Source organism: Microtus oregoni, unplaced genomic scaffold (genome assembly GCF_018167655.1).
Source record: "Microtus oregoni isolate MIOR12 unplaced genomic scaffold, Mior012 000038F_ref0000394, whole genome shotgun sequence".
Lineage (NCBI taxonomy): Eukaryota > Metazoa > Chordata > Mammalia > Rodentia > Cricetidae > Microtus > Microtus oregoni.
In genome coordinates this window covers 10654035-10725514 of record NW_024543097.1, presented here as the reverse complement: position 1 = coordinate 10725514, position 71480 = coordinate 10654035, and the positions used below count along the sequence as shown (strand labels likewise).

The following is a 71480-nucleotide window of genomic DNA, read 5'->3' as shown; positions in this document are numbered from 1 at the left end:
TTTGCATGAAAAAAGAATGGAACTAGAAAAAAAACCTGAGTGAGGTAACTCAGACCCAGAAAGATGAACATGGTATATACTCACTTATAAGTGGATATGAACTATAAAGCAAAGAATATTGAGCCTATAGTTCATGATCCTAGAGAATGTAAGTAACAAAGTGAACCCTAAGAAAAACATATATAGATCCACCTGGAAAGGGAAAACAGACAAGTCCGCCTGACAAAATTGGGAACATGAGGGTGGGGAGAGTAGGGAGGGTGGAAGGGGAAGATGAGAGGAGACGAGGAGGGAGGAGGAGAACTTGAGGGAACAGGATAGTCAGGATGGAGGAAGGACAGAGATGAGAGCAAGGAAAAAGATATATTGATTGAGGGAGCCATTATGGGGATAGCAAAAAACCTGGCACTAGAGAAATTCCCAGGAATCCACAAGGACGACCCCAACTGAAACCCTAAGCCATAGAAGAGAGGGTGCCTGAACTGGCCTTGCCCTGTAGTCAGACTGGATGAACATCTTAAATATCACCATAAAACCTTCATCCAGCAACTGATGGAAACAGAGGCAAAGACCTGCAGCATAGCACTGGACTGAGCTTCCAAAGTCCGGTTGAAGAGGGGGAGAAGTGAGAATATGAACAGAGAGGTCAAGACTATCCACTGAAACAGTCTACCTGAGCTAATGGGAGCTCACCAACTCTAGCTAGACAGGAAAGAAACCGCATAGGTCCAAACTAGTCCCTCTGAGTGTGGTTGACAGTTGCATGGCTGGGGCAGACTGTGGGACCACTGGCAGTGGCACCAGGATTTTTCCTTACTGCTTGTATTGGCTGTTTTGGAACCTATTCTTTTTGGATGGCTATCTTGCTCAGTCTAGATATAGTACGGAGGGCCTTGAACCTGCCCCAAAGCAATGTGCCTCACCCTCTGTCTTCTTGATCCACAGATGTGTTAGTTTTGAGCAGTGATGAGTGAAACACTGCTCTTTGAGCCTCCCTCTTCGTAGGGAACCTGAATGCCTTTGTCCTCTACTCCTCGTTCTTTCTGGGCCCGGCACTCGTCTCCCCATAAAAGCTGCCGTGTTAGCCATCCCTTGGTGCTGTGATGAAATGCTTGAGTAGTGACAGAAAGGAGGGAGTTTTTAGTTTAGCTCCTAGTTGCAGAGAGTGTGTGTTTGAGGAGGCAAGGAAGCCGGAAGGATAGCGGAAAGGAAAGAGGGAGAGACGGAGACACAGGGGTGGGAGCTGGGTCTTGTTTTTCAATTGATCATACTGATCTGCTTTTTTGATTAGAGATTTGAAGCCATTGTTCATGAATAGCTATGATTGATGGGCTTGTGCTATTTCCCAATGATTTTCTAATGCTTGTTACTTTCCTTATCCTCTGTTGATCCACTAGTCTTGTGGTGTAGCTTACAGTTTTCAGTGTCCTCGTTCACGTCTTCATCTCTTTCTTCAGTGTAGATTTCCTCCAGATATCTTGTCGTCCTCCTTCATGACCACGAATTCCTTTAATTTTAGTATTTTCTTTTCCAGTTCAATTCTTTTAATTTTTAAGGATTTATTTGAGTATGTATTTTATGCATGTAGATGTTTTGTCTGCATGTGTGGCCATCAGAAGAGCACATTGGATCCCATGAGACTACAGTCAAATGGGACTACAGTCATTTGGTTGTGAGCTGCCATTCGGATGCTGGGAATCAAACTCACAACCTTGAAAGAGCAGCCAGTGTTCTTAACTGCTGAGCTATCTCTCCAGACCCCTTCTTATTCAATTTTCAAGGATAACTTTTCTGGATATCAGAATCTGGGGTTGTATTCCTTATGTTGAAGAGTTTGGAGTGTCTTATTACACACCTCCTGGCTTCTAAAGTTTCTGTTGAGAAATTTGTTCTTCTTCTAATAGGCTTCTCTCTTCATGTGACTTGGTATTTGTCTGATGCAGTTTTCACTATCTTTTATATTGTTCTTTATACTTAGGGTTTTAGATACTATGACCAGAGGAGGTTCTTCCTGGGCCCTTTGAATTAAGCTTTCTTCTTACATCTCATGTCTGTTTGGACATGTCTTTACCTAGATTAAGGAAAATAACATTGTATTAAATGTCTTTTCTGAGACTTTGGCTTGTGGCTCTCCTTATTTTATGCACATGATTCAGTAATGTGGTCCTTTAAGATGCTCTATTGTCATGCACACTCTGTTCCTACATTCTTGGTATTGTATCTTTATTTATAATTGCTTGGATTCATCTTTTTTGTATTCATACCCTCATAGTCTGTCCTCCATTATGTCTGTGAGATACACACTGCAATAATAATTCAACTTATTGAGATATTGGGCTTACTTTTTCTGTACTCTCATATCTTTGAATCTTTTGTCTCTTGACTCAGTGACTGAGGCACTGGACTGAAATCTCAAGGTCCAAATCGGGAGCAGATGGAGAGAGAGCACAAGCAAGGAACTCAGGACCGCGAGGGGTGCACCCACACACTGAGACAATGGGGATGTTCTATTGAGAACTCACCAAGGCCAGCTGGCCTGGGTCTGAAAAAGCCTGGGATAAAACCAGACTTGCTGAACATAGCGGACAATGAGGACTACTGAGAACCCAAGAACAATGGCAATGGGTTCTTGATCCTACTGCACGTACTGGCTTTGTGGGAGGCTAGGCAGTTTGGATGCTCACCTTACTAGACCTGGATGGAGGTGGGTGGTCCTTGGACTTCCCACAGGTCAGGGAATCCTGATTGCTCTTTGAGCTGACGAGGGAGGGGGACTTGATTGGGGGAGGGGGAGGGAAATGGGAGGTGGTGGCGGGGAAGAGACAGAAATCTTTAATAAATAAATAGAAAAAAATAAAAAAACCTGTAGAAAAGCATGTGAGATTCACATAGACGAGAGGGTGGGATTAGAAAAGGGGAAAGTAAGGTACAGGTGAGAGGTACATTGGTTAGAGGTAAGAATATACAACCATGTCAGTGCTAACACAGGACCATCATAAAGCCTAACTGAGCAAGATAAAACTAAATCAAAACTATTGAATATTTACACAAGAGTGAAGCTTTAAAAATAGAGCAGCATGAAATAAAAATAAAATAAGCCCAGTGTGGTCGCATACACCTTTAATCATGACACTTTGGAGACAGGAAGAGGGATCTATGAATTTGAGGTCAGCCCCATCTACATAGCAAGTTCCAGGCCAAGGCTACGTAGTATAACCCTATTTCAAAAAACAAAACAGACAAACAAAGCAAAACAAAAAATGCCAAACCCCCGCAAAAGCATCCTTTAAAATGTAAGATAAAAAATAATGTAGCACAAGTCAAATCTCTTCCTTGCTTACAGCATCAGATATTGTCTCCCCTGTTCCTGAGTTGTCTTAGGAATTTGTCTCTGCTAGTGAGTGAGACTTTTGTCTGTTTCACAGGGTCAGTCCTTCCTTAGGTAATTCCTTAGGCATGTCACCTCAAAGTACCTGCCAGTGGACCAGCTACTGTTGTGAAACCTAGTGGGTTTCAGTCCCAGGCTCTGATGCAGCCCTCTGTGCCTGCCTGCGCTTGTCTTTACACTGGCTATTTTCATCTCGTAGGGCCCTGGCTGCCAGAAACCAGGTCTTAGCTTGAGTTTACTTGCTCCATCGAGCTCCTGTGGGGGCATGCACATGGTTCTGTGGGTCCCTGGGTCTCCTCTCCACATGTGGAGAAGGTTCTTTGGAATTTGGGATGCAGTTACAAAGACTTTTCTATGGGCAGAGTAGTTTTCTGAAGATTCTCTCTGATCTGTTTGCACCTTGCCCCAGCGTATTAGTGTGGTAGGTCAGAAACACGGGCTGGTCTCCCAGCATCTGCTTCATCCAACTTTAAAGCTAGGGCTTGCTATCTTTGCTTCTAAAGGTTTCATCTTTTTTTTTTTATGTTTTGTTTATAGACCTAGAGCAGGGAGAGAAGAATTCTCCCTCCCATCACCAAGTTTGTTGTGTTTTCTAGGGTGGAGAGAGACTGGGGCATTTATGAGTATTAAGTTACTCTTTCTGTGTTTTATCTTGTGTCCTTCAGGCTGCTGTGCACTGTCAGGCTCTTTGTCTTTCCACACTTCTCATTTAGGAAGCCGTAGGTCCCATGTCTTCTCTAGATTGGCAGGGTACTTGCCACACTGGAGTTAGGGGTACTTGCTATTTATCTTGAATATGTTTTCCAATATCAGTCTCAGGTTTGCCATTGTCATAACAGGAAGCTGAGCAACAGCTCTGAGCTGTCACACCTTCTGGTCCCCTCAACTCTTCCCTGTGAAGCTGGAGAGACCCGGCATTAGTCGCCAAGACCTTGCCTCTGTGGGCAGGTCCCAGTATGACTCACAAACTCCAGTTCAGTGCGGCCATCGCTCTAGGAGCTTTTCTCTGTCCAGATTTGGTGGAACTTTCTGGGTTTTCAGACTCTAAGCTGGGGAGGTCCCTTGACAGCTAATCTCTTCACGACATTTGCCTGCCTCTGAACTATAATGGAAGGCTGTCTTAGGACCCCTCGGCAGGGACCACCTAACATCTCAATTTTCCAGTTGCCCATTTGGCTTTGAAACCACTTAGGGAAGTTTTCAGCAAAGGTTATTTTGCGGTGCCAGGCTCTTGGCAAGAATAATCGAGTTTGGATGAACTCCCAAGATGCCAGTTTGGCTTCCTGGTATATTGGGTGGTAGAGGAAAGGCGTGAAATAGCATTTCTGTGTCTCTGAGGCTTTAGACAGAAAAAGCAGTCTCTGAGTCTGATAATGCGAAGAGCGGCAGGAGGCTGAATTAACTGATACCCAAATTTCCCTTCACATGATGATTTAGGGGTCTAGATACTTAGGTACTATACTTATATCATCAGGTGAAGGTCTAGGAAAATCTTAGGGGCTGCCCTCCAGGCTCCCTGCTATAGGCTAGATTGTGACTCCCTCACCCATATGTCGAAACCCTCACCTACCATGTGATGGCCTTCGGATGTGGCATCTTTGGGAGGAAGCTTAGAAAAGCTCATGAGGGTGGGGGCTTAATTATGTGACTAGTGCCCTTATAAACGGGGACATCATCATGCTGGCCTCACTCCCAGTGGACGAGAGGGAGAAGGCAATTGCTGGTGAGCCAGAAAGAGAGCACCATTCTGGCTTCCTGACTTTGAACTTCCCCGCTTCCAGAAATGCAAGAGCATGCATGACTGTTGTTTAAGCTTGGCAATCCATGTTATTTTGTTACTGTAGCATGAGACAACCAAGATAATTTAAGGGAGACTTAGCTTGCTTATCTGCAGAAGGATGTAATGGACTGTGTCAGGAGTCTCCTAGCTCTAGGTGGAAGGCAGGTGCCGCCAATCCTCCTATTAGTTACTTTTGTGCCTCTGTTGCAGAGACAATTCAGGGGAAGAAACATTGATTTTTGCCTTATTATTTCAAAGGGTTTGGTCTACGATCATTGTTCCCAGGTACCTGGACAGGACATCATGGAAACTGGAGTATGCAGAGAAAGAGGCTGTCTCATCGTGATGAATAGAAGAGAGGAGCACAGGAAGGGCAGGAACAAGATATCCCATCGACTCTCCAATGGCTACTTATTTCCGCAGTGCTGACGTTTCTAGAATTTACTGGAATAGTGCCACCAGATGGGTACCTAAGCTTTAATTTGAAAGTTGAGTGAAATTTCTCTTATAAGCCATAATTTGCATTGAAACTGTCATTAAGTTTCTACTTTGGCACAACAGCTTCTTTCCCCCTCTTTCCTCCACCAGTGATGTCCAAACCCTTGACACTGTGACGTGGCTATCTACAAATGTGCTGGGTTGTATTCATAGCTGTTTTGGGATGCATGCAGTTTTTAGGCTACAAATTGGACATGCTGGTGTAGACTCTTACTAAATTCCTTGTAGAAAAGATCAGAAGAGTTAAACTATTCTCATGAAGCTGTTTCTGTGTGTCGACAAGAAGGTACTCAAAAAAAAAAACAAAAAAAAAAACAACCCAGCAACTGTTTATCACAGCAGTTTCCTATATGCCCAGCCTCCTATAGCTAAAGGCATGTGCTATTTTCTTGCTCAAGAACCATCTGGATAGAACCTGAAATTTGTGGTCTCTAAGCTGGATGTGGAAGGTTTTCCCTGTTTTCGAGTGAACAAGCTAACCTGTTAGTTTCATGGATACTGAAAGAAAACACAAGGCTGGTCAGAGGTAAAGGGCATATTCTCACAGCAATACCAGTACCCAGGAGAGTCAGCGATCTCTTGCGCTTTTTCCTGGTGTAATAGTTGATTGTGATAATCAGGTTCAGCTAGAAGAACAGTGAAGCAGTCCTCTAGATGTGCTATAATGGCATTTCCAGAGGCAGTTATCTGATTGAGAGAATGATCTGCGCTTAAAGTTGGTAGTACCATCTAGTTACTGGGCTGCCAACCCAGATGGAACCAAAGGGAAGAAAAAAAAGAACTGGTTAGCACAGGCAAGCTGCCCTCTGCGTCATGAGCTAAGCAGCTCTGCCCACCCCCATTGCTGCATGGTACACTACCTCCATGGGTCCATAAACGACAGAGCCAGATGACCATGGATGCAAACCTTTAGGCGTAAGTCAGATAAATATCTCCTTCCTTTAAGTTGTTCTCTGAGATACTTGTCACAGTGATGAAAAGTTGACTGATCCAAGTCACTGACTAGAGACCTTCTCTTTATAGTGGGCAGAAAGCACACCTTCCCTTTGTCACCAAAGGAGGGCCTGCAGCACGATTAATAAAAACTCAGAGAGAGAGAGGAATTGGCATTCAACCCAAAGATCCAAAAAGCAAAACAGTCAGCCACTGGCTCTTACCTTGATCTCAGTCTGAAGATCCTGCCTCCAAGAATCTCAGAATGAGACTGTGTCTGAGAGCTGTCCCCTCCCATTTTATAATCTCCACTAGTTCTGGGATTAAAGGCATGCTCCACTGGGATTAAAGGCATGGACCACCCGGTTTCTCCAGCAACTAGTGTGGTTACTGGAATTAAAGTGTGTTGTTACCACTGCTTGGTTTGTAAGACTGACAGGTGGGGCTATTTTATTCTCTTATCTTCAGACAAGCTTTATTTACTAAAATACAAATGGAATACAACTACAAGGGCCTTTCTCTTTTCCAAGACTGTTCACTATATAGATATCCTTGAAAAATCTATCTATAACAGAAGCTGGCTGTGTGTCTCCTCCAAGATAAACAGAAAGGTGAAAGACCAATGCACCATTTTCCAAGTCTTTGTGACCTCTGACCTCTAGCCTTCTCATCGTATGCCATCATGACAAACTTCCTGTACTCCCCCATGCGACTTGCTGCTTTGTACATGATACTCTCACATATGATGCTGTCCTTTCTTCTTTCTGAACCACTTCATATCTACTTCTTAAAGTTGCTTAAATGTCCCTGACCCTTAAGGGGCTTCTCTGTTAGACTAAGAATTTCTTAAAGCTCACCGTCTTGAGAAGAGAGTATGGTACATTTTCCCGCAATGCAGATTTCTCCAGCTGCTGGCATCATTTACAGCTGACAGGTGTCCAACTGAACCTTGGTGAACTTAGGTGTAGAGGTGGCTGATTCTTTCCTGTTTGAGCATCTCCCCTGGGTGCACAGGACTCTGGGTTAGATACACCAGCAGATTGGCAAGCAAGTAGTGAACACATGCCAAGTCCAGGGTGTAGGCAGTACTTCAGAACCATGGCTCAGTGTGTGTGTGTGTGTGTGTGTGTGTGTGTGTGTGTGTGCTGTGGTGAGGATCCTTCTTGGATACTGAGGTTGCCTGATGGGCACAATTTCCTGAAATAGATAGCATTGAGTTGACAATTGTTTTGCAAGTAACCATTACCGTTGCAGAAAGTATCCCCTGGACTCTACCAAATGAGCTGAAGTCTGTGTTGGCCTGGGTTCTGCTAATCAGAGGACGGCATCTTACCTCAAATGGAGGTAGAGAATTATTTATGAGAGAAAGAAACACCTCTGGGTTTTCTGGGTTTCTCATGTATAGAAAAACAGACATTTAACTCAGTGCGGTGGTATGTTCCCATAATCCTACCACTGAGGAGGCTGAGGCAGAAAGTTTGGGAGTATAGGGTTAGTTAGAACTGCATGGTGAGTTCAAAGCCAGCCTGTTATGCTGTACACAGTGTGACAATCTCAGAAAACAAAATCAGAAAGATAGAAAGTCTGGTTCAATGTTCATCAGGCATTTACAGTGTATGAAGGATTAAGGATGCAGCTTCATGAGATACATTTCATGGGGTCAGAATTCTAAATTACAGCAAGTCTTATAACATGTGATAATCAGGTGAGACCTGTCACACACACACACACACACACACACACACACACACATCTTTACCATACATCATAAATATATTATTGATCATACAGTGGCTTGAATAAGCAGGTGCTATCTCCATTTCCATGGATCAGGAATTTGAAAGTGGTTTTCCTGAGTGGCTTAGGGTTCTCACATGGAAATCTAGTGTCAGTCCAGGTATTTATTATCTAAAAGCTTGTCCGTGATGAAACATCTCCTCCTAGGATGGTCCATGCATATCCACGAAAGCAGGAGCCTTGGTTCCTTGTTATTTGTGCCTCTGTCTGTGTACATGTGTGTGTGTGTGTGTGCAAATATGCATGCATGTATATGCAGTGCTGGAGATGGAAGTTAGGGCCTTGTGTATTCTATGAGAGTGTTGCACCACTGAACTACCTCCAGCTCCCCAGAGGCTTTTGGAGTGTCTTCACAACCTGACAGCTGGCTTCTTCCAGAGTCAGAATCTGAGAGTGGGAGGGAGAAGCCACAATATCATTGTGACCTACCCTCCAAGGACAGTACTGTTGCTGAAATATTTTATTGGTGACATAGTCCAGTGTTACTCATCAGAGAAGGTGAGGTGATAAAGACAAGTGGTGGGAACTGTAGAGGACCATTTTGGAAACTGATTACTGTAGGGCTAAGGAAACATTCTCTAGATCACTCTGTTTCTCTCCTTTCTCCTGACCACATCAGAACACTCTGTTAGGTACTACTTTGTCCTCTCCATGTCAGGCCCAGGCAGTGGGGAGACAAGAGTCTTGAGTGGGGAGGTTGCTGCTTCTGAGTGCAGAACATCCTGTCCCAAGGGCCATTCTGGAAAGTGGTGAAGGGATCAGTGTGTGCCTCCCAAGCCTGCTTCTCTGCAGCTTCTTCACTTTGCCTCTCTTGTTCTTCATTGATGTTGTGCTTCGTCTTCCTTGAAAGAGTAAAAACATTCTGTTTGGCTGACTTATAATGGGCACAGCTAAAGCATAAATGCGTTTTTTCCAGAGCCTGAGGCTGTTAGTCCCCAAATGAAGTTTATTTCGTGAAGAAATTAGTTCCAGTTGGATTCTTGAGATGGAATTTCGGGTTCATGCGAAGCAAACTGAGAAGAGCAGCAAGCTCAAAGGTCGAGGAGATACTAACAGGAACTATTTGCTAAGGATCTGCTGCTCTGGTTTTCATCCGAGCATCCCTCCCACTCCTCTCAGCCTCTGTGTCACCTAATAAGTACATCCGTTCTCCCTGGGCCTGGTTATTGGTTCAGGAGGAGCACAAGATCCAGCATGGGTCAGTTGGAACCATGATGACTCAACTCAGGAACTTTCGTTGAACTGGTGGACTTGCTACCAACGTGCTAACTATGTGTCAAGCATGTCCAAGAGATGGAGGAAGAGCTCAGAACCCCCTACTGCATTGCTATAGATGAGATGGGGTAGAATCCAGCTCTATAAATTTTCTTTCAGCTTCAGTCAGTTTGAATCGCCCAGCTCTGCCAACCATGCTCAATCTGATTGTCAACCTCCTTTGGAGTGATCAGGTGATACCATCTCTTCTACAATGCAATCCAGTGATTTGGGTACAGAAGACATAGAATGTTTTTTTTTTCTTTATGTTGTGATGTAGGATTCCCCTCCATATGCCATGAATACCACTGGCTAATAAAGAAACTTCTTTGAGCCTATAGCAAAGCAGGGCAGAACAGAGCTAGGCAGGGAAAACGAAACTGAATGCTGGGAGAAAGAAGGCAGAGTCTAGAGAGAAGCCATGGGGTCACTGCTGGAGACAGATGTGCTGAAACTTTGCTGTAGGCTACGATCTTGTGGTGAAGCACAGATTAGTGGAGATGGGTTAAATTAAGATGTAAGGGTTACCAATAAGAAACTAGAGCTAATGGGCCAAGCAGTGATTTGAATAATATAGTTTCTGTGTGATTATTTCGGGAGTCTGGGTGGTCGGGAAACAAACAAGCAGCCTTCTGACAACAGTGTTGTACTTGCAGCTTTTTGGACATGCTCATTTTCCACTCACTAGACCCTGGCTCTCCTGCAGCTGGGAATGAAACCAGGTTCATTCCTTCAACCTGGTGCTCATGAAACTCAGTGTCAGTAATACAGTCACTGGCACATCGAACCTGAACCTCTCCACGAGACGGTTCAGCTGTAGAGATTAGTATGAGCTGCGATCTAAGAGGCCTTTGTTCTCTGCTGCCCACCTAATGTGGAAAGAAATGAACTGTCCGGTAAGAGCACTAGACAGGGCGTCTGGACCCTTGCTGTTGCCTTCAGGCCAGCTTTCCCAACTGTTAGCTTCGCTTGGAAAGTTACACCATTTCCAGCAACCCCCTACCCACTGCACACATCACAGCTTCAGAATTACATACTCTATTGCTGGGCAATTAAGCAATAATGTAATTAGGGATGTTATGGCAAAGATGACGATCTGTGGGGTCCCCTGAAGATGATTTGCTTAAAATATTGAGCTCAGTGCTGAGAAAAACAAAACACACATGTTTCTGTTTCTTAATGTTGGAAGGCATCGTCCCAGAACAGTTGTGAGTTATCCCTTCTCTGCAGCCTGCTCTTTTCTGCCATGAACTGCATCCAAGAGCCCCCTCTCTCTCTTGTGGTACCTTGCTCGTCGCTATGCAGTGGGCTGTTTCCACAGGCAGACCAAGCCCTCTCCCACTTTTCCACACTCTGATGTCTTCCATGCTTCACGGAGGCCCAGAGGACGGCTGTGTGGTAATAATCACCGTCTTCCCTCTTTTGGGGCCAGGACAACAGGCTTTGGGTCAAGGTAGTGTGTACTTGGGGCCCTATTCGTGGAGCACAGCATTTTATTGGATGCAGCCTCAGGATGGGGCTTTCCTGACAGTTCTTTGAAATGACTGGGAAAATCAGAGCGCCTGTCTACCTGACTCCGCAAAGCTGGCCCAGTGAGCCACACCGGTGAACACTTTGTCAGTTGCAGTGTCCTGCTTTCTGAGATGATGGCTTTTAACCTGGGTGCTTCCTGTGTGTTTCCCGAGGAGATGGCTGCAGTGACGGAGCCACATCGTTAGTGTTCTGATGGAAACGGCTGTTAATGGTGTTTTGTATTAGGCCAAGCATGTGAAATTGCTCGTACTCAACTGCTTTTTGACTTCATAAAGACAGCAAGGTTGCAGTTATTTTTATCATTTTTGATAGGGCAAATGGCTGCATCAGTAGGTTCAACTGAGTCACTTTATTAATTCATGAGGAGTTAAGATCAGGGATCCCTGGGTGGAGTGGAGAGAGCCAATTTACACCAAGGGAGTTGGTGTGTGTAGAGCCTGGCTTGACTACTCTTTCTTCCAGTGACCTCATTGTCTTGTTTTGCCTAGATGAGGCTTGGTCCTTTGCATGGTGTGACATCATGACTACTGTGCTTGGTCTCACATAATAGGAGGTGACTTAATTAAGCAATACAGTACCCTGTGAAGGCTGCATGAGTGGCCTTATGGACAGTGATCCAGGCTTTGGCTTGAACTCTCTGGGAGGAAGTATTCCTTCCTAAACCCTCAGTTTTAAGCCCTTTGGGATGCATATTATTGGGGACAAAATATAGGAGCCAACTAAGATGATCTGGTTGTTGCATATGCTGTGGTGACAAGTGTGTCTGTCACATACACACACAGTAATTGAATGAAGAGTTGAAAAGTCAAAATCAATCTATTAGTGGCACTGTCTCAACAAGGTTATGCAACCAGTTTGACTGTTTCATAAAAATAACTTGACTTAAAAACCAATCAACCAACCAACAGAAACAATAATAGCAAAAACATCCCCCAAACATTGGGATTCAGTTTTCTCTTCTCAGGGTAGTTTAGATATCATGTTTGGAAACTTTGAGAATAATATCAAAGGCAAATAAAGCAGCATTCTCCAGGCTAGCACTTATTTATTTTTTTTTCGAGACAGGATTTCTCTGTGGCTTTGGAACCTGTCCTGGAACTAGCTCAGTAGACCAGGCTGGTCTCGAACTCACAGAGATCCGCCTGCCTCTGCCTCCCGAGTGCTGGGATTAAAGGCGTGTGCCACCATCGCCCGGTGCACTTATACTTTTTATTTCTTTTATAGTTTATGGGTTTTTTATATTGCTGTTGTTGCTGTGTGTGTATAAGAGAGGGGGAAGGGAGATAGAGAGAGAAGGAGGGAGAGAGAAAGAGGGAGAGAGGAGGGAGGGAAAGGAGGAGGAGGAGGAGGAGGAAAAGAAGCAGCAGCTGCTACTAGAGTTCTACCTTGGCTGTTTTTCCTCAGGGGCTGTCCATCTTGTTTTTAAATTTTAACTGTGTTTTAAATTGTTGTGTGTGTGCAGCGCAGGCACGTGAGTATGTGGGCATGTTGGCTTGTGTATACCCATGCGGAAGCCGAAGCAGGATGCCAGGTATCTCCTTTTGTCACTCTCTACCGTATTTCCTGAGACAGGCTCTCTTACTGAACTGGAAACTCCTCATTTTGGCTAAGCTGGCCAGCCAGTGAGCTTTCAGCATGACCCTGTCTCTGCCAATGCTGGGGTTACAAGCATGTGTATTAGTGCCCAGCATGTCTCCACGCCTCTCTCTTTACCTAGCCCTGACTTTACAATTATGTGCCATCATATCTAGATTTTTTTTTTAAAAATATAGATTCTGGGAGATTGCAGGTCCTCATGGTTGCAAACCAAACATGTTATTCATTGAGCATTCACCACAGCCCTGTTTCTAACTAAAACCAAAAAGATTTTCTTTATGTGTATGCAAGTTTTGCTCAAACGTATGTCTGGACACCACAGATGTGCCTGTGGTGCACACAGAGGTCAGAAAAAGACATCATATCCCCAGAAACTAGAGTTACAGATTTGCGTGGGCCGCCTTGTGGGCGCTGAGAACTGAACTTAGGTCCTCTAAAAGAGCAAGTGCTCTTAACTGATGAGACAGGCCCATTCCATTTCGAACTTTTAAATGCTGTAAAGTGAGTTTCCTTAGCCTCATACCTAACCTCTACTAATGGTATTTTCCCAAAAGGGCCTGATACATTGGGTAGATACTCATATTAGTTAGAAACATGGGGCTGCTGGGTGCATGTTATTCTGTGAGCACGTTGCATGCTTGCCTTGCCCAAAATTGTATACATGCTACCACTTGCTATTGTGCAACTGTGACCAAAATACTTAAAGACAACTTAATACAGGAAAGACGTATTTTGTCTCTTGAATATGTGAGCAAGGAAGGTCAAGATCATGATGGAGAAATCTACAGAGGCAGCTGAACCAAGCTCGTAGAAACTCATGAACTGTAGACCAATAGCTGTGGGGCCTCCATGGAACCAAATTAGGCCCTCTGTATGTGGGAAACAGTGGTGAAGCTTGGACTATCTGAGGGGCTCCTGGCAGTGGGACCAGGATCTATCCCTGGTGCAAGAGCTAGCTTGTTGGAACCCATTCCCTATGGTGGGATGCCATGCTCAGCCTTAACGCAGGGGAGAGGGGCTTGGTCCTCTTCCAACTTAATATGCCAGACTTTATTGACTCCCTATGGGAGCCCTTACCCATTGGAAGGAGTGAATGGGGATGGCCTGGACGGGAGGAGAAGGGGGCAGGAGGAGGGGTTTAAGAAATAATTGTGGTTGGAATGTAAAATAAAGTAAAATAATAAAAAAGAAAGAAATAGGGCAGTCTGGAGCTGATGGACAGTTGAGACAGTGCATAGCACAGGGTATAACAGAACAGGTGAGGAGCAGAGGTTCAGGGGAGTGTGCAAGGATATAAGGCATAGGTATGACTGTGGACCAGAACCCATCACAAGATGCAGGCTGGACAGGGAAGAGGCTAGGAGTCCAGGGTGGAAAGCTGATGACCATATGGGAAACAGCCCACTCTGATGCGGCCAACTGAAGTGGTTGAGCCAGAAGTGCTGTGTCAAGATGTAGAAAGGCATCTTTTAATTAACCAGTGATGTTACCATCATGCTCTATGGCAGATGATGGGGCGAGTCTCAGGGCTGGGATCTGATTTGATCACTGCTTGCTGAAAGCAATTACTTGGCTGCAAGTTTAATGGTTTGGTTTTTAGGCTGTGTTAAATGTCCCTGAGTTTAAAAAAGCCCCATCAAAATGCCATTGACAACTCACTCCTTATCACATCTCAACCAGAACAAAGTCTTCCTGTTAATCTTTGCTGTTAAACAAATAGATTCTCTTGTTGGGCAAAGGGAGGGATGGGTGGCTTACTCAGAAAACCTAAAAAGAGGTTAAGCATGTTCTTATTAGACAATCTTGTAATTCCCTGGAACTGAGCATCTGTATGACTGTGTTAAATATGTCCTGGGAGTCAGTTAGAGATTCAGGTTCTCGAACTTGACCCTGGGAAGCACATCTCAGTATAATCCTGAGAGGTGTGTGTATGGAGATGCTTGAGAAGCAAGGATGGGTGCTCAGGCCAAGTGGATACCATTGGATTCCTTTATGAGTATCACTGGGAGGAGCTGGCACCTTTGTTATGGTAAAGTGAGTTAGGGAGGGAGGAACAGAAGAGGAGAAAGAAGGGAAGGAGAGAGGAAGGAAGAAGTGCTGGAGGGAAAGAGGGAGAGAGGTACCAAAGCATGCTTTTCTTAGGCAGCTGGATGTATGAGATCAATACCAGGCCTGCTGAACCCCATGGGAAGCAATGAACAGAGAGAGAGAGGATTTATGGGGGGGGGTTAGAATGATAGGAATGGGCCATCAAGATGGCCCTATGGGTTAAGGTGCCTATCACCAAACCTGATGACCAGTCCCTGGGACTCACTTGGTAGACAGAGAGAGCCCACACCCACAAGTTGTTCTTGGATCTGCACAGACTTGTAGTATGTAGCTCCCAAAAAATGAGATAAAAATTGTTCTGAAATTTTTAAAAGTCTTTTTAAAAAAGAGTCGTTTTAGTTTTTAGTCATGTGTGTATAGCTATGTGGGCATATGCCCATGAGTGCAGCTGCCTAAGGAAGTCAAAGGTGTCAGACCCTTGGAGCTGGAGTTACAGCTGGTTGTGAGCTGCCTAAGCTGGGTACTGGGAACTGAACTTGGGTCCTTTGGGAGATCAGTAAATATTCATAACTTTAGAGTTATCTCTCCAACTCTCCCTAAAGATACCTTTGAAAGTATAGAAATGATGTTTTAGTCCATCTGAAAAGTTACAGCAAGTGATAGACTTGGAGAACATCCACTAAGTCTGTCCAGCTTATAAAAACCATTTGCTCACCTTCTAGAGGCTGGAAGGCACAAGGAAAGGGCAGGGGAAGGTTTCGTGTCTGGTAAACCTCTTACTGGTTCAGTTGTAGCACCATCATATGGAGCAAGAATACAAATCTCTCTGGCATCACTTCTACAGGACTAAAATTCTTAAGAGAGCCCTCATGATATATTCACCCCACAGGCACCCTATCTAAAACCATCATCTGAAGTCCTAAGATTTCACATCTGAATTTTGGAAGAATGCCAAACACCCAGATCCCGGCAGGTAACCAGAATTTCACCCTTGGCTGCCATGAAGGTGTCACTGTCCTGATGAAGACCAAGATAACTGTCATTTGTTAAGATGGGATCCACTGTCCCTGTACAGAGCCTGACTCTCTGCTAAGCTAGGGATAATATCTACTAACAGGAGTCAGAATCTGGAACTCATAGGGGTGGCACCAAGGGAGCCGAGTGAGTCAGATTGAAGAAGCAAGCCATGGACAGGGCCATAGAGAACAGTCTGGTAAATGGGTTATTCTTTACCAGCAAGGCATTCTCTTCATTCTTGCAAACTCCAGCAGTGCCTGGTAACTCAGACTTTTATGGTTACTTGTCCCTAAAATGGGAAAAGGGGTATAGTCACACTGGCTTCCTAATTGTGGATCCATCTCCGACTTAGCTGAAGAAAACAAAATCATGGTAAATACTCAAGGAAACACCAATCTTGTGTTATATTGAAGGAAGAATGGAGGCTAGGACACTAAATCCTGCAAACATCTATGTCCTAGAACAAGGATTTTATTTGGGGGTGATTCTAAAAGAGCAGAGAGCATGATCGGGAAGAAGAAAGCTAATGGCAGATATGTTGTCTAGGCTGCTGTTGTGGGATGCTGAGGTTGGGGCTTAGATGCACACTGAAACCAGGAACACAGGGAAGCTCCGAGGTACTATCCATGCTTCTGTGGCCCTCTCTTTGTCTGATGGGGCATATGGCTTACAGGAAACCCTGAGGAGGAAAGCTGAGAGACAGCAAGTGTATCTGAGTAATCTTTTTCTTTTGTACAGAAGCTTTGCTCAGTGCTCTAGAAGCTTCTATTCTCACAAGACTCCAGTCAAACATGCTGTACACCTACAACCAACTCTGTTGCAGCTGTAGAGTATCTCAAGGGTGAGTCCCTACCTTCCAGATACTGGAGTCTGTAGACTTCCAGGGGTTTAGTGCATGCCCCGAAGGGGTGTCCTTATCTCAAGGTCATTTGCAGATGACCTTCTATCAGAATTCCTCCCTTTGTATCTTTTTTTGTTATTTTTGTTTTTTGAAGTTTTTGAGACCTGATCTTGGTATGTATTTGTAGTCCATGCTATCCTAGAACTCATAGCAATCCTCCTGCCTTAGGCTCCTGAGTGTTATAACTGGAGGCATTCACAACCACATCTAGCCTGCTCTTTTATGCAAGAAAATAATTGAGGTGTCTGGATAGCTTAGACACAAGCTAGGGCAGAGGTTCCTGACTTTCTCTGTCCTATGAGTTTCATTCTCTGATTTCTGTTTTGTAGCAAGTGTCACTGCAGCCTTCAGGAACTATTCATCTGCTCAATAGAGAATAAACAATGGCTGAAAGTACTTCCCATTTGATGGATCATTTCCTTGCCATCGACTAATAAAATTTAGGGGAGGAAATGGCAAATATCTCATTTGTTTGACTGATTCTAGTTTTCCACACAGTCAACGAAGGCATCCTTGAGACTTGGATTGCTCTGGTTCTTTGCAGAATCTCCGTGCAGCAGCCTGCCCTTGTTCTCTTGTCTCCTATGGGTCTCGGTGCACAGAGCAACCTGGCTTTGATAGGCAGAAGACCTGGTGTTTGGTTCAGAGCTTTTCTTGTTATTTCTGATCTGTGGCACACCCTCCATACCCACATATATATGTTTCTGTCCAGCATGACAGGTGCCCTGTGGCTCAGGTGGCACCGTCTCTTCCAGGATGCTGGAACTGCTCAGTGCACAACTCTCTGTGGCTGACTCAACCGAGCATATGCTGCACGTCACACCCTTGTCCGGCAGTTTATTCGTGTTCTTGATCTGCTTCCTAGACTCCTACACAGGCTGCCTTTGGCTCAGACAACCCAAGATTTTTCTGGGCTTTGTCTCCACATTTCAAGACACCTCAGAAAGCAATCCATAAGGCTGCCACTTCTGGTGACAGTCACTTGTGAAAAAGCATTGGGTTTTGCCCAAGTGACAGCAGCTTTGGTTGTAGGCAAAGCTGGCTGCCTGTGTGTCTAACAGAACCCTCAAAATGGGGAGAGGATGGTGGCTGGTGATGGCACATCATCTCAAATGCCACTTTAGCTAAGTCTCTAGGTGAGCACTGTTGTCCTTACTCTCCAGGGACCCCATCACAATGAATTAGTTCTTCAGAATTCAATTCTGAACTCGTTACTATGTTCACTGCACTTCAGCTTGGATTCTAGTTAACTGCACTTCTTCCTCTTCACAGGTCCCCAGCTTCTTTCTTTCACAGCAGAGAGGGGAGATGTCTCACAGTCACCACGTTTCCTGTTCAGGAAGTCATAATTGTGTGACGGATGAATGCAGGTAGCTTTGCCCCATCCCTCCACAGCCTTGGGTGTTTATGTCTTCCATATTGCCACCCCTCTAGTTCCCTGGCCGCCGTCTGGAAGGATGGTGTTGTCGGTGATCACCCATCACAGATCATACCTCAGCCTCCCCACTTAAGAGATCTGCTTGGTGCCACACTGAGCCACCCAGGAAGTGGAACTGAAAGTGTTGTTCCTAAACAGTGTCTTCCATAGAGTAAGCATGCTTCTGACAGCAGGTGGAGAGGGGAAGCTTTACAAATTAGATCCTATATTTGGGGGATATGAAATGTCCTTTTAAAATTAATTTTATTGTTTTTATATTATTACAGAAATAGTCAATGGTTTTTTTTCAGAATAGGTAGACCTCAACCAGGCATAAAATCCACATGACCCCATTTGCCTGAAAATCATAACTTTTTACTTTTCTTTGCAGTGCTGGGGCTAGAAGCCAGGGACTTGAATATACTAGGAAGGTGTTCTACCATTGACCAACAATCCTAGTGCAGGACAAAAAATTTTAACACCTTGGTTATAGACTTGCAAATCTCTCTCTCTCTCTCTCTCTCTCTCTCTCTCTCCTCTCTCTCTCCTCTCTCTGCTTGTGTGTGTGTGTGTGTCAGAAGAACTATGTAGTGAATCCTTTCAGAGGGGGAATAAAACCCAGATTTATTTGTGCTATTGGTTCAAGTAAGATCATTACTGTTTGCAGGAGTGGGGTGGAGATGAGGGTGTCACACAATCTGAAATTTTCTGTAACTCTGTCTCTTTTTCCTTCCATTCACCCGTCTACCCATCTGTTCACTCCCATCCATCCCTACCCACCTACCCTCACTCCCATCCCACCTATCTACCGATCTCTCCACCCATCCACCCCCATCCATTGATTAATGTGTGCATTCATCCATGTCCTCCAGTCATCAATCAACTGGTCTATCAACCTACTCATATGCCTATCAAGCCATGCAGTCATCCATCAGTTATCATTTATTAGCTGGTCATGTATTTCCTAATTGAGTATTGAGGGACTGACATGAAAATCCCATGAGAAAAGGCAGGCTGACTGATTGAGCGCCTCCTCGGGGAGTCTCTCACGTGCAGCGCGCACATTTATGGCATTCACCAAGGACTGGATTACACAGTAAAAGATTAACATCCCCGCTGCACAAATTAAAAATCCTCTATTATTTGCAGCATGGAGCAAGCCAGCGGAAGATCAGGCACCTTCTCTTTGAACAACATAATTGAATACCTCTCAGCCCGAGCCCCTTGCTGTATTGATTTGAATTAATTATTTGTGCATTTGTGCTCTCCTGGCTTCCCCCGTTCTGGAGTGCCCTACAGTGCAATGCTGCACAGCCACCACCCCGAATCTGGAAGTGTTAACACTTCTAACCACAATCAATCAATCCAATGGAATCAGATTTTGCTGATAGAGAGACTTGCTTGTAAAACTGTCATTCTATTTGATGGGAATTAGCATTCTGAAACATGAGTGCCTTAGCTAAAGGCACCATTCATTAGACTAGGGTTTGGAGAAGCTGCAGGAGGTGGCTGTGGGAGGTCCTAAGGACTGAGGAAGCCAGGCTCTGCTAACCACTGCCTAGTCTTTTGCTATTTAGAGAACAGAAATCTGTTGCACTGCACTTGGGAAGTCCACCAGCTCAGTAGATACACTAGCAGATTGTGTTGAAGACACGCTTTCTGCAGTCTTTTCTCCAAAGCCAAACAGAAAAAAAAAAAAATATATTTTGTAGTTTACCCAAAGAATTATGCAGGGAAAAAAATAAGTCAGTATGTTTAAGGAAAAAGGAAATCTAGGTCATCTGCCATCCAGTTTAATTTTGTTGGTATCTTCTTAAAAGGAAAACAGGACACATGTTATTCTGAAAGCATCAATTACCTGGTTTGGCCTGGGAGTTAACTTAAACCTTTGACTCCAGCCCTGTTGAAGGATTCTGATTGGCTTCCCTGTCTCCTGACCCTGGAAAACTACTAGAACGGCCACAGCCAGCAGGGACTGTGGGGATGAGAGATGGATTGGAGACTGGAAAATGCAAGCTCTCATGCCCACAGGTGCTGGGACCATGTGCCTACATGAGGCAATCGGGTGCCACCCTGAGTGACAAGATCTCAGGGAGGCTTGGAGACAGATCTGGGGCAGCTGTTGCTTGGCACTTCCCAGTTGTCACCAAGTAGGAGTGTAGATCCCACGTGCTTGTGTATTATAAGCTAGAGAGCTGGGTTTTTAATGCGAGTGCCTGGTGTGGTAAGATAGTAATAAAACTCACTATTGCAGGCCAGACCAAATGTTCTGTGTGTTAGGTGCGGCATGAGACTACCCAGGTTTCAGGTATAGGTGGGAGATGGAACTGGAAGTGAGTTTGGCTTGGGCTTGTAAAATCGATACTGTGTGTGACACAAGGCCGCCCTAGAAGGTTCTTTTCCTCTTCCTTTTCTTTAAGTTCACCTGTACAGACAAGATCCATCACTCGCTGTCATGTTTATGATCTCCTGCTGTTGTTGCTCTGCCTGTGATCTCATTCATTCACTTGGTAATTTTTGATAATGCAGTAAGTACCCACCTCTCAGACTAAGAATTAAGGTCTTGATTCTCACCTGTGTCTATCCTACTTTCTTGAAAAATATTTTTATTCTATTTCATATATTTATTTATTATTCAGTGTGTGTGTGTGTGTGTGTGTGTGTGTGTCTGTCTGTCTGTCTGTCTGTCTGGCACACATTCAGAGATCAGAGAACAACCTTTGGAAGTTATTTTTCTTCTACTACAGAACTCAGGTCATCTAGCATTATCTATTACATTTGTTTCATTTGTGTATGATACATATCAATCTTACCCTTTCAATACAGTCAGTCTTATCCTTTCTTCCATCCATCACATATCATGCATCTGTTGTCTCTGGCTCAGCTTTGACTTTTATCTACATACATACATGCATACAGTGTTTGGGACTTCCTTGTTTCCCCAGTTAACAGATGCTGAGGCTCTTTGTTTGGCTCTTTGTTGTATGTGACTCATTCACTCTGACCCATGTGATATTCCATCATGAGAATATTCTACAACATCTCTCCACTGCCCTGCTCACAGGTACTTACTTCCAGTTTATATGAAAAAAAAAAACTTCTGTAAGAGTCTGGTATACATATTCAACCAATGTCTCTGTCACTACTGTTGGTGTTTCTATACTTTGCCTCATGTTGTGTCTGCAGTCACAAAATGGGGCAGGTGTCTAATAAAGGTCTTGACAATAATGGAAATGGCATTCTCTCTCTCTCTTTTTTTTTAATCTTATTATGCTTTACTTTGCCATGTTTGGTTGTTATCTTCTAGAAGCATGTTCTTTTCTCTTTTTTCTTTAAATTCTTTTCATTTTACATAGCTGTCCCAGTTCCCCTTCCCTTCCCTTCCCTTCTCCTGCTCCTCACCTTCTTCCATCACACCCACATCCATTCCTCAGAGGGATAGGCCTCCCTTGGGGAGTCAACAATGTCTGGTATACCAAGTTGAGGCAGGACCAAGACCCTCCACCCTGCATCAAGGCTGAACAAGGTGTCCCACCATAGGGGATGGGTTTCAAAAAGCCAATTCATGTACCTAGGATAAATCCATGTCCCACTGCCAGGTCCCCCCCCAAAATCAAGACAAATATTGTCACCCACATTCAGAGGGCTTAGTTCGGTCCCATGCAGGATCTCCAGCTGTCAGTCCAGGGTCCTTGAATTCCCACTAGCTCAGATCAACTGTCTCTGACCCCCTTGCAAATATGACCCCTCCTCCCTCTCTTCAACTAAGCTCCAGGAGCTCAGCCCCGTGCTTGGCTGTAGATCACCACATCTATTTCCATCAGTTAGTGGATGTAGGTTCTATGATGACAATTAGGGTAGTCACTTATCTGATTATAGGGGACGGCCAATCCAGGCACTTTCTCCTCTATTGCTAGGAGTCTTAGCTGGGGTCTTCCTTGTAGATTCCTGGGAATTTCCCTAGTACTTGGCTTTTCCCTAACCCCATAATGGCTCCCTTTATCAAGATACATCTTTCATTGCTCCCCCTCTCTGTTCCTCCCCCAACTCAGCCATCTCAATCCCTCATGTTCCCACCCCTATTCCTTCCCTTTCCCAGTTTTCCCAGGAGATCTCAGCTATTTCCCTTCCATGGGGCCCTCCATATGTGTCCCTCTAGCACCCTCCTTTTTATCTAGCTTCTCTGGGGTTGTGGATTTTAGCATGGTTATCCTTTGCTTTGCATTTAACACCCACTACTTAACAAGTGAGTACATACCTTGTTTGTCATTCTGGATCTGGGTTAGCTCACTCAGGATGTTTTTTTTTTTGTTGTTGTTGTTGTTTGTTTTGTTTTTTTTTTTTTTCTAGTTCCATCCGAAATGGCATTCTCTTATTCTTAGTGGATTGTCTTGGTTCTTGACTGATGACAGCAGGGATGCCTAGGGTGGGGGGCAGCAGTGTGACCGCACAAAGTCTGGGCACCCAGGCTGGCTGGAGTTTCCCTGTGTAAAGTGTGCATGAGCACAGTGCAGATACATGCATGAACTATGTGGATGTGCTGACTCCTTGCCATGTTTTGCCCAGGAAAAGCAGAGGCTGTACTCTCTGAGATGCTGGTCGAATGTAAATCATCGTTGTCAGCAATGGTAATGTGGGAAGGGCTCCTAGCAAAGTCATAGGGGTTGCACCTTATCCAGAAGCATCAGAAGCCCCTTAGCACTGAGTACAGTAGCCCCCACGTGGCTTATTGTACGAAACTAAGGGCCACCTTGTACAGGTCAGGCAGACTCCGTGTCCTCTGGGTCAGAGCTGCATCTAGGAGCATGGATTTAGGATGAGAACAGAATTTTGAATGGTACTGTGTCGGATCATATCACATTCTGTCAACTTCCAAGAATTTCTGTCCTTCTCACCAAGGACAAGCTTTTTAAAATTGATTACTGCCAAAGAACATGAGTAATATGGCCCTTGTGAGGTACTACCAACCAGCCTGCAACCTTTATCAAGATTGCAGAATTCAGGGCTTTCCCAGGCTTGGGGTATGGAGACATCTACGTTCTTCTCCTATTTGCCTCCCCTCCCTGGCTCAACCTGTGGATCTCACTCTTCCTCCAGCCCTAATTATAAAGTAATTGTCATTCCAACCTCTAGAGTTCCATTGGTAACCCTGGAATATACGCAGATTGGGTGCTGCTCATAAGCTGGGACCAAAGCACCCCACTACTCAGTGTGTGCTTGTCACATAGAAATAAATCATCTTGTCCTTGGACCTTACGCATGCCTGTCTTTGTCTGAAACCAAATATGGAAAGGACAGGGAGTTTGGGTAGTGAGTTTTGTATTTTTCCAGTTTGGGTGGATGTTTTTCTTTTCAGGTTTATGTGCTTAATGTCCATATCAGTGAAGGGTGTATTTCTGTCTTCCCAGAGAGCTGCAGGAGGAACACAGCTCATAGGTCTGCGTGATGAATCTGCAGGTGCACACTTCCCTCTTTGTGCCCATGGTGAACCAGCAGCACCCAACACACAGTGTCCAGGTCCAGGGAGCTTCACTCTTGCTTCCTGCTTGGCCAGAGCTTCTCTGTGAGCTCTTCTGTCCTGTTATCAGAGGGCACTTCTTCCACACTCTTGTCATTGACTTCTTAGAGCATCTGACAATTGTTCCTGTTGCTCACTGTAGCCTTGACCAGGTAGGTGTCCAGGTTGTCCTCCACGCTAGAAGATAAAATATTTATCCCTCTATTCCAGATGCCATTGTTTATTGTTGTTGTTCTTTATTGGTGTTGTTTTGTGTGTGTATGTGTGTGTGTGTGTGTGTGTGTGTGTGTGTGTGTGTGTGTGTGTTTGGCTTTTTGAGACAGGGTCTCACCATGTGATTCTGGCTGACCTGGTACTCTCTGTGTAGACCAAGCTGGCCTCGAGCTCACAGAGATCCTCCTTCCTCAGCCTCTTGATTAATGGGATTAAAGGCATGCACCACCACACCCATCTCTAAGGTGCTTTGAGAGCCCAGGAGAGCAGGGTATCCACAGACCACCTTCCTCTTTCTCATGCCCATTACACCAGGGTGGGAACCTCAGCAGCCATCTGGTTTACTTCACCTGTGCAGCAGGATCTGATGGGGACAGATTTTCTTCAACCCAACCTCTGCACTGGTCACCTGGCACATCACCCTGTCTCTAACACATGTCTCCATTCAACCTGGCATCTTGGAAGTGCCTTTTTCTCTTCCCAAGCAGAGGGCTAAGATGCACAGTGATATTAGTCAAGCATAGTGTTGAGTTCACCATAAAAGCATACAATCTTTCTGGACAGAATCACTATCCACCATCAGCTCAATTGATGCAGATCAACAAAAATGGAAGGTGGAAGAGCCTGTAGCATCTACCAGAAACAGTGATCCTGAGGATTTCTTCACATAGCATCTAGTGCACTAGCTTCATGCCAGGGTCTCTGCATATGTGGGACTTTCCAAACATGAGATTGATCTTTTCTCTTACGTAGGCAATAGATCATCTGAATGCTGAAATAGACAGAATAGGCAGGGTTGCAGTACAGTAACAAGCAGACCCCCCCTCCCCCCAAGTGACTGGGTTGAAATAAGTAATGCTCACTCCTCATCAAACCATTTCTGCCATTACTACCCAGCAGTAAGGTTACAGAGGTGTTGCTTGTCAGTGGGTGGGGTGTGTCTCTTGTTATTTAGAATGTTCCTGTTGTCATATTGGAAGAGAGTGCTTCAGAGAGCCTTGCATTAGCAAACAAGTGTCTTGGATGAACCCCTTCTTCCTGTGGGTGCTGTGCCCTCCCCCCACCCCTCCGCCACTGGATGCTAGAAACTGTTGGCAACACATGCTGAGTCAGGAGAAAGGAAACATTTGGTGAGTAACACTGACAACTGCACATATTTGATCCAGGTTAAGCCAGGCTCAGGGCCTCACACCTATATTCCCAACATTTAGGAGGCTGAAGAGGATACAAGTTCAAGGCTACCCTATGCTGCAAAGGAATTTCAGGCTAGCCTAGGTTATAGTGTGAGATCTTCTCATTTAAAGAAAACCATGACGTTCAAATACACAAACCAATCTAAAACTAAAACAAAACAACCCCCCAAATAAACAACAGTTGTAAAAGTCTGGCTATATTTAAATACCCACAGGTCTGGGTATTTAACGGAGTCCTATCATGAAATTAATAGTAGGTAGCTCCCATGGCATATTAGTGTCTCTGAGACATGCAACCTGTCCCTAAACTCACAGATTCAGAGGCCAAAAGCCATCCCCATGGTATAAGCTAAGAGAGTACAGACAACTAGCCACCTCTCTTTTTGAGGCTCACTGAAGCTAGGACCAGCACAGGCTGGCATATGAGCTCACAGCAGGTAAGTGCACCTCAGCTCTACTGAAGGCTGGAAAGGAAGGCTGGCTCTTGGCTTGCACAGTAGCCCGCCCTCTTCATTCTTGTTTCTGGGAAGTCCCCCGTCCCTTGGCAGGCTAGGCAGATACTCTTGTCTGCTTGCTGTGGCCCAGCCAGGTGTCCTGGGCTACCTTCTGCCCTGGGAGACATTCAGCCCTGGGTGTCTGTGAAGAGGAGGTCACAGTGTCTGGCTGCAGCAGGCACTGAAACTGGACAGTCATACATGGCTGTAGAAAGTCTATTTAAAAGGGTTTCTTTTTTATTATTCAACTGTTATTCAGCAATATACAGTGCAGTTTATAAACAACAATACCCTTGTTTCCAATCTTTATTTAAAAATAAATATTATTGACAGTGAGTTTTAATTATGGTGTTTTTTTAATCAAAATGTCTCCAAAGAAATAATTTAATAAAGAAAAGCCCCCAAAGAAAAAGTAAATTCAAAAAAAATTTCTAAACACAATAATCTCCTAAAAATATTTTACTTTGTCAGAAAGGCTTTGACCCGATTTTTTTTTTTTTACATATTATCCTCAAAGTACCTGTTCAACAGTTCGTGCAAAATGAAGACTCAGAGGGCACGTGAAGGAAAGAAACAGAAACTGGACGTTGCCGTGGAGAGCTCAGCGCCCCATGCAGACTGCACGGCCTTCGCTCCATCCTATCTGGAAACTTGATGCGTTACTTTAAGTCTTCTAAATTTGTGTTACTTCCCCAAAAAATAAGATTTATTTATTTCTGCATGGACTTCTTCATGCTTCCCTTGGTCCTTGTGTCCATGTGGCAAGGTCCTCCCTCGCGTGGCTGCAGAAATTTTATGGCTGTCAGTGTCCCAGCAATGGGTGCAGGAACCTATGCAGCGCTAACAAGAGCAGCGACAGCAGAGGGTCTGTGCTGTAGGCAGGGCCGGTACCTGCAGGGGAAGAGAAAACAGACAGTTAACTGGACTCCTGAGAACCTGGGACCCTGAGGCAGACCAGAGTCGAGGGAGGCTTTCCGAGGCTTCTGAAACCACAGGAGCGAGCTGGAGGCTGCCATGGCTGCTTCTGTTTAAAGATGGAGCCAGATGTGGTCAGACACAGGTGCGCTTGTCCTGAGGTGGATGTGCTAGACACTGCTTTGTTTCACTAAAGACAACCTGCTTCTTTGGTCCTTAGCACAATTCTTCCAAGTGTCCTCGAAATGAAGGCTCACCTCCCCCACCTCCTCCACCTCTTCACACAGTGCCAGCTTCCAGGCAACCTCTCCAAGTTCCTGTCTAAATGGCACACCTCAGCATCCTCACAGGTCCTGTCACGGTGGTTTCTGGGTGTTAACCTTCCTTCCATAACCATGCTGTCAAGCTGCTCCTGGAGATGGGGAGCTCAGTAATCACAGGCTGGTGTGGGAGGATACCTAAGATTCCACACATCTGGCCCCACACTGTCTGTATCATACCCACCTTTTCCTCCAGTGTCTGGGTGCCTGGTCTGCCTCTGGGCCCTAATACCTAACCACCAAGTCTTCATCCTGCCTCCTCCGGGCCACTGCTTGTCTCCTCCCCTATTCTCAAAGTGTCCAGATGTTACAAAGACCTCCCTGTGTAGCCAGGAAAAGCCCACCATAGAGCCCTGGGCTCCTGAGCTGCAAAATGCCCTACCTCTCCTGGGATTCCTTATTCTTCTGCCTTGGTACTGGGGGACACCATTACTGAATGTGATACTGGGGGGCACCACTGCTGAGTGGGATGCTGGGAGACACCACTGCTGAATGGGGTGCTGGGGGACACCACCGGTGACTGCTCTCCTATACATTTTGCCTGAACCTCCAGCAGGCTGGGCAACCCTATACCCAGGAGGACTGTGGGAGACTCTTCATTGGTCAACACCAGATTTGCAGAAAGTGTCTGCCCTAGCTGCTGCTAGGGCAACTGGATCCTTCGTCTCTATTAGGTCAGATGAGGGTTTTTCCAACAAGGTTGGGACTGACTGTAGTACTATCAACCTCTTCTCATTTTGCATACCAATCCCAGTCCCCACTCCATCCCCTTCTCCTGTTCCCTCTACCTCCCACCCACCGCATCCCCCCATCCACTCCTCAGAGAGCATAAGGCTTCCCAAGGGGAGTCAACAACATCTAGCAAGTCACTTTGAGGTGAGACCAAGGCCCTGCCCACTATATCTAGGCTGAACAAGGTATCCTTCCAAAGAAAATGAGTTCCAAAAGGCCAGTTCAAGCACTATAGTTAAATCCCGGTCCCACTGCCAGTGGCATCACAGACTGCCCCAGTCACACAACTGTCCCCACATTCGAAGGGTCCAGTTTGGTCCTATGCATGTTCCCCTGCTGTCAGTCCTGAGTGAGTGAGTTCCCACTAGCTCAGGTAAGCTGTTTCAGTGGGTGTCCCCATCGTGGTCTTGACCCCTTTGCTCATATCATCGCTCCCTCCTCTCTTCGAATGGACTCTGGGAACTCGGCCCAGTTCTAGCTATGGATCTCTGCATCTGCTTCCATCAGTTTCTGGATGAAGGTTCTATGATGACTGGCTTTCCCCTGTAATCAGATTAACTACTATCAACCTTCATGGGTAGAAGTACTGTCAATCCTTTTCTTTCCTTGTAAGTTTTGATATTAGTCTTTATTTAGAATTTAATGTATGAGAATTGCATTTAAATCATTTCCACCCTTCTCTTCTCCCCCTCCAACTCCTCTAGTGTAGGCCACTCACTTACTCTTCCCAAATTCATGACTTCTTTCATTATTACTCTGTGTGTGTGTGTGTGTGTGTGTGTGTGAGAGAGAGAGAGAGAGAGAGAGAGAGAGAGAGAGAGAGAGAGAACATTTCATGTTGTTGCTCTGTGTATGTGTTTCGGGCTGATCACTTGGGATTGGATAGCTGTCAGTGGACTCATCCTTGGTAAAGATTATTCCCCCCTCTATAGTTCTTTATCTAGGGGTTAGACCTTGTGAGTCTTTCCCTATCTCTGTTAGCATGTCAGCTGGTGTTGCCATTGTGCAGATCCTGTTTAGGCAGGCATGTTGTTGAGGTTTCATGAGTATAGTTCCTTATCATATATAGAAGACACACTCTCAAGCAGACAGTCTGGTCCTCTGATTCCTACAATCTTCCCTCTTCTCTGAGATGTTCCTCAAGCCTTGTGTTGTAGTTTATTTTTTAAATTCATTCTCTTAATTAGCATTCAAAATAACAGATTTCATCAAGACATCTCCATCCATGTCTTTATCAGACTTTGTTCATGTACAGCCTGGTTATCACATCTCATCCTAATCTCCTCTCCTAATAGTACTCCTTCTATTTTAATCACACATGGACACACACACACGAGAGAGAGAGAGAGAGAGAGAGAGAGAGAGAGAGAGAGAGAGAGAAACAGAGAGAGAGACAGAGACAGACAGAGAGAGAGAGACAGAGACAGACAGAGAGACACAGAGAGAGAGGCAGACAGGGGGTGGGAGAGGCAGGGAGGGAGGGAGAGAGGGGGGAGGGAGGGAGAGAGAGAGGTGGGGGAGTTAGTTTTAAATCTAGAAAGACATAATACTTATCTTTCTGAGTCTGGCTTATTTTGCTTTAACACAATGGCTGCCAATTCCATCCACTTTCCTCATCTGAATAAAATTCTAGTGTGTATATATAACCCCATTTTCTTTATATAGTCTGAGAACTTAAGCTAGTTCTGTATCTTGGTAATTGTGGCTAGTGCATCAGTAAACATGAATGCCTGAGTGTGGTACACTGGTCTCCAGGTGCATACTTAGGCATGATGTAACTGGATCTAGCCATTATTCTCTTAGTCCAAAGCATTTTCCCTACTCCATAATTCAGCTTGCTCTGCCTGCAACTGTGTATGTGATAGAACCCATGCTCCATGCCTACTCCTCTCCTCTATGAAAAAGAAGCTGAACAGATGATCCATTCAGAATCTCCATGACTGCAGCTGCCCACGTGTGGACTGGTGCTGGCTCACACTGTGGAGTGAGAAGAAGGCAGACTCTCCTGTGTCCAGTCTTTCCAGAGATGCTATTTCTCTGCACAGTCCCGACCCCAGTTAAGAAATCCATCCACGACCCCATCCGGACATATTAGTCTTTAGATCTTAATTTCCCAGTCTTTCCTCCTGCCCTCCCACAATCTGGCCACTCTGCTTCTGGCTATCACCAGCAGAGAGAATCGCAGTGCATTGATTGCTACAAAGACCACAATCCTTTTTTTGTGCCTCCTTATTGTCACAGATTGCTAGGAAGATGGATGCAGTGACAGGTGAGTTGATGGATGGCTAGAGGTCCAGGTAGAATTCGCAGGGGCTCTTGGGCACATGGAAAAAAAAACAGTCTGAAAATAGGGACAAGGGATGGTGGTGCTTCTTGAGCTCATATAGCTTGGAGACTAGACATCCAATGCCCAGGCTTTGATGGTTACACTCTTGCAAACCCTAGCACTAAGGCAGGCTCAGGCGACAGAAACAGGAATGAGAGGTATCTAAAAGCAGTTGTGCACAGAATTTCAGACCATCAAGATATGCAGCAGTCAGAGAAGCAGTCAATGGACATGTAAACCAGTCTGAGGATGGCTGGCCAGGTGGCCAGGTGGTACTGCAAGCGCAGGAGAGGCAAAGCAAGATTTAACCTTGCCTTCAAGTACCCTCTGACTTACCCACTTGCTTAATGTTAAAAGGTTTCAGACTGAGGACATAGCTAGTGGTCCTTAGTAAAGTCCTATGTTCTATCCCTACTATGCAAAAAGCAGCTTGATTCTCTGTGCTGGGCCAGAGGTAGAAGCACCAGGGACAGAAGGACCACATGATGCTGTCTAAGGTAATGAGCATGGAAGGTAGAGATCAACACCTGTGGGGCCTTCAATGTTGGATGTCTGCTTGGTGGCCACAGGGGTTCCTAAACCTAGTCCTGTTGCTAACAGCCCCCTTCACCTCTCCGGGTCTTGTAGCATATGCTATAAAATTAGTATATGTCTTGCCGGTGCCACAGAGGCAGGCCATGCAAAGCCTTCCTCCTCTCCACCACGCACATTCTGTGATAGTGCCTCCCTCACATGACCTGTTGTAGACAGTGGACTATCACCAGAGTGAGGCAAAGTTTACAGAGGGCTGTGCACTTTCAGAATGAACTGTCAAAGTCTGAGTCAGCCTTCTGAAGAATGGGGATCATGAGATATCCTAGATAAGGTCCCTCCAGACCAATCAATCCCCAAGTGAATTGGCACCAATCACTTAGCTGAGCCCAGCAGAGACCAAGTGAGAAACTTCCCAGGTGAGCCGAGAGAAATCACTGTGGTGGTCTGAATGGCACTATTAGGAGGTGGCTTTGTTGGAGTAGGTGAAGTTCTGTTGGAGGAAGTGTGTCACTGTGGAGGCCGGCTTTGAAGTCTCATATATGGTCAAGATACCACCCTTTGGATCAAGATGTAGACTTCTCCAGCACCATGTCTGCTTCCACGCTGCCACACCTCTAGTCACCATGCTCCCTGTCATGACGACAATGAACTAAACCTCTGAAAATGGAAGCCGCCACCTCAATTAAATGTTTCCTTTTATAAGAGCTGTCATGGTTATTGTGTCTCTCCCCTGCAATAGAAACCTAAGACAATGACCATAATGTCACACGAAAGTCACTGGGTTTTAAGGTCCTCTATCACACAGCAAAAAGACATTCCATACAACATACAAACAAAAGCATCCCAGATAGTCAATGCCGTGCAAGCAGAAGTTTCAGAAAAGACCAGTGTGAGCCAGGTGTGTTAGACACACTTGCAATCCCAGTACTCAGGAGGTTGAGACAGGAGACTCTATCTGGGCTACACAGTGAGACCTTCTTTCAAAAACAAAACAAAATACACAAACAAACAAAAACAGGATCTAGGAATATATCTCAGAGAGACAGCATTTATCCAAATGTACGTGGCCTTGGATTTGACCCCCAAGTACCACATTGATAAATGTATACACAACATCTTAGGGCTGAATGGATGCTCAACATGCAGAGGCACTTGCTTGAAAGCCTGGCAACCGGTGTTCAATCCCCAGAGCTCCTATAAAAAGCAGCAGGAGAGCACCAACTCACGAGCAAAACTTTAAAAGGACCATCTTGCCTGAGCAGAGCCGAAGAGTTAATTTTGCGGATGCTTTCCCAAGAGGGAACTTTTCCAATGTGCATGAGCTGTCTCCTCATCTACTTTTTTTTTTTTTTTTTTTTTTTGGTTTTCCGAGACAGGGTTTCTCTGTGGTTTTGGAGCCTGTCCTGGAACTAGCTCTTGTAGACCAGGCTGGTCTCGAACTCACAGAGATCCGCCTGCCTCTGCCTCCCGAGTGTTGGGATTAAAGGCGTGCGCCACCACTGCCCGGCTCCTCATCTACTTTTTAAAACACCCCTGGAACTTAATGACCAAGGGGTCACATTCTTTGAGGGAGAGCTCCTATTGTGATGTCTAGTACAGGGCCTCCTCTGCATCTGGGGCCTGAGTCCCTACCTCCCCGTCTCTCAGAGGCAGCAGCCAGGACTGCTCACTGCCGTCCAGACAAGTGCAACTCAGCTTGACCTGAGGGCACAGGTGGACAATGGCTGCGTGGGTGTGTTTGGTGTAGCTGGGATGGGCTCACTCACCTACCTTGGGGCCTCTCTTCTGACATCCCTAGAATATGGGACTGAAGAGACAGTCTGGTGTGCTGAACTGATCACATGCTAACAGCCTCTCCATCTATTTCCTCCCTTCCGGAGGCGAACCAAGAATAGCGCCAGAGTGCACACCAGTGTGTTAGTCATGATGAAGCTGGAGATTCAGGCAGCCCAAGAGGTGAGGGAAGCCCTGGAAAGAGGAATGGCTGATTCATCTTCACCTCAAACCAGCACTGCTGTGTTGCTGATCATTCTTAATGAAACTGAAGCCTGTGAGACTGCTAATAGGGTATCGTGGCACATAATCCTAGCCCTTAGACAGAAGGATTGCAAGTTTCAGGTCAGCCTGGCTGCATACTGAGACCATGTCTCAGGAAGGGGGCAGGAATGAAAGAAAGGAGGGGGATGAGAGGGAATAAAAAGAAGTAGGGAAACAGGACAGTTGGGAGGTGCAAATAAATAAAATATAATAACTAAGAACTAGAAAAGATACAATGGACATGGATGTGTGCATGCCTACATGCACACTCATATACATACACACATGTATACACACATCTCAGTCCAAGTAGCTTTTGCCTGGGAAATTCATCATTTCCATTTATCCAGCAACAAAAGAATTATAGAGCCCTGTCAGAAAAGTGCATGGAATTGTTAAACCCGTTTAATGTTTTGATCGAGAAAAGAATGAGGCTGTGTCCGGGCTTCCTCTTGTGTAGAGTCCAAGCCTGTGAATGAAGCTCCCAAGGTGGTTTACAGTTGAGATCTGCGTTCTCCCCATCAAGGGCTCACAGAATGAAAGCATTGGTCCCAGGTAGAAGTGTCACTTGGGGAGGTCTTGGAAACTTTAGGTGGGCCTGGTTGGTGGCAGCAGGTCACGTGTGATGTGTCTTGTGCTCTCTCTTCCCTGTCCACCATGCGTTTGAATAGTCTCACGCCATCTCATGCTCACGCCATGACGCTGCGCCTCACTGTAGGCCCCAAGCAACAAAGTCATAGACAGAAGCCTCATGAAAGGGAGCCAAAACACAAATGCCTCCTTTTACGTCACTTGAGTTGGCTACTGTGACACAAATTTGATTGACACAGAGATCCCTGTGAGGGTGGTATTGCTGCCCACACATGGGCCTGGGTATCTGGTCTCTGTGGAGAGCTGAGGAACCTCTGACCCAACCCCTATATCCTGACTCTGAAGGCTGAGAGCTGCGGCAGGGCTGGGGAAGGCTGGCTCAGTAGCTTACACATCACACACACACACACACACACACACACACACACACACACACACCACACACACACACACACACACACACCACACACACACACACACACACACACACACACACACACACACACACCCCACTCAGCCAGAGACTGTTTAGGGTTGCTCACAGACTTCAGTTTTTTTTTTTCAGGCATGAGAAGTGTAACCACGGTTATGATATTTTGGGGTCAGTAAGCTGGTTCTGGCCCCTGGTAGCCTGAGTGGGTTGGAGCTCATTTGCAGGTTGGCACTGCAGGCTTTGCCTACTGGTGCCTTCCTCTGCAGAACTGTGCAGAATGGGGACTCAGAGTGCAGGTAGGTTGTTGTTGTCCATCTCTCATGGACAAAGCCATTCCTCCCTTGAGCTTGGCTGTGATATCGGAGGATTCCTGAAGGGTGTGCCCGCAGCCGGCCCCCTTTCTACTGAGCCCACTATGGTCACTAAAAGCTGCTGTGTACTTTGTGAAGTTCTAACCCTGTCTTTTCAACAAAGACTTCGTGGCTAAATAAAGTTAAGGACCCAAGCCATGCACACAGGATAGTGGGCCTTTGAGTACCCATGCCCAGTTGTATTGCTTTCTTCTTCTGCAGCCTCTGTGAATGAGACAAAAAGGGCTGCCCCAGGAGCGAGCATGAACTAGAACCTCTACTCAAGGCTGGATAGAGCCCTCCTCTTTTAAGACAGCATTTACCCCGTTTTCCCTCACATGCTCTGAGGACCCTGCCATTCCAGCAGCACCTCTGCTCTCTCAGGAAGCAGCAGACCCCCTCCCCCACCTCCAGAGGAGAGCAAAAAGGACACAGGCAGCATCTTGGCCAAGGTCAATGTCACACATCATCCCTTCTCTACACATCATCCAGAAGCCTCAGCAGCGCCACAGCAGAGTCTGTCACCTCAGGAAACTGTCCTTCACCCTTCATCGCAATTTCACGCCTCCCCTACTTCCTGCCTCTCTCGTTATAAACCCCTTTTTCTGCAGAACCTATCAGCAAGTGAGACACAATGTGGCCACCTGAGTTGCAGAAGGGTGCAAAAAAAAAAAAGTAAATTCTAATCTGAACCATTTAAAATTAGGAGACTCCACGCATAGATTGTGAAAGACCCAGGCATTAGCACCCTGCCTCTCCTTTGCGGCTGATGCTGTGTCCTTCTCAGCAGGAGTCTCCAGGTCCTTGCCCTCCTGACCCCCTACCCAGACCCAAGCGAGCTACCAGCCACCACCCCGGCCTCTGTGCAGTGGATTCCGGTACAGCCTTTCTCGGTCACATGCATCCCCACACCCTGCCATTTGCCGATGTCCAAGTGCACAGCGTCTGAGCCAGCTCTGGCCTCAGAACTAAGGAGGAGTCTGGCTTAGGTCCCACTAGGTCTGCGCTCGGCTGTGCAGTGGGCAGGGGCAGGTCCCTTCCCTGACACGGGGCTGGCCCTCCTGGCAAGCTCAGTTCTCATTTTTCCCGTTGGACTCTACCCGGGTCCAACTTACTGCTGAGTGGGAAGATGGCAGCATGCAAGGCTGCCTCCCCTGTTGACATTTTAATTAAAGCCTCTTCATGGATATTTATCTAAAGGGAGCCAGCGAGGAATAATTGTGCACTAAGGGAGTTTGTTTGGGTGGAATTCATTTCTGCCATAAAATCAGCGTGTGCTGGTAAGTGGGGCAAAAACTAGAAGCAGCTAACCGATGCATATCTCTTACAGAAAAGGCTGGCATAGGACCTGCAGACATGGACTGCAGTTGAGATGGGGACCTGCGCCTTGCTGATGGCTTCCTACTCATGCATCCTGGCGAGGGCCATGAGGCTTCCTGCTTCAGCCAGTTCCCCTTGCTCCCCACCATACTCAGTGGGAGGAGCCTAACTGCTCCAGGAGAATCTGAGTCACTTTGTTTTTATTACTGTGACAAAATGCTTGAATGAATCCACTCACAGGAGGGATTCCCTTTGGCTCATGTTTTCAGACGTGTCAGGCCACGGTCCTGGCTCACTGTTCTGAGGCTGCGGGGAGTTAGAACATCATGGCAGAAGGGTGTGATGGGCAATGCTGCCTACCTCCTGGCGGCCAGGAACGGAAAGTGGGGGAAGAGGAGGGCTAGGTGAGATCACCCTTCAAAGCCACACCGTCAATGGCCGACTTCCTCCAGCCTTGCTCCTCCTCTCCCTAACAAACCATCCAGCTAAGAATTCAGCAATGGAGCTGTTGACCTCTCAACATTGCCACTATCTGGAAATTAACTTATGAGCCCTTTTATGTCACATCCAAGTCTATCATAGGTGAATGAAGCACACCCAGTTCAGTCATGGGGATGAGACAGTCCTCTACCGTGGCTTAATGCTGGCCTCCGTATTTTGAAACATTTTCCTTCCTCCATTGCCACCAATGCCCAAACTGTTTCTTGCATATACTTGGAGATAAAGGTGCAGAGCCTTGGACAGATCCCCATTGCAGAGGAAAGAGCCACAACCTCGATGCTTCCATGAGAACCTTTCTTAATTGTTTCAATAGTACCACATTTCCAGCCTTGTATGATGGTCGACTCTCCTTGCCAGCACCTGGGGTAGGCGGCAGAACCATTAACCAATGGCTCTGTTTCCCTTGGCCTGATTCATCCCTTATTGTCTTAACTGCACATTGACTCCTCCAGGCAGACTGCCTCAATCAATCACCAAGGCAAGTAAAACCAGGCCACAGTATCTCTGCTACCTACATGGCCTGGGGCTTATTGGGTAGCCCAGATTAGTCTAGTAATCCTCCTGCCTCAGGCTACTGAGTGCTGGAATAACAGATGTGCATAGCACTACACCCTCCTTAAAAACAAAGCAAAACAAAATCCACAATTCATTTAGAATGCAGAAACTGATATCCAATGAGAAGTAACTCGCCTGAGGCCCAAGGTTTACAGATAAATTACAGGCCATGAGTTAGTTTTGAGCTTCAGATTAACAGTGGCCAACCTACCCCAAATAGCTCATGGGCAATACTTACATCAAGGTACCACTAACCATCTATCTGAATCCCAAGTTTAATTTTTATTTGATACAGATAAAGGTCAGACTGAGGTCAACTGTGCTGACTTGAACACAGGCAGCCTGGCTTCTGTCCACACAGTGGGCTACAGTCATCACTTATGCCTCTCCTAGGACCGAAGAACATGAAGTCATTTCCCCCCCACAGGTTAGGTTGCTTCCAAAGTGGGAGTGGAGAGGATTTTCCTCCTGAATTTAATAGTCACAATAACTTATGTTCATTGTTTCTGTTTGTTTGTGCCAATTGTACAGAATAGGTTTCATTGGACATTTGCTGCATTTCTGGGGTTGGAACCCAGGAGCTTGTACAAGTAGATGCTCTACCATTGAGCACATTCCCAGCCCCTCGCTGGGGATCCTGGGAAGGTGCTCTACCACTGAACCACACTCCAGCCTCTCTCTCACTGGTGGAGTCTATCACTGAGCCATGTTCTCCATGTTCACAGTGGCATTTCCACATGTGCATATAACACACTTTCTTGGGTGGCCAACTTAGTTGATGGGGCCTTGCCAGTCTATTTAGTTCCAAATGGGATCTTTCCCCAAAGGCTCCTTTCATGGAATCTCTCAATTATAGCGGTGAGTGACAAGGCCCTTTCTCCACGGTAGGCAGCGGGCCACCAGAGGCCTTAACTACAGTGAGCACGAGGGTTCTGAGCAGCTGAGTGTGCTGGGGCTGCGGCTCTGTGTCAGGCCGGTCCTCATCCAGGAGATCCCACACTTGGCTTGCTTAATTATCTTCGGGGCCATGGAGTGTTAGTAGGCATCTGAAATAGTCTCTGTACCTAGAAACGTACTCTGTCTTTTGTGAGTATTTTCTCCTGTGACCTTAGGAAGTGGAACTTGTTTTTCCCTTTCATGGATACGTCCTAGAGTCAGTAACATGCACAGCCGTGGGGTGCTGGTCGAGGATTACGGCCAGCATCTTCCTGGTATCTGAATTTTTCAGGCTTCCTAGCTGCTGGAACCTCTCCGGAACCCTCTCCAGGATGGGGTTTTCACTTGCCTCCTCCTTCCTTTGAGTGGATCAAGTTCCAGATGTAGACTCCCATATGAAGACTAGTTGTATACACTCATTTCCCCATGCCTTCAGGAAGGACATTTCCATTGTCAGGTCTCTGGAGTATATCAACCTTCCCCTGCTGAGCCCAGAGGTCCACGTAGATGACTCCAAGATAGCGTGGCCTCTGTTGGATATTGCCCGTTTTGCCCCTGTGGTAGCGCTGCCTCTGCTGGATATTGCCCCTGTTTTGTCCCCTTGATAGCGCTGCCTCTGCTGGATATTGCCCCTGTTTTGTCCCCTTGCACAGCTTCTCATCCTACCAACTCTCATCTGGGCACAGCCTCCTTTAGTCTCATCCTCCGGGGCCCCTCACCCACCTGCCTTCCTGCTCCCAGGAGTTCCCTTCAAGCCTCAGGTTAGAAACCTCCCTTATCCCAAGGACTCTAGAGCACAGTCAGTTTCCTCCGGGTTGTGTGTGGGCAGCGGCGGGTGTGTTTGCTGTCTGACACCCTTGTCTTATGCCAGAGGGTGAGCTAATGAGAAGGAAAACCGTGACTCATCCGTGTGCCTCCCTGTTTCTGTGTGCTGCCTTTGCTGTGAGATTCTCTGTTGGCGGGTTGAATGGTTGGACATAAGCCCCAGCTGCCCACTGTGCAGCAGTGGTCAGACGTTCCATACATGGCCTCCACCTGGGGCTAAGAACCTGTCCTAGATTCCTAGGGAGCCGGGCTTAGTAACCTGACCTTCCAACCCACTATGACTCAGATGCATCTCTCATGCATATTTCCTCAGACTCGTTTAAACTTTTTCTTTCATTTCTCCCTGAATGTGCTCTATCACGCAACATGCATTTTTTCCACGCTGTTCCAAATCCCTTTCATAGAAGGCAGAGTATTGATTTATGTGCAAAATATTTGTGGATTTTGTATATTTCCAAATATAAATGTATATATGTACATTATATATATAGTACATATATTTTCCATGTAATTTGGACCATATCAACTATGTTTGGATATGTTTAAATTGTAGAATTAGTTTTCTCAAACTAATAACTACATGAAACCAAAATACAACCACCAGAAGTCTAGCAAGAGACCAATGTATCTCAGTGGTAGAACACCCATCTAGAATCCACCAGTAAGGGGTTAAGGTGTAATTCAGTGGTACAATGCTTGCCCAGAAAGTGCAAGGCTACAATAAATAAGCCCCAGCACTACAGCAAATAAACATGCAAGCATAAATGCAAATATTAGAAATAGGACCAAATGAGGCTAGCAGTGCTTAGCAGTTTACAAGGAACACGGTTTGGGAACATTTGCTCTAGGTTACCCCCAGTCTACTTCCCCGAACTTGAGGATTGTGCAGTGCTCATGTAACCATTACACTGACTGGGAAGTGGAGGTAGAGTGGTGGATAAGGGAATCCAGCCCTCCCTGAAGTCTCCCACTCAGCCCATTTTCATTCAAGTAGACTGGGCTCATTTCTCCTGTTCTGTATTCATGATCCTTGAGCCAGAGTTTCCAAGATTTCCCTGGATCAGGCACATAATGAGTGGGCTCTCAATGGTTGCCCTCCAGTCTGCTAAATAGGGCCCCAGCCTCCCTGTACTTCTCCTCAGAGGCAGGCCTGACAAGCACCTATGTGTATAGTATGTGGTGTTGATCCCAGGGCAGGGAACAGGGTTAGCCCTGTGACCAGAACTATCGGCTTTTCCAGGTCTATCTTTCCATTTATAAACCTCTGCCCCCTCTTTTGTTGCTGTGGGATCATGCTTTTTGCACACTGTAAAGATTTATCACTCTTATTGGTTTAATAAAATAATGACTGGCCAGTAGCCAGGCAAGAAGTATATATGGGACAATCAGACTAAGAGAAGTCTGGAAAGAGGAAAGGCAAACAGTCAGTCATCAGCCAGATGCAGAGGAAGCAAGATGAGAATGCCTCACTGAGAAAAGGTACCAACACATGTGGCTAAACATAGACAAGAACTGTAGGTAAATTTAAGTTGTAAGAGCTAATTAATAATAAGCCTGAACTAACAGGCTTATTATATTGTATTAGAATTAATAAAAACCTCTGTGTGTTTCTTTGAAACTGAATAGCTGTGGGACCAGACAGGCCAGAAACTTCTGTATACATTCTGTTTTTGGGGGATACCTGCACATTGTTTCACACTGAGAACTTTCCTGTAGAAATATAATTTAGCCCAATAGTTAATGCATTTTAATTGCCCAAGGATGGTGCTTGGAAAATTCTATAACACATGCTCATGAAATAAGATTAGTGTCAAGGAACTTCCCAGGATGTGTCATGCATAAAAATATGACTCTAGAATAGAATACATCATGAAATACAGCCTTGCATATTTTATTGTTATATTAATCTCTAAAGCAAGTACAGTTAGTTACACATTCACGTACCTGGAGACTGTGTATCTTTTAATATCTGAGGAGACAAACCTACAATATCTTTCGATGATCATCAACAAATCTGGGGCCAGGCAATCACCATAGGGCACAGCATACCTGTCTCAGAAGCTAATCTAGGGACTAGCTGTGCCCCAGCTTTGCCTAACATATTGTCCTGTCCTGTGGTTCAGAGGTAGACACAGAACATGGACTAGCATGGCATTCTGATTATACCACTGTCTAGGACCTTTCTTTCTATGGCATCTTTCCTGATGCAGATTCTAGAAATTCCTCACCTAGGCATGTTGGCAGCTACAACCCACCTATCCTGCAAGGTTCACCTGGTATGCAACTCACCCATCTTCCCACCCATGTTTTATCTACAGATCCAATTGTCCTTCTCTCCCCTTTCATCCAGTTACACCCCTATTGCCACAACCCTCTTCTCACCTACCGAGCAGCTACTTTTTCCATCCATTTTCAACCCACTCATCTGTCCATGTTTAACCACCCATGTCCCCTTTACCTTTCTTCAAGACCATTACCAATTGTTACAGCTTAGATTTGAACTTCTTTTGCCCCAAAGGCTCACACGTTGAAGGTTTGGCCTCAACTGGCAGATCTATTCATTGAGACATGATGCTATCATGAGGGCTCATTCATGGATTCGATTCATAATTTGATGGAATTATTGGGATGGGATGGACATCTTTGCAGGTGGGGTCTGGTTGGAGATGGGCCACCGAAGGTCTTTTTGGGGGACTGTATACTGTGCAAGCCTTGTTCTTTGTTTCCTTAGTGACATGAAGTGAGCAGCTCTGCTCCAATATATGCTCCTGAAACACTGCTCTACCCTACTTTAGATCTACAAATATCTTTTGAAAACATGAGACCCAAACAAAGTTTTCATTACTTAAATTGTTTTGTGTTGGGTATTTTGTTAAAGCGAGGAAAATTACAAATTCTCCTTCTACTGACTTACAAATCTCTCTTCCACGTCTTACTACCTACTAATTTTTCTTTCTAGTCCTGATACATTTACCCATTCATCCATTCACTCACCTCATCATCCCTTCTCCCCTACTGCATCCTCCTATCCATCATTCCATCCACTCATACTTCCTCATGAGCATCCTATCTCAAGTCCACCCATTTACAAACCCTTTTCTAAGCTCACCTACAGGCTACTTGCTTTTCTACCCACCCACCCCACTTCTCATGTGTGCATCCATATACCTGTTTATCTAACTAGCCCCCCGCCACTGGTGTCTCTTGGCACTGTTCTCCCCCAGCTACACTGCCTATCTCTGACTCCACACTGTGGCTGGAGCCGTCATCTCCAAAGGATCCTGCCTTGTTCCATCCTGTTTGCTCTGATCCCACAGCCTTCAGAGGAAACGCAAACGCTCTTGATGTCTTACATGTTTGTTTTATTTAACCAGTAAACTCTGAGTTCTTGTTTTCTTTGCAGAGTCAGACTAACCCTTTGTCAGGCCCTCGAATTTCCCGACTATATGCTATACCACAGGGCATTTGCACATGTTATCCCCCCTTCCTAGAGGTCACTACCCTCTTTCTTTACATGGTCAACTTAAAAACAGTTTTTCTTGATGGGAGGTAATCTCAGAGATTCATCCCATGGATTTTGTGTCTCCTTTGTCTCTCCCGTTATGTTTTTGACTTATTTGCCATAATTATCAGGGCATATCCTGGGATGGGATTCAGTTAGACCATACAACACTCTGAGTATGCACCCTACACAACTAATCCACAAGACTAAGCTGTAAAATAGCTCTCTCTTCACCAGCAATGGCTACATGCTAGGTTGGACCTTCAGTCCTCCACCCACACGACCTCACTGCAACCCACAGTGGTGTGCAGATCTCCTATCCCCATTTCAAATTCTCCTTCTTCACCCAACTGACCCCAAGCAAGTACTGAGACAGTTGCCAGAGGCTCGGTGCTGCTGGAGGTAGAGAATGGGAGTAACATATCTCTAAAATCTCCGTTTGTAACTGATGTAATAAATGACACAAATCCAGAGTGCTGACAAGTTTGGTAATTTTTAAATATTTAAGTTCCAAAATAGAAAGCAGAGAAAAGCAGAGTTGTTTTGATTGGAGAATAAGGTACTGCAATATATACTGGGTTGTGCCTTCCTGTTCCTTCTCAATTCTCATATAAGGTACCAGAGACATCTATCTATACAAGGATTCCTTAATCTCCTAGAATCGATTTCTCCCACTCTTTCCCTCTTTCCCTTTCCTTCATCTCATTGTGTAGCATTCTATATCTTTGGATACCAAATCCTTCTGCCTCAGTGACCCCAGTGATGGGATTATATGCACGTACACCACTATGCCTTGTAAGGGTTCCTCAATTTAAATATTACCAATCACAGACAGACATGGTGGCTCACATCAGCACCAAGGAGGATGAAGCCTGCCCTATACTCACAATGGCTTAAGCAGTATTACACCCCCCCCCCCCAACAAGAAATAGAATCCTACTGCTCTGCACGCCTCTCATCTTACATGTGTGAAGGCAGAGGTCAAAGGGGAAAGTGACTGACTAGGCTACACAATAATGGTAACAAGGTCCCAGCAATCTCCCTATCTAATTTACTAGATTAGGCCAGTGCTGTGCCCACAGAGAGGCCTCATTGTCTTGGAGCTCTGAGTTCCATGATGTCAATGCATCAAGATGTTGGGCAAAGGGAAGAAGTACTTGCCCTTCCTATTTATGTCCTGGCTGCACTTTCCACACTCACTCTAGTCTCTCAATGGTTTGGTCTTCTTGGATAAGCCTAGAGTGAGTTTAGGTGGCTAAAGAAACACCCAGGCTGAAAGGAGGGGGACCACGAAGGCTCTGGAGTAGAACAGGATGGAGTGAGGATGAGGAATTAGGGGTCTGATGCTATCCTCCCCACTTCCTCTTTCCCCTTTTCTCTTCCTTTGAGCTCTAGCGTCCCTCTAATGAGTTACTCGGATGCAGGGGACCACAAAAGGCTGACCTCTAACTCCAGTGCTCTGCCTCCCCTTTCTACTTTCTACTTTCCAGGGCTTGGTCAGGTACCCCCTTCAGACAATCGCTGACTTTCCCAAGAAAGTCAAGTATTAGCTTCAAACACAACAGACACTGCCGTGTGTTTGAAAGGATGATGCCTACGGAGAAGAGGAGCTGAACTTCCTTCTTGCTCACAAAGCCCTTCCAGGCACTATTCTCAGTTACTGCTCCTTGGGTGTCTGCTGAGGTCATCAGGGCAGGAGCCACCATCCCCACTCTGCAGATGACAGACTAGGTAGCTTACAGTAGTCAGTTCACTGCACTGCCATGGCCCCCTTTGGGACAGAGACCCCTTATCTCTGCATCTATGAGGGCCTCTAACTTTAACTGTCCCTCTGAAGATCAAGCCCTCCTCCAACATTCCTAGCTGCCAAAGGTAGCTTCCTCTGGGTCTTCCTCTAACATGGCACCCATAACAGGGGATTTTAACTTTGGCAGCATGGGTTAGTTTTCCTGTAAGACTCTCAGGCCTCAGAGCCTATATTTAAACTATGTTCACAGGGTACACAGCTGTCTCTGCCTATGAAAGATGTCTGGTGGACACTGGAAGATGAATGAATGAGTGAACTGGCTCCAGGCCTAATGAATACAGGGCCATGGACACACAGAAGCAATGCCCTCCATGGCTCTGGGTAGAGGGGATACTTAAGTTAGGCTTGCACTCCAGAACAGAGACAGGAAGTGTTATGCTATTGAGCCCAGAGACTGCATCGCGGGACTTCGAGAACTTCAAGTTTCAGGTGAGGCCCTTGGTTACCAGGTCTTGGACACCATTCTCCCAACTACCACCTTTACAATTATCTGAACGTTAGACCATAACTTTCCCCTTAGGTGGGGTGTCTCTCCCTTGACTCTGCGCAGTGCATGTCTGGAGGCATTGGGCAGATCAGGAACCACACCTTCAGCCCTGCTATTGCATTAGTTCCCCTCCCTGGGCTTACTGAAGTGCTTTCCTCTGGGATAAGGGGTCATTTGTACAGAATCAATTATAGTAAGTTTCTATAAAGAACTGACATTATAGTCAGGTTGCGGTGGCACACACCGTTATGCCCAGCACTCAGGAGGCAGAGGTAGGGTGAATCTCTGTGAGTACAAGGCCAGCCTGGTCTACAGAGCGAGTGCCAGGATAGCCAGGGCTGTTTTACGCAGTGAAACCTTGTCTGGGGTGGGTGGGTGGGGAGGAATTGACATTATAGCTATGGGTGATAGACAGGAGTCAGCTGAAGGAGGTGCTCTCTATCGAGCGCTGTCCAGCACCAGGAAGTAGACTGTGCTGTGTGTGTCTGCGGTGGCTTTCTGTGCCACTCAGAGGCAGGTTGGTGTGGGCCTAAAGAATGGGACAGGGGTCAGGGGCCTGCCCTGTGGTTCCTTGTGTAGACCATTCATGCTCCCAGTACCTCCTGACAGTAGCATCTTTTTCTCTGCTTTCTCACATGTTGCTGGGGGCCATGTGGCTCCTTATTGGCAATCTCTGGGCACAGATGCCACATTGAGAAAGATGGGCAGATTCCTATACTAAAAACAAGATACAGGAATACAAAGCAGGCCTGTGCCTGCGAAGGTGACTGGGAGCCTGCACATCACCACCAACTGCAAGGCATGGTGCTTCCCAACACAAAAGTGGTTTTGTGCTTCTCTCCTAGGGGATGCCAAGCCTCTCCCATCCCAATAATCCAGGTCTTCCTCAAGACTCTGTGGCTACCTGACACCATGAAGGGCCTTCTTCCTTTTGTTTCCATCTGCCATGGAGAGACAGCCATCTCCTGCTGCATAACCCAGCTGTTCCTCCAAGCCTGGCATCCTTGCTCCTTCATCCTGCCTCTTACCATCACAACGGTACCCCACAAATGGCAGCCTGGATACCAAAGCACAACCAGGCACAAACAGCTACAGCTCGGGTAAGGCTTTCCCAAGGAACGACTTTGGCACAGCCAGCCCTACAATGAACCTGCTAGAATTAGGGATTCAGTTTTCTAGAGGAGCATGGAAAACTGTGGCAAAGCTGTTCTTGCTCACTAGAGAGCTCAATTCATGGAAAATAGCCCTAGACAGGCAGAGATGATTGCATGGTGCCCACCCTTCACAAACGGCAGAGAGAATGCATACAACTCCCTGAGCCATTTGCAAATGCTCCATACTTTCTGTATGGAAGCTCCAACAACTTCCCCCACCTTCCTTTCACCACCATTAGTGAATAGGAGGTGGATAGGAGGGAAGACAGCACTCATAGGATAAGTCGCACATTGACCTTCCTAGCTTGTTGGATGATCTAGACACTTAATGCCATTCCCACATAAACTTTAGATGACATCCCCTCGTGTTTCCTAGATACTGGGCTCTATGCTCTGTAAACATCCCGTGATGACTGATCTTCACTGTTGACTTCAATGCATTTGGAAGTTCCTGGGAGAATGGTGAGTCTAACTTGCGGGTGTGTCGGTGAGGGTGCTCCAAAAGTGAGTAATTAGGGGAAGAAGACCCACCATGACTGTGGGTGACACTATGCATGGGTGCCATGGGACAATGGTTTGTACCCTGTCAATTGTATTTTAATAAAACACTGATTGGACCAGTAGCCAGGCAGGAAATATAAGAGGGACAATCAGGCAGGAAGTAGAGGCAGGGCGATGAGAAGAGGAAAATTCTGGGAAGAGGGAAAGCCCATTCCTCTGCAGTCGTGATCCACCTACAGAAGAAGCAAGATGTGACTGCCTCGCAGAATAAGGCACCGGACCATGTGGCTAACATAGACAAGAATAATAAGCTAATATAAGTTATAAGAGCTAATAAGATGTCTGAGTTACTAGGCCTATCAGTTTATAACTAATGTAGACCTCTGTGTGATTTATTTGGGACTTAATGAGTGCAGAAACCAGGCAGGACAGAAACCTCAGACAACACATGGGCTAAAGGACTCAATGGGACAAACAGAGAAGAAGGGTAGCTGAGTACAAGAATGTTCTTTTTTTTTTCTGTTTCTCCACCCACCATGAAGAACTATATTAGTAACTTTTCTAGTGCTGTAATGAAACACCATAATCAAGGTAATATATAGAAGAGTTTATGTGGGCTTATGGTTCTAGAGGATGAGAGTCCATGATGATGGGGTGGAGGCAACAAAGCAGCAGGAACTAGATGCTGAGAGCAGAAGCCTAGAGTCCACATCCGCATCTCAATCCATAGGTAGGAAACAGACAGCGGACTGAGAATAGAGCATGGCTTTGAAACCTCAAAGTCCACTCCCAGTAACACACTTCCTCCAGCATGGCCACACCTCCTTAAACCTACCCTAAACAGCGCTACCAACTGGAGACCAAGTATTTAAATATTTGTGTCTCTGGGAGTTATTCTCATTCAGACCACCACATGAACCAACGCCTCTGAAATTGAGACAAAAATAAATCCTCCCTTGTTCTGTCAGGTGTTTCATTCATCTGATTTTGAAAATTAGCAGACGGCCTCCTGTGATGCAGCCAGCTGTCCTCCAGCCTGGGACCTGGTTCCACACAGAGGAGAGTACTCGCTTATGGCTAACGACGAAGCCAAGATTCCAGGGCACAAAGGTGGACAGTATCGGGAGAAAATGCGGTGCTTAGGAAAGGAAGGTTGTACACTGTGATTCTGGGTGGTTGGAGCTCCAGGACCCAGACGTAGAATTTGTTGGCATTCAAACCCGGGTTTGCCTGCAGTTGAGCTAGCTGAACCACGGGTATGATTAAAATGTCAGGGGGACCAAGGAAGTGGTCATGCGTGATGGCGGCTGCTTCTCCCTCCCGAGCTGTTCTAGCATTTACTGGGTTTGTGCTTTAAGTCTACAGGGATGGGCAGCACGGGAGGCATGCCAGAGAACTGACTGACCCAGGTCCTTCCCCTGCCCTTACTCACTAACAGCACGGGGTGGATAGTTTGGTGTTGGTAGGATGTGTCCTGCTGACAATCAGCCTTCAAAGACTCCTGAGTGGTCGGAACATTGAGGCTGTCCTCTAACAGATGACCACTTCTGAGATGGATGGAGAAGGACCCTTGAGTTTGGAGTGGGAAAGAGCTTCTGACATGTCCACTTTGGCTTCTGTTGTGGCTTTATGCAAATAGTCGTCAACTTGGTTGTCAACTGGTAACACTGTCCTGAAGTTAAGGAATGGAACCTTTGGGATGGAAGGCATGGCTGGAGGAGGTGGGTCAAAGGAAGCAAGCCTTGGGGGCTTACAGCCCTTCTTCCAAGCTGAGCTCTCTCCTTCCTGTGTGAGAAGCCACTGGATCACAAAACACAGTGTTCAGCTGCCACAGATTCCCTGCCCATGATTGGCTGTACCCTCTGAAACCCTGGACATAAATACAAATGATGCTTCTATCAGGTAGCTTGTCACAGTGCTGAGAAAAGTCACTGACACAGCTTCTTGTTTTGAACAGATACCTGGCACCAAGGCAAGTCTACTAACGGAATAGCAACAGCAGCCCCTTTTAGCTAGAGTAAAGTACCATTCATGTTTCATCCTAGACGGTGGTAAAGAGGGAACAGGAAATCCAATCATTTCAGACTACTCCCATCTGAACATGTTTTGGGGGTAGCCTGTGTCTCAAGGGTTATTGCATGAAGGACATACGCAAGCTCCAGTCTTCTATTTCAACAAGTTACTGAGGATTTGCCCATTGTCAACTGCTTCCCTCAGTCTGTTCCATCAGTCAGTGCTCCACATCAGCCTAACCCTAGCCTTGGAGGAACCCAAGGGCAGTAATCCTCTTTGGTATTTACATGAGCCTCTTCCTTTAAACTACCAAAACCACCAGAATCATTTCCCAGGAAGCACCACTCTGAGGAAGATCCTCCCTAAGGAATGGGTAGAGATAGGGAGGAAGCACAAGACTGGCTCACTCTCAACTTCCTTGCAGCTTTTGTGTAAGACTTTTTGCATTTCTAGATGAGTTTGCAAGAGATACCTGGGAAGCATCATCAAGCACAGGGGAATAATACAGATAATACGCTTTCCCCCTGTGCTGCAAAAATATCTTAAGACCTTGCTAGCATCTCCATAAAGCTCTGAGGTTTAGACCACAGGCAAGCCCTCACCACTGTCCACATGGAGCAGGACTAATCAATATCATATTACAGAAGCACTTGACCCCGTTTATCCCTGAGGATGCTTGGGGAATCCTTAACATTCAGAGCTTTAAAAATGTGCTCCTGGTGTATTTAATGAGAAGCTCCTTAGTAGTTTGGCTCCTGGTGACATTTAGAAAGTCTGGCACTTGGCTCTTCTCTTGGGGGCTGCCATTACTGTGGATGAAAGAATCTGGGTTTCAGGAACAAACTGGAGAAGGGACTGTGTTCTTGGGAATAAAGGGGAGAACTGCTGTGGACGATAGAGGTGACAGTGGCAGGCATATGTGCTCCGTAAAAGCAGGTGTAACTATGAATGATCATTACACTGCAGGAGCAGCTAGTATTTATTGAGAAATCTCTAAGCAAGAAGAAGGACTAGGCTGTGAGCTGCTGGGCCACTCGTGGGTAGATATAAGAGCAAACCCATTCCATTTCATGCAGCCTTCGTAGCACATCATAGAGAGGGAGCTATAGGAGAATCGAGAACCTCTCTGGGTATCAGCTACGCTAAGAGGCCATCACCCCTAACTGACCCTTTCCAGCCTGGAAACAGTCTGCCTGTAGGAAGCTTCTCGTGATTACATCAATAGCTCATAGCTGCCATTTCTGGTCCTCACTCATGGGAGTCATGAGGCTGGTCTGGACAGAATCCCAGTGGTTGGCTGGGAGGGAGAGCCTCCTATCACTGATAAGACTCGATTTTGCCACTATTCAGGAAGACGCAGCTGTCTCTTTACCAGCTGTGAGCCTCCAATATTCCTTTCACAAAGTCCTTTCATTTTTTTTTTCTCCCTCGGGATGCTCACTGAGTCCTTCCTCTTCTGAGGACATCCTTTACTAGACATTTTTCCTCCTTCCTAAAATGAGGTCCTTAATGTCACATCAGAACTTGAGGGAAGAACAGATTTACAGTGGTCTACAAGTCCTTCTGGGCCCAGGGTTCCTAGCCTTGCTGTTGTGACGGGATTCTGCAGCATTTTGACTCTCCAGCACCACCCTGGTGCCACTGTGCCAGTTTTGTCATCTACCCAGGGCACAGGTTAAGGCAGAGTGAGTGGTTTTACTTCAGTCACCGTCCCCTTTGGTCATGGTTTATGGTTGCCATGGCAACACCCAAGGATGTACCCTCCCATGGCTCCCAGCAGAAACAGCCTCTCCACCACAGAACACCACAGTCACACCCATGGCCTTAACTGTCTTCTCACCATTAATTGAAATATTGGGGAAAAAAAAAAGAGATAGATATTGGAAGCATCTAGTTCTCTGCATCCAGACACAGCCATCCCGGGGTTGTGGTGCTTCTCCTTGGTACTGGAGCCCTGAGGCTAGTTAGAGGTTCGCTCACCGCAGTCAGATCCCAAGTTCCCCACAGAAGGAAACATCTTGCCAACATGGAAGTCTTTCTGCTGTCGGCTATATTGTTTTTTGAGGCTGGACTGGATTCCTTGGTGCCCTTCCTCCATTAGAAGTGTTTGGAAGATACTCTGTCTCCCCCAATGGCAACCAGCAGCTAAGAATTCATGAGAGTGGATCAGCATTCACATGAGTAGCCAGGCTGGCTCACACTGTGAGGAACAGACACAGCCCTCTCTGCCTGATCTGCTTTGCTAACTCAATCATGACTACTTTTAAGTGTATGTACTAAAACGTCTCTTGACGAACGAGACATGAAACGAATGAGTTTTTTAAACAAACTTTTAGTGTAAATACATACACGGCCATGCTGCGCATGGGTGAGTAGAGAAGAGGTTTCCTTTCTTGGCTGACGACTAGGAAAGGGGCAATGTGGTAATGCTTTGAGCAAGCTGTCCTGTATCTTCTTCCTGGCAGTGCTGAAATAGCTCACTTCACAAATACAGGCATGGAAGGTCTTTTAGGATCAACTGTGTATGACACCATGTGGAGAAGGGGCCGGGGCCACTCTCTTGAAGTTGTTGATCTGAAAGGGTTAGGATGTACTACACCAAGGCTGGGGTGACACTTCCAGTCCCCTGGATCCTCCATTTGACCTTCTTCACTGAGCTCTAAGATCTGGGGCTTACCTCTCTAGACTGCTTCCTCCAGATGCCCTTGTCCTTGGCTTTCAAAAGGGTTTGGCTAATAGGAGGCCAGAAACATGCAACAGGGGAATGAGGTCCTTGTGGGGTCATGGAAAGCCAACTGAGTCCCTCCATTGAGACCTTGAGACTACAGAATTGATCATGGAACATTGTCCACCAGCTGCTCTGACTGCTGCCAATCTCATCCCAGCTCCCCTTCCACTAGTCACCCCCAATCTGTATTCCATGGACACTAACAGCTCCTGTTGCTGCCAGTTCTGGGGACTTACAACCTTCCTATGCTGGCTGGCCTAACCCTGCTTCTGTCTTCCTAACTACCCTGTGCCAATGCCCCTCAGTGACTCTGCATGACTGTGCCATCTGCTCTGCCAGCATCCTGACTGAGAAGCACTATAAACATGTCTGCCTGTTAGCCAAGAGCAATGGGCCTCTCTGGCTTAGATCTGCACACTGGAAAGGAGCTGGGGAGACAGGCTCAGAACATGCTGTGGTCTCCTGCTGTTGGAAGTTCTGAGATATCCCTGAACCTGCTGCCTCCCTGGGGACCCAGAGCTGGCCATGAGCCTAGGAAAGTCTTGCAGAAAGGTTAATACCCACCATGCAAACATGCTAAATGTTTCAACTTCACCCACTGGGAGTGGTTCCCTCCTTGGAATCAAAGCTGTTAGGTGCATTTGCATATTAGAGGTCACATGTACCACTTCTCCAGACTCAGAGTGGGTACCTACAACTAAGTGACTCCCCTAAGAGAGGGCACAGGGATGGGGGAAGTGCACAGGTTTACTGACTTCATCTGACCATGTTTCATCTTCAATAGGGAGCTGGAGAGAAACCAGGGCTTGGTCTGAGATATGCTACTTCTTGGCCTGTGTAGAAGCTGGCAAAGGTTACTGGGTGATAGAAATAACAAGAGCCAGACAGTGCAATGGTACCGCACTATCTGGCCTACAGGGAGCCCAGCTGCCTGTGCTTTCTGAATGGTACTGAAAACGGCTGTCCCCACAAGAAAGACAAACATAAATCCCAACCTGGTTGCTACATCCAACTCCAGTGGATGAACTCATCCAACACAGACTGGCCGTGCTTGGTTCTCAAGGCCAGTGTAGTAGCTCTCAAGGGCCAGGTACGAACAAAAGAAAAGGGGTTTCCAACAGGAATGAGCTCACAACCTTGGTCTCATTACAATTTTATGGGTGTGGCCAAGATCACTCTCATGACTCTCTAGTACATGGTACTTCCTGGGTCAAAGTCTCCAATCAACCCTGTTGGTGACACTCATCTCTTAAGGTCCCTCTACAGCTTGGTCTCCAGCTGTCAGCTTGCTCATTTTCTCCTATCCATCCAGAGCAGTTAAGGCCACAGTAATGATGATGAACACGTACACACTGAAGTTCCCAGCGTCAGACCTAACACTGTCCATTTTACAGAGATGCTAAACCACTTACCAAATGACACAACACATGAAGCTTAGATGGCACAAACCTAACTCTTATCTGGACTTTCATGTTATCTCTTTTGTCACTGCTCTGGGGAACATTCCAGAGGTTTTCTCCAGTCTACCACATATATTTATTTCCTACTTTCCGAGGGGAAAGGGCAGAGGGTCTTTTAATCAGCAGCAATTAAGCCAATCATAGCATAAGTCAATGAACACTTTCTTAAGACACCCAGTGAATGCTACATAGAGACTTTCAGTTCTTTCAAAAATTGTGCCCTCTTACACTGCACAGAGATGAAGCTGGAAAGTAGTTGTCAAGACAACCAGTACATTTCCCCCAAAGACTTGCATCTATGTGGTCAGTGAATTGGGGGCGGGGAGATGTGATGTCTACCACCTCTAGGCCTGGTCCTTAGAAACCCAACTTGCCATTCCTGAATGATTTTTCTCAGAAAAAAAAAATGGAGCACTACAGAATGGTTTGAGAGACACCTTCTTCAGCTTCTCACAAATACTACACACATAGAGTCATTCTAAATATACAGGAAATAAGTGAATTCACTATGCACCATGCATACATTATAGCCTTAGGGTTCCATTCTCTCCTAGAACTGGGTCGAAGGGCCATTTCTATCTCTATTCCCCACACGCTTACATGCTGCTATATGGTGCTTCCCAGAGAGATTTTTGGAGCTACTTGCTGGAGCTAATACAGTCTGCCAGCCAGGGTTTCTGAATGACTGAACAGAATATGCTGTTCCCACCCCAGAACAAGATAGGATACAACAAAGACCATGAATTTGGATTGTGTTTGAGCTACTGACATTTTGGTATTTTTGTCATAGCACTTTAAATTTATACAGACGGTACAGCATCCCACGTTAAACAGGAGAGCTGAGACTTCTTTGAAGATGACCCATCTTTCCCAGGGCCTGGAAGAGTTCTTATAGGTCCCTGGAGCTAAAAGTGACAAAATCCCTCACAAATAATGGGGGCACGGTTATGTCTCCCAGAGGAGAGACACGGTAGATTCACACAGGGAAGATGAGACACAGAACAGAATAAGATACTGTTGGAGTGTGCGTGTGTGTGTGTGTGTGTGTGTGTGTGTGTGGTGTATGTTTGTGTCACAGAACAGAATCCCTTGGGGGAGATACAGAACAGTCATAGCAAGGCTCTCAGGAGGGACACACACACACACACACACACACACAAAGCAGTTTCCCAAGGAAGGGGGAAACACAGAACAGTCTCCCACAGGAAAAATAAGTAAGGGAAAACAAGGCTGAACTGATGCTCAGAACGGACCAGCCGCTTCCAAATGTTCAAGGGCTTAAGGATCAGCAAGAGGGTAGGATAAAAAGTGATGTGAGTCCTGTTGCCTCAGATTCAGTGACGACAGTCCAGGAGCCCCAGAATAGCCAACCTGGGGCACGACAGTGTGTCCCAACCCATCAGAGCTCTACGACTCCCCTAGACTTTCATGCTGTAATACCAGTAGAGATTCCCTTCATGGGAAATATGCACTGCAAAGACTGAGACGAGGGGTTCAGACCAGGGGTGAATTATTTAAAATTAGACACTAGGAGCGAGCACTGGAGCACCGGCTGAGTTTGGTTGGAGAGGGAGGCATCTTGGGAGAAGAGGTACCTGGCACAGTAGTTATAGCTTTTCTGGGCATGCTAAACCCTCACTACCGCTATCCAACATCCTCCAGGGGCCCAATACCAGGGCAGCAGTTCCTTTTTCTGATTTCTAGTTTGACAACGCCTAACTTCAGCTCCTTACCTCCCCAGACTTTAGCTCCCTAGGAAAGTGGGTATCAGCCTCTGTATGCTTTTATAACGGGTACAGTGCTCCATCTTCAACTCTCTTCCCTCTGGAACCAAGGAGAACTGGAAGTCTTGGGTACATACAGAATTTACAGCCGGGTATAAGGCCACACCTAGAAACCACTGAGCAAAGGCTACACAGCCGAACTTCCTGGACCTTAAAGGACAGTTCAATGCCACCAATCAGCAAAGACAAAATGCCTGCTTCTACTATTTTCTTCCTCGATCAAAAGGAGCCAGTACCCCACCTGGGAAACACCTTTCAAAACCTGAGGGTCTGAGTATACAGCTCCCAACGCTGCCCAAGACAGAATGCCTTTACAATCCAGCCTCAGAGCCAGACAGGGCAGCCTACACAGTCATGAATATACTTGGTAGGATGCTCCAACGGGCTAGGAATCAGGACTGAGAAAATGCCCAGAGAACACAAGAAAGGCGCCCACTGCGCCCCCTCCGCCCACCGCCCCGCACATACAACTGCCGCTGCGATAAGACTATCCGACAATGTCCTAGCCGGTCCCCTCCCTTCTTCCCGCTCTCCCGAGTGTACACGACCCCTCTGGGGCCCGCTCTTACCGGAACCGTGCCTCTGGCGCAGAAGGAAAGCCTGGTCTGATGGTGATGAAGCTGATGAAGCAGCAGCAGCTGCTGCAGCAGTGGTGGTGACTGTGTGGGTCGCAGAGGCAGCGGCAGCAGCCGCGGCTGCCTCCGGAACTTCTGGTCTTGAGGGAGGGCTCCCAGGAGGTGGGTTTTTGTCGCTGTACCCGGGTTCAGAGGTGGTGCGGACAGCGGTGCCTGCATTGCTGGAGCTGACAGCGCTGGGGGCTCCGTGTCGCCGCGGGCCACTGCTCTGGATGTGGGACACTGCCTCAGCAGCCTGCATGTTGGGCGGTGCGAACCGAGACAGCACGCGCAGCAAAGCCTGGGCCTTGTGTTCCTGAGTGTCGTCGTCGCTGTAGTCCGACACACGGCACTCATAAACTCCTTCGTCCTGCAGTCGTACAGCAGACAACCGAAGGCGGTGCGAGATGTCATTGCCCTGGACACGCACGGTCTGTAAGACAGCCTGGTTAGAGGCCTGACCAGTGAGCTCCACATTTGCTTTGGTGACTGGGGATCTTGGTTCCCCTATCACTGTGCCAATAGGATCCCAATTGCCACAACATCCCAATATTTCCTAATACCTCAATACATCTCAACTGGTGGCAACGGGCTCTTAGTTCTGCCTAGACACTGTGTTGCGTGTGCACTGTGTTGGTCTCCAATTCCTAGCGGTCTCACCTCACATTTACTCTTTCTTAGGGTTTCCCACATTTCCCCTTCAGAACGTATAACTCTCCATAATTTGCAAAAAATTTCAGACTGGGGCTCTCTTTGGCGAACCATCCACATCCTTCCTGCACCTTAATGCCCAGCCTAACTGCTCTGGGACATCCTACATATACCCGAAATCACGCTCACTTTTACTTAGAATCCAGAGAGCCTGGGGTATGTCCATCTTGCCTGTAGCATGCACAACTACACATCCCCTGCCCTGTAATTTACAGTTAGCCCTTGCCTTGCTTAAGACTGAGCACTTGTTAAGAGCCCTGAAAAAGTCCTCCTGGCTTGGTGGAAATCTTAAGATTCATCAAATACAGGCACAACCCCTCACCTCTCAACTGGGTCTGCAAAGAGGCTTGTTTTCAGGCCCTGCTACTTCCAATCTCCAGTGCCACAGACCCTACACATCCTCGCTGCATAAGAAACAGCCCCCAGAAGCCCACAACTATGCTGTCCGTAGAAGAGGAGATGGTCGAGCAGAGGGTGCTTCTAGAGGGCCTGGTGCATGTGCAGGGTGAGGCAGAAGGGGATGGGAAGTGGGAGCCACAAGCAGTCTGAGCAAGGAGCCACACTCGAGGTCTTGGAAGAAATGACAGCCAAGAAGTCAAGAGCAGGTGCATGCCAGGAGCCTATGCAAAGGGTGAGTTTACTGTTGCGGGGTTTGGGGACTCGGATTTGGACCCTTGATTTACACAAAAGACAACCTAATTCCTCTACTAGCGACAGATGGCGCCCAGAAACGCCAAGTAGCCCACAGTGCTTCCCTGTGGTAGCAAAGCTCACATTGCTTGGCCTCAAAGGTTTTCTAAAGGGGAGGGAGCTGAGGAGTGCAAAGCGGCCAGAAGGGGTCTCCCGCGGCCCATGCTGGGCTCCACACTTACGCTGATTTTAGTTGCATCCTTATTTGTTACCTAAAATGCAGGAGGGGGGGGGGAAGAGAAGAGGAGGGGGAGAGAGAGGAAAGAGAGGGAGGGGGAGAGAGAGGGAGGGAGAGAGAGATTGATTAAGCAGGTGGCATTTGTGCACGGGGAAACTCTGATCTGTCTTTGACAATGAGACTTTCTGCAGGTGGGCTGGGAGTTTAACTGCGTGGGGTGTGGCATGGTGGAGGGCACCAGATACATTAGGATTCCCGCAGTGTACCAGAGAGGAGCAGGTTTGGGGCTAACACCTTGTTTGCCTAAGCAGTGGCTGCCCTGACACACGCCTGTCTGCTGTCCAGAGTGGGTACTGGATGGCCAGGAGCGTGCAAAGGATGGAGTCTTTTCTCCTACTCATTTCCTCTAAACCCTCCACTTAATTTGAAACTGTGACAAACTGGATGGAGGGTCCAGCATCACCGAGGCCTTGGCAGCCTGGTATGTGTGAATACGTGCCAGAGGAAAATGAGAACAGGAACTCTGAGTGTGATCCCGGGACACTGTGGGTGTGGGTGAGTACCGGAGTGCGAGTATGAGTTATGGGGCAGACTGCAAGATTTTCCAGCCACTGAGGGTGGGTCAGCTCCTCAGATACCCGTTCTCAGATACCGTGTTCTCTCTACCATGTAAATGCAATCTGGAGAGCTGAACCCCCTGGCCTTGAGCCCTAACGCCTTGGGTGGCGGAGGAAAGACCAATAGAACCAAGTGATCTTTCTTCAGTCAGCACCCATCAGAGTACAGTCCCAGAGCTAGCGAGCCTGAGCCGCCAAATTGGATCAGGTGTGGGTTTTCAATGGCTGGGCATGAAGGGAGTTCCCTGAGGTTACAGAGAAGGAAGCAATGTTAAGAACAGACAGCCTCTGGGGACAGCCGCCGACTTTGACGATGCTGTGGAGATGCAGAGGATGGGTGGTGGCTGCGCGACAGGGCGGCGCCCTGTAAGAGTAACCCTCACTTCTCCTGGAGGGAGCAGGGTAAGCACGGGTGCCTCTTGGGCAACGGGTTACCTTGCTCCGGGCTCCTGGCACGCTGAGTGCCAGCTCGTGTAACAGCTCCCGGGGAGGCTCCTTAAGGTACCACCACTGAATCTCCAGCGAGTATGAGGTGGTTCCGCTGGCCCGGAACGCGCAGGGCATTTCGATATCGTCTCCCTCCCGCACGGTTACATCTTTGGGGACTTCGGTGAATGTTGCTGGGGGCGGGAGAGAGAGGCGTGACCAGCTGAAAGGCGGGGGCTTGGGACAACCCGAGGCTGAGACGGTTGATCTCCTGCTCTCCGGCCTTGGGGCTGCCCCCACTCCTGTCCCCAGCTACTATGCGGCCCAGCGCGCGAGACGCCAGCAAAGTTCAGGGAGCAGCTGCTAGGCGGAAGCAGAGACCCGCCACTTGCTGCAGGCTGCTTCGCTCCGGGTCGCGCAAGGTGCAGGGCAGATAGGGCCGCAGCACTGGAGCCCGGGCTGCGGCGCACCAACTTTCGCTCTCTGCAGGCCTCCTCTGCTTAGTGGGGGGCCCACCGAAAGACTCCCTAAGCGGACGCCACAGCCGCGGCGACCCTCATCTGCTCTCGTGCCCCTACCCACTCCCAGCCTGGGGTGCACACCGGGGATCGCTGGAGACCGTGAAGCTTGCCGCTTCCTTTTCTCCTCCACTGTGGCCAAGCCGGCAGGCAGACTTTCGTGGCCCCAGCAAAGATTCCCCTGAACCCATCGCGGTCGCGAAGTTCCCGCGCTCACCGTCGGCGACGAAGAGCAGCAGGCCGTGAAGCAGCAGAGGCGGCAGGTATCCGAGGGCGCCGAGCCGGTTCCGCTGTTCCATCTCCCGCAGGGTTGCGGCGGCGGCGGGGGCCCGGCGCGGAGAGGCGGCGGCAGCAGCAGCTTGGGCTCGGCTCCGGCTCGAGCTCCGGCTAGGACTCCTCGGAGCCTGCCATGGCCCCGCACGGCGCCCCCTCCCCTGGCCGCCGCCTGCCGCCAATCAATCCGGCTTTCTAGCCGGCTGGCAAGGCGCGGGTCTGGCGGGGGGCGCTGCGCGGGGGAGCGCAGGAGACGAAGTCGTGCCAGGAGGGTCCTTTAGTCGGTACCTCCTTCGGTCCGGTGGTTCACGGAAAATGGGGGTCCGCAGTTCAGTCTCTGCCAGGCGGGCCGGGCAGTGGCCGGGCTGCGCCAGGACCCATCCTTGGAGAACGGGATGAGTGCCTGAAAGCCACCAGCTTCTGCCTCCCGGTTTCCTGGCTGGCCTCCCGACTGCCACCTCCTCCGGCTCCGCCGAGCTCCCCCGTCGCCGCCCCCGCCGGTTTCTCAGCGGCTCTCCGCAAGGCGAGTGTGCGCTCAACCGCGGCGCGCAGACCTGGCGTCCGACCCAGTGCAGCGCGGAGAGAGCCGGTCCGGTGTGACCGACCCGCAGCCGGAGAGAGGCGGGGAGAGGGGGAGGGGAGAAAAGGGAGGGGGCGGTCAGTAGCTGGGCGGCGAGCAGCCTCCTTGGCGGCATCACCCCCGCCCTCCCCTCCGAGTCCGCCCCGCCCCCACTCATTGGCCCCCATCCCTACGCGGGGTCACTAGGAGCGACCACCGTCTTTCTGGCTGCGGCGCAGCTCCACCCGCCTCTGTTTTGCTTAGGGGGGTCTTCCCACCCAAACTCCTGGCTTCTTCCCAGTGTGTCCATCCTTGGAGAGAGCTGCTCCACCCTGCTTTCCGTGCCCGCCCCCCCAGCCTCTCCGCAGCCCCTAGGGCCTCAACTCCTTACCCAGGTTTGGGCCATGAGCCACACCACTCTTTGGCCCAGACCCGGGCCATGGTGGGTGGATGGGCGCCAGAGGACTGCGAGAAGGGAGGAGCACTGCGTCCGGCCAGAAGCAAGGCCAGGTGACAGTGAAGACCAGGAGTCCGCAGTGTGAGAAACAGAACTGAGCGCCCAGCGCCCAGAGCCCGGCTAGCAGGTGCCTGTGGCGCGGAGCGCACCAGAGAGCTAGCAAGCAGCGGCCGTGAGTGACGGCAGAGGCGGTGCGGGTGGGGTGGAATGGGGAGCGCCGGGCACGACTCAAGGTTTCTGGGTGGGGATTGTCTTTTTGCCCGGAGAGAGCCAGGCCCTGTGTCCTCGCAAGCTCTTCCCAGCCATTGCCCCATCTGTAGATATTGCAAACCCCCCACTCCACGCAGAAGGAGGCAGAGGTGGTATACACAGTTGGGTTCACAGCCCATCCCCCCACGTTTGCAGCCTGTGTGTCCCAGAACATTCCCTGGCCATCTCCGCAGCCGCCTAGAGAGTGCAGTCTCCCTTCCTAAAGGGGTGTGTGGGTGGATGAGTGGTTCAGTCCAGGCACAATGGCTTAGCGGGGAGCTCTGGAGCTCTCCTTGGGCTTCTTCTCTTTCTTTTCCTCAGAATTTGGGATTCCCCAGCCAATGGTCTGGTCTGGTCTCCTTAGCTTTACCTGAAGTTATGCTAGCTCATCCCAGGGAACTTCCCCTGCAGGCTGGCGTAAGTCTCCTCCTGTCTCTGCCCGTGGTGAACCCAGAAGGGAAATAATTTCTCAATGGCCATCTTCGTCTAAGACAAAATGGTCAGGAACCCAGAGAAGAGGTTGTTAGCCCTTTCTAAAGTTTGTCCTCACTAATGAAGACCATGGGTACTGCATCCCTCTGCCCCTCCTCTTCCTCGTATGACCAAAGAGTCATTTCCACCCTCTGGTCACTCACTGATAATCTTGCAAACAGAAGAGCATCTAGACCTTTCCTCCAAGGTCCCCATAGTCTACTCCCTCTACAGCATCGGCCGGCGTCCCCTCTTACCCCCTCCCCCCTTCATTCCTCCAGTTCTCAGAAACCAGGATAAGTCTGTGAATACAAGACCTTGCAGGCCCGCCCCTTGCTGTCCTCAGCTTTTGAAGGGAGGGGGCAGACTTGTATCATGCTACACAGATGCAGGAGCATAGCAGGGTTCTACAGGGGCAGTTGGGGAATTTATTCCAAGCAGGGATCTGATGGCATGAGCTAGCTCTCTATGCGTTGGCTTGTTTGGTGAGGTAGTAAGCTTCTTTCCTAGTACCAGGGCCAGTCCAGGATTGGGACCTGTTACCAGGCTTCCTGGAGGGAATTCCTGCAGCGAGGAGTGACCTTGGTCATTCTGAAGTTTTGTGGATTCTTTCCACCTATTCCCCCAGTGGATTTTTTTTTGCCTATGACATAAATTGGTGTTGTTATAATAGTAGAATAATAGTAATAGCTGCTTGCCATTCTGTGCTTTTGTTGCACAACAGACACGGGCTGCATTTTCTACTCATCAGGTCTCAGGATGACAACTGAGAGGTCCTTCTCAAACATAAATCACATCATTCTTCACCTCCTCAGAAGTCTGCAGTGGCTCCCACTCCACCCAGCACAAATACCAATGGCCTCCCAAGATTAAACGATTGCCTTCTCAACCTTTACCTTCCCCTCCCTCTGCCTTCTCCTCCTTTCTGTCCTTCCCCTGGCTCACTCTTCCCTAAACAAGGTCCTTTCTCCTGCAAAGCAACATACTCGGCCCACTCCCACGGCGTTTGCATCAACTGTCCCAGGTTCAGCTGGGATGCGAAGGAAATGAAAATGAAATTTATGTCCTGGCAATGCTGAAGCATGCGTGGGCAGCCCATATATGGCGGTTCTGATGAACTTGTCCATACTGGGTTTCATGGTCTAAATTGATAAGAACCATTGACCAGGTCTCTTCCTCAAGAGGGCACCAGATCTCATTACAGGTGGTTGTGAGCCACCATGTGGCTGCTGGGAATTTGAGCGCAGGACCTCTGGAAGAGCAGGCAGTGCTCTTAACCGCTGAGCCATCTCTCCAGCCTCTCCCAAATACTCATGCTCTCGTTTTTGTCCAGAAGTCACTTTCTTCGCTAGGCTCATCCACCTCTAACTCATGTTTGCCTCGGCAGTCCGGGGCTGCCTCCCCCAGCACTCCTTTGTCCTTTCATTCTTTTCTTTTAAAAAACCACTTTTTACCATAGGATTCAATGTCTTTACTTATTGTCTTTCCAGCTTAAAGTCTGTAAAGCGTTTGCCTGCTTTGGTCACTGGGGCATCTCTGGCTTTTAGCACAGGGGTCTAGCACAGAGTCTGAGTTAGACAACGTGGTTTCAGTCCATATTATAGACGAGGTGGTTGAGGCTCAGAGAACTTGTAGAACTTCCATAAGGTCGCACAGCTAGAAGGTGGCCAAGTGAGGCTTTAGCACAGGTCAGTCTTACTTTAGGTTCTTTATTTAAACAACAACAAAACAAAAACTTACACAACTCTCTTCTAATACAAGAAAACCTGGAGCTTCTGAGAAGGGCAGAGCGAGGTATTTAGCTCTATGTTGATAGAGCCCATGTATATTGGAGGGGAGAGCAGGACCTTCCTGGTTGCCTTTAGCACCCAGCTGTGCTAGGGCAAAGTAATGAACTAGGAACACATTTGGAAGCATTGGGGAGGCTCTTGGCCGCCTGTGCTAGGATTTCCTGGTGGTCGGCAGGGACTCTGGGACTCTTATTTTGTTCTGGCCTGGGTACTAACTCTGAAAAGGGAGTTAGATACCTCCTGGTGGACCAGAGGCCTAAAGCGAGAACCTGCGGTAGTGTGTGTGTGTATCTTCTTTAAGGTGTTGATTCTCTCTAGGGGAACAGCCACTCAGCCCTACCCACTGCAAACATCTCTCCAGCACCTGCAGAGATGCCTTGCTGGCAGGCATCCTGTTTGTGTGAAGGAAGCAGTTTCCTGTGATGGATGTGTGAGAATGTTTGGTTCCCCTCCATGATTGCTCATGGTGAAGAAATGCAGGGTTTCCGTCCCTCCCTCTCTCTGTAGTCACAGATCTGAAGTGCCCGGGACAGTGTGCAGGGACCTCACATAACGCGCCTGGTGGCCTTTGAACTGGCTGTGTCCCTGGCTTGTTCCTGCTAGACCTGGCCACAGTGCCTTGAGTCCCTTTCACACATGCATAAATTATCTCTGTTGTAGCTAGACTGTGAGCTGGGCAAAAGCCCTCGCCAGTGCTGATCTGGCGATGGTGATCTCTGAAAACATCTTCAACACAGCCTTAGCTGTGCCTCCTGGAGTCACTTGCGAGGTTTATTTATTTTAATGTTCCATCTTGGAGTTGAGTTTTCGAAATTCTTATCTTGGCTGACCTTTCTTGTCCTTTCCCCGCCACGTGCAGCAACATTGATTTTGGGTAATGTGTTTTGATTTTAAGATGCAGCCCATCCATAAACTTTTCTATCAATAACCCCAGCACTCTGAGTACCATACAGCTTAAAGCGAAATATCAGATTTATAGGGACTTTTATTTTTGGGAAATGTAGTCATTCATTTACCCTCAGTGTCAGGGGATAAAGGCTTGGAGTCTGGCCCAGGGGGGACCCCACTGCAAGGACACACATCAGGTCAGGAACCACCAAGATTGCCCGTGAGGGAAAGGGTGGGGAGGTTGCTTCTGAGCCAAGAGAAGGGCAAGTGAAAAAGCTTTCATTTTGTGTTCCTTTTGCCCTCTTCTGTCCAGTCTCATGACTAGCCTGGAGTGTCAGATTCCAGGAGGAGGACAACCCCCGCCTTGCGTGGGGTCAAGAGAGGCTATTGGATGCTCATCAGCCCTTAGGCTGTCACAGGGACTGCCTGGCCTTGTCCTTGTATCTACTGCAAAGCAGGCATAGCTTTCAGCCTGGGCTCAGCTGATTTGTAGAAGGGACACACAGCTGTCAGGCCCCAGGGTCTGGCCTGCCATTGCCACTGCAGTAGCAGTGGTCTCTCTCTGGGTCTGCTGAGCTGGGGCTGTGTGTGAGTCTATCAGAAACATAGTTTAGTGGGCTTAGCAACTATCTAGAAAAAGGGGTATGAAGGGGGAAAAGCCCCAGGCAGGATCTCCTTCTTTACTTTGCAGCACTGGGAACACTTCAGAGAACAAAATATAGGGATGTCCTGCACAAGGCCCCTGCACTTAAGTGAAGAGTTGAGGGGGGAAGGTGGTCCAAATTTTAAATCGAGAATCTCATAGCTAGGGTTGGCCTGGAACTTGCCATCCTTCTGCCTCATTTTCCTGAGTTCTGGGTTCCAAGGCTTTGCACCTTCCTCCCTGGAGAGGACTTTTGGGCCTAGAATAGAGAGGCAGAGAGTTGCACATGGTATCGGGGCTGAATCTTACAGGAAGCAGGTCAGCATGGGATGGAATGACTCCCCTCCATGGGGATGGTCATGAGGGGAAAGTTAGAGACCCCTTGGCCAGGCTTCCTGACAGAACTGAGCCTGTGAGCAGAGATGAGTGAGATGGTCTCCCATGGGGCCTGGTTAGGGTGTGTTACCGACTAGAATGCTGCCCTAAAGAGCAGGCTGGGCCAGCAGACAGACCCTTGTGACGGAAACAGAAAGGAGTGCAGCGTAGTAACATCATGGGTGAAGCTGAGAGACAGGGCAGCCTTTGGACTCACGACAAAGAGGTCGCAGGGACTCTGGTGACTTGTCTGTTGGGTGAGGTATGAGCAGGGATATTGGCAATCTGCTCATATTTGGAGGCAGAGGCAAGGTCATTGCTGTAGACAGCTCTCTTCGACTAATCTCTCAGGAGAGTCCTCAGCTCGCCACCTTCCTCTCCTCCCCACTCCTCTTACCTTTGAGAATGGGTCCTGGCAAGCAGAAGTACCTCCACAGCATACTCACGCGTGGAAAGCCCCACTGTGCCCAAATCGGGACTGGGGGTGGGGCAACCATGAGAGCTGATGACTCAGCTGCTGAGGAAGAAGTGACAGTAACAGTCTACATTGTCAAGGCATACCTGCTGGCTTTTAGTGCTGCGGGGAAGTAGGGCGGGGCGTTGCAGTCATTGCCTGGTGGGTCTTGAACCTGGGTGCTGGGAGAAGCAGAATCAGAACAAGAAGTGACCAGAGAGTTAAGCACCCCCTAATGGATTTTAGCTCCCCGCCTCTCTCTCTGTGTTGTTTAATCATTTGCCAAAATAAATCTTTAGACCTACAGAGAGTTTATTTTTTTATTTTTAATATTCTCAGTGCACTCGGGGTTTTATTTCCCACTAGATCTATTAGTTTAATTTAGTAGGGGACAGACTGTGTACTTAACCGAAAATTGCTTTGACATTATGGAGAATTAAGAGGCTTGGGCCAGATAGATGGAGCTGATCGATTTGTTTGAGATAAACTTTATTATTTCCCCTCACGTTTTCTTCACCTTGGTGAAGACAGTGATTGGAAAACACGGCACTGTCTGATTATAACTAGGCCAGAGAGTCGGGGCTCTCACTCCTGTGTCTTTTACAGATACCCGAAGATCACCTCCTTGGCAAGATGTTGGAACATGGCGGTGGAGGTGCTTCGAGGGGCTATAGTCACCTGTAGCATGCCCAAGTGTCCAGTTCTGCCAGCTGTGGTCTCCATGTGAGTGACCAGCCTTCTGAAGAGTTAGTTTCATATCAGGGACCCAGTGTGAGTATAGGACTCAAGGCACAGAGCTGCGAATCCAGGGATGGGCAAATTCAGGCCTGTAAGCAGATCCTCAGGATGAGTGGCTGAGTCTCTCCTCTTGTTAGAAGATGCTGGGATCCTGCCTCAGCTGCTGTGGAATGGATGAACTGACATCTGGGCAGTAGCATTGTACATTGCTAGGATGGATGCATACTACAAGATTATGGTCTTGTTTCTCCATCACGTTGACCTCAGGAGAAGATCTGGTGTGTCAGTTCCATTAAAGGACAGCCTCCGATCTAGGACCTCAAGCTTGTAGCATCCTCCTACAGCTGTCTGGACCTCCACTACAAGTCTCTGACCAGAGCATCTCCATAGGGTGCTGGGCCAATAGGAGACACTCTGGTGGTCTTAGACAGCTCTTTGCAATTCTCCCTTGAAGAGCCCATGTCTACACTTCTGTCTGCGTACATCTAATTCTCCTGTCCCAGTGGTAGCTCTGATTAGTGCAATAAAGCAGAAGGTCCCTCTGTCCCATCAACACTGTCTCCCACTCCATCTCTCAAGGGTCTGGTGATTGCTGGGGCTCTTCCTTGAGTACTCAGAGGCCTCATCTGGGCTGAGCATGGAGGTATGGTGATTCATGCTGTTGGCATGGATTTTTCCACATCTGGGGTGGATTCCGTTTTGACTAATGCACAGAGTTTCTGTCTTTTCACACTTACCAGCATAGGGACAGCTTCACTTGTCTGCATGGGTCTGTGGCTGGAGCTGGCAGACCTGAGGAAGCTTACCGCCTACCTATCTAGTAGAGACCGCTGTTATTGAAAGACCTGTGACTGGTCTGAACCATCGCATGGTGGAAACTATACCCAGTCCATCCTTACACCTGCCCAGACACATCGCTCAGCATGTGATGTGTACTCAATGGGTGACAGGTGGCAGGAAGCCAAAACCATTGTGTGACCCCCTTTTGAGTTCCCAGGCTGCTCAAAGGAGCTTGGGCTTTTGTGGTCTCATTCTGGGAGCTGGCCCGTCTCTACTGTGAGACTAGAGCATGGGGCGGGGGGGGGGGGATAGTCTCAAGCTCTGACTGACATCATCGTCTCTAGCTTCAGGGCTTTGCTGGATACAGCTGTGCCCGTTTTACCTCTATACTTGACTAGTCACAGACAAAGGCACAGAAGGAGCACAGGATGGACAGAAGTGTTGCGGAAGGGTACTTGCCCTGGTGTGAGTGGCCAGACTCTGGTCATCTTGACTGCTATACTGGTGCTTATGCCGAGGTCTTGGAGGAGCTCCCAGGCACTGCTGTGACCTTCACGCCTGAATCACCCCCTCAGATTTTGTCCTGCTGGTAGACTGGCAGCTGCCAATGCTGCGTGGTTTGTGAAATGTCAGTGGTTTAATATCAATTCTGGAGGTTTTATTGCCTACCCTCCCCCCCCCCCATTTTCTGATGGGATTTGAGCCAATCAAGGCTGATCCAGATGATGGTAGATTTGTGTTCCCATCAGAAGTTGACAAAAGGTCACCCTGCGGGGGAGAGGAGCTGCCTTGACCCAGCACTCCTGTCTTTGCTCTTCCTGTAGGCTTTCCCTACAGCACGGTTAGATGAACACAGTGCTTGGCCACCGGGAGCCATTGCCAAGGCCAAGGTACATAGAGGGTTTAAGATAGGCAGCTGTCAACAACAAAGGAGCCTGACTTCATCCGCAGAATGTCTTGAAGCTTCAGATCCGACTTGATTTTTCTCAACAGTGTTTTAAAATACAATTTCCCTCTTTCCGGGAAACAAAACAAAGGTACCAAATAAGATTCACTTTGTGGTGAAAGCCTAGCCCCAGGCCATACTGACTTGTGCCTCAATTATCTTTCTGGCTCAACATTGGGGCAGCAGGAACTACGTACAGATCTAGACCTCTAGAAGAGATGGGTCAGTGGGTTCAGACTTTGCTTTTCCTTGCTACGGAGAGGCCAGCCCACATGATTGCGACATCTTCTCCTGGTCTGCTCAGTGGTAGATGGTCATGTATGAGGTACACCTTTCAGAGTATACCTGGGCCAGGTATGATCAGAAAGAGGAAAGAATGGGGACTGAGGTAAGTTAGGAAGTCAAGGAACATTATGGGGACACGGGATGAAGAGGAGCCCCTCCCGCAAGAATCTGGATGTTCTCACTAACAGTGTAGCAAGAATTCCAGCTCAGTTAACAACTAACTGCTTCAGGCCTTTCTCCCTTTCCCAATCTAAATTTACAGTTTAGTGGGAATCTCACCAAATACTCCGTGTTCGGAGAAGAAATATGTACTAAATGCTCTGTGCAACCTTAGTGGCTGCTGGTCTCAGTAGATTATAATTCCGCCCAAGGCATCTTCAGACACACCCTATAATTTCACTTAACCGAAACTTTCTTATCAACCTTTGAGGTATAACTTGAGAGCCACCAAAGTGGTATATATGGCAATTACTAAGACAATTACTTTCCACTCTCCCTCACGGACGTCGTATCTACATTTAGGTAGTGCAGTCTCTGGGTCTGCTTCCCTCTTGGCCTTCATTATTCAGATTCATGCTGGGTTGACTGTGGGGGGGATAGTGGATGGTAACCCTGGGCTCAGGGCCCTTCCCTAGCCAGAGAAGAAGGCTCAAACTCCCCATTACTTTTGGGGGGCTATGTCCCCTCCAGATGCCCGGAAGGCTGTCTGAGATATTCCAGAAGTTAGTGCATAGTGTGGATTCCAAGATCTTTGAAGACCTGATAGCGAAGAGGTGGGGCTCATTGCAGAGATAATGGGAGTGCCAGGAAATCAGAGATGTTTGTCTGCAGATACCCCCTGAACTCTGACAGAAAGAGCCAGAAGGATATACCCTTAAGAATGAGGAATTGTCTTCCAACCACTATTTTGGCAGGGGGAGGTAGGGGAATTTCATTATTTACTTCTTGCTCTATAGTCCAGGCTGCACCCCATCTCATGAATCCTAAATGTTGGGGCTGTAAGCATGTGCTGCCATACCTGGCAACTCTGGCCCCCTTCCAAGCCTGGTGCACTGCCAACACGACCATTTTCTATGTCTCACTAAGTTGCTTGACACCTATGAGGCGAGCAGGAGGAAATGCTGTCCCTCCCCTGGGCCCACTGCCACAAGCTGTGATTAACCTTTGGGTTGTCCCCAGCTCTGTACTTTTCTCTTTCCTGCTCAGTCACCATCCTAACGCCAGTCTCCATCGTCTGCCGGTTGGTGCACAGGGATTCCACTGTCCCAGCACTGGTACTGAACTTCCTGTTTAAAAGGCACTCCAGGGGTCGGTTGGAGTGATGAGATCCATGCTGAGGGCAGGAGTCCTTGTAGCGTTTTCCCCCTGGGATTTGGCTATGACTACGGACGGACATCTCTAATTTCTCTGCCTCTGCTGCCGCTAGTCTCATATAGTGCCTAGATACTTTGTCACTTGGGACCAGAGTACCTCACTGGCCTGATGCTTGGAAGTCCTGTTGCGTTTTCTCCTTATTGTTCCTCAGAATAATCAGTCGTGGAGCATCTACAGTGTGCCTGACAGAGTTGGACCACAACAAGCATTTCTTGAATTAATAAAAAGTGTGGACATACGGGTATTCGCTTGTTCACTTTTCTAATCACTGGGATAGAACAGCGGACAGAAGCACCTTGGGGGCGTTATTTGGGGCTCACAGTTTGACAGCAGCAAGGCCTGGCGGCTGAAGCCACACAGCCCACAGTGGCAGGAACGTTTGGTATGGTTTGTTCACATCTTGGCAGAGAAGACACAGAAGGGGCATCCTCTCGTAGGCCCTGCCCTCAGTGACCCAAGGGTTTCACATTCTCCCCAAACAGCCCTGCAGGCTGGGGAGCATGTGTTCAAGCACTTGAACCCACTGGAGCACATTTTTAAACTTTAATCCTTGCTTGTGAGAGAGTCACAGTCTTTCCTTTCTCACGGGTAGAGTACCTGAGCCCCAGATCCATGTCGTCTCTGGAGGACACAGGAGTGGTACGGAGCGAAGGCTGAGTCTGCCTGCTGAGCTGCAGAAGCTGCCCTCCAGACCTGCCTTAGTATACTTGTCTCTTCTTTCCTTTCTTCCAAAGGAAGCGCTTTCTCTTTCAGCATCTCGAGTTGGGTACTATGTAGACACAGCCACTGGGTTAGTCAGTGCCGTCTCTGGTGAGCAACTGGGTAATTGTTTCCAAAAATATTGACTTGTAATGTGAGGAAGGCTCCTCTCCAGGCCACCCGTCAGCAGAAAATTGCCTCTGGTATTAACATTTCATCAACCACATAATGTGAATTGATGTAAATGCATAATTAGAAATAATAGCCTGGGAAAATTCACTCTTATTTATAAAATTGGGCTTGTTAAATTAAAATGGGAGCTAACGACTTCCATTTCCCTAGTAAAACACGGCCTGGGTTTTGCCGGCTTTGCAGAGGTCCTGACTCATGTCTCCGGGAGCTTCTGTGCACCCACAACTGGAAGAAGATGAGAGAGAGAGGGAGAGAGGGAGAGAGGGAGAGGGAGAGAGAGAGAGAGAGAGAGAGAGAGAAGGAGGGAAGGAGAGAGGGAGGGAGGGAGGGAGGGAGGGAGGGAGAGAGAGAGAGAGAGAGAGAGAGAGAGGAAGTTCTAAGCAGGCACAGATATCACCTGTCCTAAAGGTGGCTCTGCAGCCACATGAATGGGCCTCTCAGAAACATCTCAATCATGATGTAACAAATAGCAATCTTGAAGGAAGAGGGCTGGAGGTAAAATCCTTGGCTTTCATTCTCTTAGAGACAGGGGATAGCTCAGCCACTCGCCTGAGTCCCAGGAATGACAAGGTACTATATGGATAAGATAAACACTACCTCCACCTTGTTCCTGCTGGGCAAGTAAGCCTGTTCTTCATGCCCCAGCCTGTGACACAGGAGAGGTGGCCTGGTCCTCTCCTGCCTGGCTACAGGAGGAGCATTGTGTTGAAGAGTCTGTCCTGAGTCACCAGCAAAACAGGGCTTGAGAGCAGGAGAACAAAGCAGTTGTACAGATGACTGGAGCCGTCTTTTTTTCTATGACCCCCCCCACCCATCCTTACTCCTTCCACACCATTCCCAGTTGGGCCTTGATTTCTCATCAGTTACAGTCTGACCAGGTTTTAAGCCTTGATTTTAAAAATGCCCATTAAATAGGAACCATCACTATTGTTGTTTATTGTTTTTGTTGCTATTTGGTACTAGGAATTGAACCTGGAGCCTCATCCTTGCTCATACATCTATCTATCTATCTATCTATCTATCTATCTATCTATCTATCTATCTTTTTTCATTTTGAGACAAGGTCTCAGTGAAGTAATCCAGGCTGGGCTTGAATTTGTTGGGTATCTCAGGCAAGTGTTGAAATTATGTTCCTCCTGCCTTAGCCTCCAGAGTAACTTGATTCCAGGTCTGTGATGCTGAAGGAAATGGGGCCTTGTATGTGCTAGGTAAGCACTCTCCCACTGAGCAACACACCAACCCAAGCTGGATTCAATGCTTTAACTACTCCCTTCTAGAACCCCTGGATCCCTTCAGACAGCTTTACCCTGGCTTGTGGTCTGTCCCTCTTCTGCAGCCATGAACTCGGACATCTTAGGAATCAGGTCCTTCTTGCTCTGAAGCTGGGGTCCCAAGGGCCTGTGATTCAGGAGGCTCTCCTTGTTTTATTCAGTTGGAGAGCCTGAAGTGAAGTCAGCAGACAGGGAAATGTACTATGGCATCTCCCTCCCTTCCTCCCTCCCTCCCTCCCTCCCTCCCTCCCCCCCTCCTTCCTTCCCTTCTTCCCTCCCTCCCTCCCCCCTCCTTCCCTCCCTCCCTCCCTCCCTCCCTCCCTCCCCCCTCCTTCCCTCCCTTCCTCCCTCCCTCTCTCTCTGTAGCATGATTAATTAAAAACCCAGAGACAGAAATTGGGGTTCAGCCTGAAGGTTAGAAAAGCAAAAACAGCCAGCCACTGGCTCTTCTTTCCTCTACCTCAGTCCAAAAATGATGTTCCTGCCTCCAGGAGTCTCAGAATGGACTGTGTGTGAGAGCCGTCTCCTCCTGTCTTATATTCCTTTCTAGGGCTGGAATTAAATATGTGTATCACTACCGCCTGGTTTCTATGGCAAACTAGTGTGGCTGTTAGGATTAAAAGTGTGTGTCACCACTGCCTGGTTTGTAAGGTTGATCAATGCAGCTGTTTTACACTCTGAATTTCAGGCATGCTTTATCTATTAAAATACAAATGAAATATCACTACCTTTCTCTCTCTCTCTCTCTCTCTCTCTCTCTCTCTCTCACACACACACACACACACACACACACACATGAATAACCAGATGTCTTCTTTATAAAGACAGGTATATAGCTCTGATGAAGAGGAGATATGAATGAGGAAGGTCCTTTAGGCTAGTTTGGGGTCCTGGCAGCCATCAGGAGATCACAAAGCCTCCTCTCTGGTGATAATGCACTGGAGATCCATAGGGTGGAGGTCTCCCTGAGCTAGAGAGGGCATACAGAATGATACCTACAAGGGCCAATGGCCGAACCTACTATGTCTTTTTCCTTGTGTTAGTAGGGGTCCCACCTTCCCAGAAAATGGCCCGTCTCTTTCCTTCAACCTGACCTTCTGTAGGGATGAGAGTAAAATTCTCTATCTGTCACTTTTGCAGTGGGCAAGTCTATAGCCACACAAGGAGTGGGCTAGCCAAAGGTCACACAGAGGTCAGGGACCAAAGACCTGGTTTCAAACTTCCTAGGGGCCTGAGTCCTTGGTGTGGCTGGTGTCCAGCTGAGCCTGAGTGGTTTGCTTGGTAACCAGAGCTGCCTGCTGGCTCCCAGCCCCACCTGGCTACCCAGGGCATTGTGTTGGGGGGGGGGGGCAGGGTGACAAGGAAGGATGCTTACAGCTCTACATGCAGCTCCCCTGGCTTTTCCCTCTTCCTCCCACTCTTCTCGGCCACACAGGTTCCCTTTTCATGTGGAAAGAAAGCTGAGCACTTGTCTCCAGGAACAGCCGGGCCTTGTCCGCTCAGCTGTGGCTCCGTGGTCCAGACAATCCCGGCTATGTCCAAAGAGCCCAGAGGCTGACGGAAGCACCTTGGCAGCAATCCAGGAACTGCAGGGGGTGGTGGGCTTTGAAGCTTGAGGCTGCAGGATGCCTATCCTCCAGGGCCTCTGAATTTCACAGCCTACCAGAGGTTGTGAGAGTGGAGGGCTGTCAGGGAGTCCAGAGTTCCAGGCCTGGCTTCTTTCTCATCCATCGGCTTCCAGGCTCCCAAGAGGCCAGAGGATACATTCTAGCAGCTACAGTGGGATAGGGTAGCATGGGCCTGAGGTCTCAGAACTCCAGAGACTGAGACAGGAGTATCACTGAGCTGAATAGTGAGACCCTGTCTCAGAACCAAATTAACTTAAAATGG

The 71480-nt window shown here is 47.8% G+C and overlaps 1 protein-coding gene across 3 annotated transcripts; it reads right to left on the bottom strand.

The window, feature by feature from the left end:
* Positions 1 to 25819: 25819 nt before the first annotated feature.
* Positions 25820 to 57496, bottom strand: Vstm2b (V-set and transmembrane domain containing 2B). Of its 3 annotated transcripts, none has more exons than XM_041631971.1 (5): positions 57364 to 57496; positions 56638 to 56822; positions 55590 to 55619; positions 53962 to 54439; positions 25820 to 26472 (listed from the first exon to the last, which is right to left on the bottom strand). In XM_041631971.1, exons 1-5 carry the CDS (start codon positions 57443 to 57445, stop codon positions 26384 to 26386), a joined length of 864 nt encoding a protein of 287 aa, XP_041487905.1. In that variant the 5' UTR covers positions 57446 to 57496; the 3' UTR covers positions 25820 to 26383. The 3 variants fall into 3 exon arrangements, with proteins under 3 accessions (XP_041487905.1, XP_041487907.1, XP_041487906.1); XM_041631973.1 differs by having other exon boundaries at positions 53962 to 54376; XM_041631972.1 differs by lacking the exon at positions 55590 to 55619.
* Between the last annotated feature and the right edge of the window lie 13984 nt (positions 57497 to 71480).

Bases quoted from the DNA above. Each gene is read 5' to 3' on its own strand.
- Vstm2b (XM_041631971.1), bottom strand. From the start codon at position 57,445: ATGGAACAGCGGAACCGGCTCGGCGCCCTCGGATACCTGCCGCCTCTG. The intron at 56,823-57,363 runs GTGAGCGCGGGA...TCCCGCCCCCAG, and splicing joins GCTGCTCTTCGTCGCCGACG to CAACATTCACCGAAGTCCCC. The intron at 54,440-55,589 runs GTAAGTGTGGAG...GCTGTCTTACAG, and splicing joins AGGATGCAACTAAAATCAGC to ACCGTGCGTGTCCAGGGCAA.